The following is a 68,038-nucleotide window of genomic DNA, read 5'->3' as shown; positions in this document are numbered from 1 at the left end:
TTTTTTGGTTTTTCTCCGGTACCGGGAACCGAACTCACGACCTTGCGCTTGCCAGGCAGGCGCTTTGCCGCTGAGCTAAATCCCCAGCCCCCATTTTATAACATTTCAAAGGGAAATATATCTTTTATTTATTAGTACATGTTTGGAGTACAGAATGTTTCCGTTCCTGTGTGGAGCCGGTGTGTGCACACGGCACGTCTTATTTCCTTTACTCGTCCCCTCCCTCCCCTCTCCCCTGCTCCATCTCTTGCTCCCTTTCTCATGTGAGAAAGATCTCTCTCCCTACTTCCTATTATCTTTTACTTTGTTCTTTATTTATATTTGGGTTTTTCATATAAGAGAAACCATGCAATATTAAAGCTTTTGTGTCTGATTTATTTCATCTACATTATAGTCTCTAAGTGCATCTATTGTCCTACAAATGACTCAAGTTCATTTTTCTTTATGGCAGAGTAGTACTCCATTATGTCTACATACCACATTGTCTTTATCCATTCATCTGTCGATGGCTATATACGCTGTTTCCAAGATTTAGCTATGATGAATTTTGCTGCTGTGAACATGGGTATGCATACATCACTGTGGTATGTTGTCTTTAATTCTTTTGGAAAGATACCTGGAAGGGGAATAACGGGGTCAAAGGCAATTTCTAATTTTAGTTTTCTTGAGGATTCTCCATACTGACATACCTTAAAATCAATGATGACTTACAACTATAGTTGGCAGCATTTTTTTCTTTCTTAGAGATATAAAATATTAGGTCTATCTTGCAATCACTGTCATCTTGAAATTTGGTAATGCTCAATTCTCCCTATGTCATGAGTCAGGAGAAAGAAATGAACTGTCAAACTGCACAGAAATGAATGTAGGACAGAGCTAGTGAAGAGGCCTATATTCCCCCTAAACCTGATGAACTTGAATCTCCCCAGCCCAAAGGGGAAGAGACAGGAAGGACCCAAATGTCTCTGAGGAAGACCTTGGGCCTCCAAGCTCATCATAGCAGAAAGTGTTCACCCATCCTTAGTACCTGAGTGTCTGGCTCAAGGAAGAGTCTGACACTTCATTTGTAGGAACCAAGTAAGTAGGAGGACACTGGGGTGGTCTGTCCAGCTTGTCTTGGAGCCACAAGTGGGAGCTTGCCAGAACACGTGTGGAAGTCCCAGGCTATCTAAAGAGTGGGAGGGAGAGCTTCGGTGTGGCCTCTCCAGCAGGGGAGGGGAGCTCGCTTGACTGACAACATTGCAGGCTGCAGACCCTCCTGGGGTAGATGACTTGCATCTGCCTCACCACTATGTTCTTTCCTTTACTTCCTGCGACCCTGAGGCTCCCAGGCTGGGCTCAGGGCACTCCTCTTCCTCCTCCTGGAAGGCAGCCTTTTTCCAGTGCAGATCTCTCTGACTCCATAGCAATTTATAACCTGCCTTTTACCTCTCTTCCCTCCATCAAAACTGAGTCTCACTATTTCTCATCTCTGTAGACTCAGCCCACTTTTCAACAAACCAGATAGATGCATCTGGCATTCATGCTTGATAACAAGTTATCCCTCTTAAGGATCATTTATCTTACTAGCACTTTCTATGCCTTAAACTCATGATGACAATCATATGCTAAGCATTCACAGGGGCACTGTGGAACTTGTTTTTTAATTTCAAGTGAAACACATCTCAATTAATTTCAATGGCTTTGTTGTCAGTCCTTCCAAGGAGGGTACATAGCTAGCGTACATAGCTAGTGCTGTCAGTCAGTCAGTCAAGTGAGCTCCCCTCCCCTGCTGGAGAGGCCACACCGAAGCTCTCCCTCCCACTCTTTAGATAGCCTGGGACTTCCACACGTGTTCTGGCCAGCTCCCACTTGTGGCTCCAAGACAAGCTGGACAGACCACCCCAGTGTCCTCCTACTTACTTGGTTCCTACAAACGAACTGTCAGACTCTTCCTTGAGCCAGGTACTCAGGTACTAAGGATGAGTGAACAACACTTTCTGCTTTGATGAGCTTGGAGGCCCAAGGTCTTCCTCAGAGACATTTGGGTCCTTCCTGTCTCTTCCCCTTTGGGCTGGGGAGATTCAAGTTCATCAGGTTTAGGGGGAATATAGGCCTCTTCACTAGCTCTGTCCTACATTTTGTCTGTGCAGTCTGACAGTTCATTTCTTTCCAGACTCATAACATAGGGAGAATTGAGAAGTGAAAAGAGACATCTGTCAGACTTTGCAGAAATTACTATTATTAAATTATCAGAACTTAATAAACACAACTGTTAGGTATTTCTTTTGACTTAGAAGAGCCACGAAAAAAGACATTGATCTATTAAATGTAGCAATAAACAGAAAGTTTGAGAACTTACACCTCAAGCCAAGAGACTGGGGAAAGATGGCACTTGGAGGGCCTTAAAAGTGCTTGATACTGAGCTTGACTATGCATACCTGTAATCTTAGCACTTATAGGAGGCTGAGGTAGGAAGGTCACAAATTTGAGCCCAGCGTGGGCAATTTAGTAACTTAGCAAGACTACGTATCAAAAATTTTCAAGAAGTAAAAAAAGACTGGGGATATAGCTATGTGTTTAATACAAAGGCCCTAGGTTCAATCCCTAGTACAGGAGTGTGGCACAGGTGCTTGAGGAAAGAATCTGTGGGCTGTAGGACCCTTCAAAGGCCCTAGATCATACCTTATAGGTGCGTATACACCTTCCAATGGGTCAGATCCCCAGGTTTGTCATCAATTTCCAGTTTCATTGAAGGTGACACCTGACTCCAGGACTATCTGCCCCTAAAAGTGTACCCTGGCCATGGCCCCATGGACAAAAAGGCATGTGCTTAGGAACTGTGAGGTTCAGTCAGTGGTCAGAATTGAGGCGAGCCTGCCCTTTTAGCCCCTCTCATTTTGCAAACAGCAGAACACAGCTGAGTGTCCCAGATCTGTTTCTGCAGGGGTTTTCCACTCCCATGCTACATGACCTCCCCTTCTACTACTTAGATCCCTTCCTTTCTTCCAGACCCAAGATATAACATGTATATTGTTTATATTTACCTTGAACCTGAATTCTCTACTAGAACACAAGTTCCATGAAGGCAAAAACTTCATTTGTTCACTACAAAGGTATAATCAGTACCTGTGAGAGTGGTCAGCATATTATAGGCATTCAGTAAATACATTGAACAAATGAGCTGGAATTCCTTGACAAAATTAAGTCCTAATTCCCTTCATTAACTGTATGGGTTAAATCTTCTGCTCTGTGTGAAGATGGCACTAGCTATGTACCCTCCTTGGAAGGACTGACAACAAAGCCATTGAAATTAATTTCCTTGTGATGTGGTTCAGATGAGGAAACTTTATTGAGAAAGGCTGAGTTCATGAGCAGATGAATGGGTGGAAAACCCCATTCCTCTAAGTAGCCTCCTCTGACCAGTACATCCACAGAGATGGTGTGACTCTTCCTCCTGCATCTCTTAAAAATGCTTTGGGTGGGAAAAGGTTAAGAGTAAAAGGCTCCTCCTTACTCAGATAGGGATGCTCAGCCATCCCTGGAAGATGACTTATGGAACCCCACAGTTAATGGCTCTGTAAGCAGATCCAGCCTTTTAAAGGTCTCACAAAAGGGCACACATACAATTGAGACCTCAGTCTAAGTACTGTCTGGTACTGATAAGGCTGGCTGGGAACGCCCTGTCCTATCCCTTCCCCAAATCAAAAGCTCTTTGAGAGGCAGCCAAGCATTTGAAGCCAACCAAGCAGTACTAAGTGCATTATCTTGTCTAAGCAAAGCATGAGAAGTAAATTAAGATCCTTGCTGACCTCACTGACTTAACATTTTAAAAAAGCCTATGCTCTTACCTAATGTATGGTCATTGCCCTAAAAAAAAAAAAAAAAATGCCCTCCCTTCCCTTAAAATTGTGTTAAACCCAAAGAGACTTCTGTAGTCTCATTCTATAAAGACATTTCTTTCTCAACTTTATAAACAAATTGGTAGCAGGCAGAATGGAATTAATATCATTAACTTAGACCTATAGAATCTACCCTAGAAGTTGGGCATACAGCCCCTAAATTTATGAGGAAGCAATGTTGATGCCTGAAAATAAAACCAGAAGTCTTTTAGGTAAAAAGCAAGGAGTGCGTGTTAGATTAGCAGCCAGCAGCCTCCTTCATGGAGGCTTTCATAGCCAGCACAGACTTTCATGGGGAAAGGAACAGCTTTACTGTTTAGGACCCTCAGTACTAAACATTATTATTATTTCTGATTGGCCTTTCAGATGTCTTTTGCCAGTGGAAATGCCAAATAATTTTTAAAAGACCAAAACTTTTTAAAAAGAAGACAAAGGTCTTGTTTGCTTGAAGTGTTGAAAAAAATTTTGTAAGGGCTGGAGATTGAGCCCAGGCCCTTCTACATGCTGGGGATGTGCTCTACTGTTACCAGGTTTGGGTGCTGGAGTCTCTTTCTGCAGGTGATTTATAGGTTCTTTCTGTCCTGAGCAAAGAATTGGTCAACATAAGCACAAATGGTAGTAAAATTTTATTAAAGGTAGGAAAAGAAACAGTCTCTGTAGAGCGCATTTGGGCCAAGTAAAAGTAGGAAAAGAACACTCTACCGTGTGAGGGTGGGTCACCATACAAGAGAGAACACAGTGGCAAAAACTCAGTGTGAACTGTCCTTTTTGTAGCACCCACTCATTGGGCTGAGGTCAGGTCTAGGCCATACCATAGAAGCTCTCACGAGAAGTTCACATGCAGAGCTTTGGGAACTGTTCTGCGCTTGTGTTCGGCACCTTGTTAAGCCTCCTTTCTCAGCCAGTTCTAGCCACACCCTCCCTTAACTAATTAATTGAGGAGTGGCCTCTTAAATTAATGAGTGGTCTCATTACCACTGAGCTAAGCCCCAGCCCCAAAGTCTTGCTTTTTAACTGAAGTGTGAGTTCCATATATCAAACCTCACGCACCAAGTGGAAATCTGTGACAAGTAGTAGATTATATACCAGATTGAAAAAGTAAAGCTATGGACAAAGCCTGAGTGCCTACCTTGAGCTGGAAGCACTTGTGATGACTCCTGTGAAGAGGGAGGGGTTCAAGCTTTGAAGACAGAAAAGATGTCCACACAGTTGGAAAACATTCAGATTGAAGGAACAATGAATGCAAGATATACAAGGAAGTATAATACAAGGAAAGTTTTTGTATAGGAGCAGAAATGTATATGAGTTTTCTGATGATACTATAACAAATGCTTACAAACTTGGTGACTTAAAGAGTACAAACTCAGCCAAGTGCAATGGGAAACACTTGTAATCCGGCTACTCTAGTGGCTGAGGCAGGAGTACTGCAAGTTTGAGGCTAGCCTGGGAAACCTAGGAAGACTGTCTCAAAACAAAATTAGAAAGGGTTAGGGAGGTAGTTAAGTGGTAGGGTATTTGTTTGCAGAGTATATTCAAGGTCCTGGGTTCAATCTCCTGTACTGTCAAAAAAACAAAAAACAAAAAACAAAAAAACTTCCTGTCTCACAATATTGAAAATCAGAAGTCTGACACTGGTCTCAGTGGGCTAAAATCAAGGTACCTATAGGATTACACTCCTTTCTGGAGGCTCTAAAGGAGAATCTGTTTCCTTGATTTTCTAGATGAGATTGTTCTAGAGACTTCTACCTTTGGAACATGGCCTCCATTTTAAATCCTTAACTTTAATGATATCTGCAAAAATCACTTTTGCAGTGATAGCATCTTCACAGGGTGGGTTAGGCATGGTCATCTTTGGGGAATATTATTCTCCCTCAATTAGTAAAGAAAGAAAGCAGCTAGCTCAAGAGCAGTCCTTCGCAAGGGAAGAGTGTAGAAGGAGAGAAAGAATTCCCACACTTGTGACGCCTCTTGGCCTAGTGTTTTGGATAATAGAATGCACTGGGCTCTCAATTCATCTTATTTTCATCCCGCAGATCTGACTCACTAGCCCAGAGGTACCTTAGAACCAGATGTGCCCTGTGAGCTACCCCCATGCCCCAGTTTCATGAAGAAAAAAGCAGAGCAGCCTCTACCAGCACTACCCACTGTCAACTAGAATAGGTTACATTGGGATTTTTTGTTTGTTTTTTATTTTTGCCATAATAAGTAACCTCTACTTCTCAGTTGTTTAAGACAATACAAGTATATTTCTTGCTCAGGCCACATGTTCACCACAAGCTGGCCAAGGAGCTCTGCTTCAAAACTACTCACTCCAGGTCTTAGATTGACAGGGAAACCATTATTTCAGAACTTTCCAAGATGGATGTGGTGGCTCACACCTGTAACCCCAGCACTTGGGAGGCTAAGGTAGGAGGATTCCTGCGAGTCTGAGGCCAGCCTAGGATACAAAGTGAGTTTGAGGTCAGCCTGAACTGTGTAGTGAGACCCTGTCTCAAAAAAGACAAAAAACAAAAACAAAAAAAAACAAAAAAACAAAAAAAACTTTCCAGGTTCCAGGGCAGGGAGAATGAGTGTTCTACTAGAAACTCTCACACCAGCCATCACATGCTCCAGCATGGAAGAAAAGCACAGTAATTCTATCCACAAGTCATTGGTCTGGAATCCACATGACTCCACTCGCACAAAAGGTCTGGGAAGCATGAGCCTACCAAGCACCCAGGCAGAGAGCTGGACATGTATGAGCAGCATTAATGACTGCAGTAACACCCTACTTTAATTCTCATATGACTGATACGTATATTCTTCCAATGTCTTATGCACCAAACCTCACAGAGCCTTGACTTTAACTGATCAAGTGTTAAATCAAGTGCTCACTCTTGCTTCAAAGTGTTTCTGCTATCGATCCCTTACTTTCCCATTACTACTATTGTTACCAGGCAACAAAGTGTGTACAATATTTTTTATAACTTGTTCATCATGACCTACAAGAAATAGATTTTACATTGAAACCAGGCACTGTGCACATACACACATGAATGCAAATAAAAGTTAATCCTCTCTCCTGTTGTCTCTTTTTATAATGACAGTCTCTACCCACCAAATTGACTTTATGAACCATAGACAGGTGTGGACTACAACCGTGATACCCATGGCTCAGGTGGGGACTGGCTTGCTGACCAGAACTCCCTAGTATGTAGGACTGCATAGCAGTGTTAGTCCCCCTTTCCTAGCTGCATCTTCCTTTAGGATTTCTTTTGTTCATCCTTTCACTTACTAAACAAAAGTTTATTAAGGCTAAGTACAGTGACAGACCCTTGTAATCCCAGCTACTTGGGAGACCAAGGTGGGAAGATCACAAGTTCAAGGCTAGCTTGGGGAACTTAGTGAGACCTTTCAAACTGAAATTTTTAAAGGGATGGGGATGTAACCCTGTGATAGAACACTTGCTAAACACATGTAAGGCCCTGGGTTTAAACCTATATACTAAAGGGAAATGAAAGTTTATTAAGAGCTCATCACTTGAAGGAAGATATGCCAGGGACTAGGATTTAAATAAGACATTGACCATGTTCCTGAAGAGATTACAAAGTAAAGGAGGAGACCAACATGTATACAAATAAATTGCCATAACATGGAAGACATCTTATAATAGAAGAAGGGAAATAGTTTTCCATTCAGAAGAAAAGCAACACAGCCTGCCTAGAGATAAGAGAGATGATCATTGATTAAATCCTGCTTTGATCATGTGGCTTAAAATTCACATTCTTTCCAAGTCTTTCCAACTTTATTTCCCATTCACCGATCCAATCTACTCTTCTATTTTCCAGCAAGCTAGATATTAAGTCTTTTCAAGCTGAGGCAGGTGACCAAAGCTATTGCCATCCCATTCCTGAGGCTCAGGTCCCATTACTATCCCTTCACTGGACATGTCTGATACAACACTGAAGTCCTTGCACATGGTATTGACATTGACCGAATGACCAGATAGCCTTTCCCTGCCTTTCCGCTTTGAACCATCCCTTTGTTAGCAGCTGCTCCAGTTCCTACCGCTCCATCACCCCCAAGAACACAGGAAACAACCTTAGGTGGAAAGAAAAGAGTTATTCAAAGCCAGCACCAAAGGAGGCAAGAACGTATTTTCCTCAAATCCTCTTCTCACTTTGTTCAGATGTGTATGGGCTTTTATTGCAAGGAAGTGGGTGAGACGATACAATGACACAATAGACAAGAAAGTTTTCCCACTGTTTGATCCCGTGGCCATTTCTGCTCCCTCCCTCCCTTGCGGAAACCAGGACCTTGACCTCCTGGGGCCAGCGTCTGCATATTCCTTTCAGAAGGACTGGCCAGCTTTCTGTTGGAGGTATTTCTTTTCTGTCCATTCATCTCAGCTGAGGTGAGGAGGGCTGGCAGTTTATACTGTCAGCTTGAGGAAGTTGGAGAAGCAATTTATCTGTAAAACAAAAAAAATTCCCAATTTTAAGTGACCCATTTCACCCTCTCAGCTACCCTTGCATTCTCTAACACCAAGCCCAAAATCCTACTTCAAAAAATCTTCCGATAGCTACAGCCTAGCCTGGTACCGTACACACAACAGTTATCTTCAATTTTTCTGTTGTTGTTTTGTTTTGTTTTTTTTGGTTTTTCTCCGGTACCAGGAACCGAACTCACGACCTTGAGCTTGCCAGGCAGGTGCTTTGCCGCTGAGCTAAATCCCCAGCCCCTTCAATTTTTCTTACATGTTCCTTTAAAATATTTTGAAAAATACCCTATGCCTACCCTACAAAATTTTAAACTGACATCTAAAAATGTTAATTATGTCTAATTTCCAACATGTTCACTAGTCATATGGGCTCTGAATATACTTTTGCCAAAAAACCTTGGCACTGTATACTTAGGTGGTTCAATTTATAGATAATATAACTTGGCAAACACAGTTCTCATTGTAAACCAATCATCTCAATTAGATTTACATTAGGTTAGAAAAAGGCTTACTTCATTTTTCAATTCAAACAGGCATATTAATGCCGATCCCCATGACAATGATCTCACTTTTAAATTCTCATTCAAAGATGGATGGGTGACTAGACGGGCCCTCAGAGCCTTGGCAGGATTTGTCTCTCGGCTAACAGAAGGAACCACTCCCTTCCGTGTCTCCTACTGCCATGGGGTGCTCTTCTCAGGAACAAGACTTCCGGAATCATACTTTTGTTTGGTGCCCCGGAGCAATCTGAGTTGATAGACTTTACTGGGGGTGAAAGGTTTGTCTTTCATTAGTAAAGAATGGGATCGCCAGGCGTGATGGCACACATCTGTAATCCCAGCACTCCAGAGGCTGAGGCAGGAGGATCGTTGCAAGTTCGAGGCCACCCTGGGCTACAAAGTGAGCTGAAGGCCAACCTGAACTGCATAGTGAGACCCTGTCTCAAAAAGACAAAAAAAAAAGCAAAAGTAAAGGAAGGGATTTAAATAGAGGTGGCAACCCTCAGCCAACCACACATGTGGCAGATCAATTTTAGGAAAGGGCACAGTTGGAACTGAGGACCTAGAAATGAATTCCTTTAAAATTAATTGAAGGGCTCCATCGAGAGTCATTTTCCCCTTCAAGGCATGGGCATTCCATTTGAGTTGAAGGACTGCTACCCTAAGGTGGTCCACAGAGCACCAAAGTCTAGCTCAGCATACATATTTGAGTGTTGGAGCATTAGAGTTTACCAGCTTTCTGATCTATGTCTGCGGTTTTTGTTTGTTTGTTCTGTTCTTTTTGGGAGATTTTTGAGACAGGGTCTCAATTATGTAGCGAAGACTGGCCTTAGACTCACGGCAGTCCTCCTGCCTCAGCCTCCCAAATGCTGGGATTACAGGCGTGAGCCACCCTACCTGACTATGTCTGGGTTTTAAGTCTCCACCCCAGTGATACTGTCAATTTCTTGATTTTGTGTTTCCCATTAATTGCAATTTATTTTCATTTTGTTTCCTCAGTGGAGTTGCAAACTTAAATGGAGAGACTATGAACACTTAGTTTAGCTTTTGCTCTTTATCCCTCTGAAAAGGACATTCCTGGCCTGGGTATCTTCCTTTTGGTAGAAATTGCCACCTTGGTAATTTAAGCATGGACTGGTGAACACGGAAACTGGATTTGGTGTTGAATGCGTTTTTTTGGGCTTTTCTACCCCTTCAACCGAGGCGTATATGTCGGCAGCTCCAAACTATAATGTGTCTGATTTCTCTGAGCACCCACGCTCTGTCGTTGAGTGCCTACTAAACCCTTCTTTGCCTCTTTTTGATGAGCCTTGAAATTTTTTTCTCTGTGACAGGAGTCAGCAGACCTGCTACAAAAGGGTGGGGATAGGTTCCTTATTTCAGCTTCCGGGACACTCAGACCCAGCCTGGGGACAACCACTTTTTAGATACAAAGATATTTATGAGAGAGTAGAGAATATTCTTGTTTTATCTTATGAGGGTTTCCCACTGGGCTTGCTGGAAAAGTGGGAGATGTAGTATTTGCTGTAGTCCAGAGATGGCAAACCTTTTAGAGACCAAGTGCCGAAACTGCAACCCCAAGCCCACTTGTTTGTCACAGAAAGCCAGCACTGCAATTACACTTGAATATTGTTTTGGCTTACAGAAAACACTTGCTATCCAATGTTTAGCTGATGGAACGACATGGCTCACACCCTTACAGAGAGAGCTCTGTGGCCCACTGCAGCACACGTGTCGTAGGCTCGCCACCCCTGCTGTAGTCCATAGCAGTAATGTTTCTGGCCCCTTAGGTTTGTAAGTTTAGGTTTGTTTGCTCACTGCTGACCAAATCAAATGAGGCCATTTATTTTGATAAAAAAGTAAAAAAAAGGAAGCGGATTTATTCAAAGCTAGCTCTGAGGAGACAGAGGGCCCCATTTGTCTCAAATCACCATGTACAGGTGGGTAAGGGTCTTTTATCGTAAAGCACAGAGAGACAATACAGATCTCCACACTTGCTGTATCGTACCACCTCATTCTCCTCTTTCTTGTAAAAAGGAAACTGGACTCTGGCGTCCTGGGACTCATATCTGCATAGTCTGTCACTTCTTCTGGGCTGAGGAAAAGGGGGTGTTGGTTATGCGCTCAGCAGGAGGGAGTTTGGATAAATGACTTATATCTAAAATTTTTTTTAAGACTCTGACTTCTAAAGTTCCATTTTGGTTACAGTATGACATGTCAAATGGTCCACTAGTTCCATTGAATGGGGTTACATTTATTATGTGCCTACTAAACAAATGAAAAATAGAGGATTTCTGCCCTCAAAGTGTTCACAGACCATAGGGAGACCTACGAGTGTATGTATTATAGAAGTTAAGATGGCTACTAATTCGATCACCTCCCCAGTGGTGCAGGCTACCAAAGGTCTTAGAAAATAATGGTAACATTGCCTAAAACCTTCAAGTGGCTAAAAGAAGGATTGGTTGCTGGCCCATTGGCTCCACCCTCTCATTCTTGTCCATTCTAGCCCAGTTCTACCTACCCCAACAAGCGGCCAACTTGAATTTTCATTAAGAAGCTAACAACTTCCTGAAGAATTTACCACTTGGTCTGTGTGTTATTTTATGGCCTATTCCTAATAAATTAAAACAAATCTGTGATCACAAGAGACTAGTTACCATCCCATAAACTAAATCCATATATCATGAACATTCTAAGTGCTTTGTGAAGCATATTCTCTCTTTTTTGAGGGTTTCGGGGAGAGAATTTGGGACACAGTCCCAGATCTTTGGGGCAGAAAGATGACCTTAGGTTTTGAGGTTGTTATAATTGCTATGGTTTCCAGCACCTTGTGGCCAGCTAGCTAACAGGAAAGTTTGTTGTCCTTCCAACTGGAGCTATTGGTTGTCCTTGAAGGGGAGGAAGCTTTGAAAAAATTAAATCTTATTTTTCATTTTTGTTTGTGTTTTGCTATATGTATTTCCTTTGATTAACACATTTACTCAATGTACTTTAAGAACATAAAATGCATAAATTAGAAATATGTGTTTTAAAACATGTGTCTGCCTGTTTACAGCTGTTAAACTGCCATCCACATCAAGATACCAAATATTGATCTTACCAATGAATGCCATGTTATTTACTACATAGTCATTTGAGTATCAAATATAAAACCTTTATCACCTAATAAGAGTTTCCGTTACCGTTAAACCCTTTAACCTTTGTCTTTGTCTTACAATGCTGAGCACTGAAGCTAAGGTTCTGCATGTACTAGACAAGCACTCTGCCGCTAAGCTGCAGAGCCCTAGCTTTCCACTGTTGCTTTATACAAATGTAGGTATCTTGGGTCAGAGATTGATTTTTCTCTCAATTTAAGTCTTATTAATTGAAAATTTAACCAGTTTGTGAATATGATGTCAGCTCTATCAATCTCTTTTATGCTAATTTTAATACTTCCTTGCCATTTTTCTGTTGCTAATTTTTCTTGGTATTTCACTTGTTTTCTATTCCAAAAGCTCAGAATGTATATATTCTATTTTTTGCCCACAATCCAATGACAAGTAGACTTATGTGAACTACCATCTAATTCAGTAATCATCCTTTTTCCCAATTCAGTACATCCAACAATGTTTTATCCACCCTTCTCCGACCAGTGCTTTCGAATTTTTTGCTTATACTATTAGTATTAACATCCTGGGCAAACTTGCTAGTTTTTTCTTCTGTAATTGAACATAAGGGAAGTAAAAGTGTAATATTTTTCAATTTTTTTAGACAACCATTTAGAATATCTTTACTGTTCTTCTCTTTTTCTTTCTTTTTCTTCTTTTTTTTTTTTTGTCTCTTTGAGGCAGGGTCTTGCTATGCAGTTCGGGGTGGACTTGAGCTCACTTTGTAGCCCAGGCTGGCTTCAAACTCTTAATGATCCTCCTGCCTCAGCCTCCCAAGTGCTGGGATTACAGGCGTGTGCTACCACACCTGGTTTATTCTTCTTGTCTTGTCAGCAGTGAAAAAGCACTTTTATTTTTACATACATTTGCTTAACAAGAGGCATCTTTATCTATAATAGTATGTGGTGAGAATACAACAGCATTTATTTGCCCACTACAGTGAATACTTGGCATGCTCTTTGGCAGTTTAAAAACTACATAAATTGAAGGGGGAAAAAAAAAAACTACATCAACTGAACATTTTACAGCTTGTTTACAAATCTCTGTTTTGCATTTAATTTTATTATCTCTATGTATAACAATTTTAGGCTGCATGTGTTATGGTTTACAGCCATAACACATGTCCCCCCATAGCCTTATACACGCAGGGACAGGGCTTTTGGAAATTGATACAATCTCTGGGACAAGAAAGTTGGTTTGCTGTTAGGTCAGAAGAGAGTGTCACAGGGGTGTGACCTGGAAGGGTACATCTCCCTGCCTTCACTCTCTGCTTCCTGGATGCCTTGATGTGAGCAGTTTTCTCTGCCAAAACTTTCCATCAGGTCATTCTACCTGGAAGCCAGCCAGCCAGCTGAAGAAGAAAACAAACTTCTCCCTTGAAGTTGTGGGTACTATGTCCCAGCAGTAGTGATGAAGACAGGAACACTTCTTCATAGCTTCATGCTCACCAACAGGTCTTTCATGTGGCTGTCTCTCTCTACTCTTGTTATTTTTAATTCATATTCTCTGTTGGCTGAAGTAAGTCATTCAGCAAATTTTTCAGGGAAGGTTCTTGGTCGATGTTATTTGAGAATGTCTTCCAGTTGCCTTCATACAAATAATAACTTGGCGGGGTATGTAACTTTTGGTTCAAAATTATTTTCCCTGAAAACTCTGTAAATATTGTTCCATTGTCTTCTGGCATTTACAATCGCAAAAGAAAAACTAAGGTCAGCCTGACTTTTGCCCTTTTATAGGTAATCTGTTTTCTCTGTCTGGATACTTCCGAAGGCTTTCTTTATCCTTGAAATTTTAAAGAGTCAACAGGATATGTCTAGGTGTTACTTTATCTTCATTAAATTTTAAAGTTTCTCGGTGACCCTTTTCCATTATCAGACTATTCATTCAGCACTGGAAAGTTCACTTCAATATTGTTTGGCTTCATTTGCTTTGTCCTCTCTCTTCTTCTTCTTCTTCTTCTTCTTCTTCTTCTTCTTCTTCTTCTTCTTCTTCTTCTTCTTCTTCTTCTCCTTTTTTTTTAAGACAAGGTCTCACTATGTATTTCAAACTGGCCTTGAATTTACGGCAATCTTCAACCTCAGCCTCGGCCTCCTGAGTGCTGGGATTCCAGGCATGCGCCACCACGCCTGGTTTCTACTCGTTCTTATCTTGGATTCTTTTGGTTCCTTCTCTGCAATTCTGTGAGAATTTCTCTTATTTTGCATTTGCTTCAGTAATTTGGTTTTGTGCCCAATCTCACTTACACATTTCCCTTAACCCTCTCAAGTCCCAGAAATTTTTCAACACTAACTGCTTCTTGCACTGAGCACATGTCTTTAATGCCTTTATTATGCGATGTTTTGTACTCTAGCTCTTCTATGGAGGTTGATATATCATTTTAAGAGGGGGCATTTTCTCAATTACTTAGCTCTATTCTTTTCATCTGAACTCCAGTACTATCACCTTTTCCACAGCTCTTCATAGCAATGCAGTCCCAAAATTAAGGTGATATCCTGAAAGACCAGACAAAACTGTTAACAACCCCAATAGTTCTCACAATCTTATTTTAATAACCCAGTCAGAAGAACTAAATCAAAACACCATGGTACATGATTCTCTAAGGCTAATTAGAAAGTTCTGAAGAAAAAGGTAAATGAACTCTTCCTACTTCCTATCTAAATACATTTTTTAAAAATACTGTGTCTGGCTGTCTCCAATGACTCTTCAGGAGAGAGTATGATCAGGAAATAAAAGACAATGTTATTGCACCATGTTCTAAATTTTACAAAGCCTTAATAACATTTCTTTCACATTTTTGATACTGACCATTGAACACAGCACCTTCTCTGAGCTATGTCCTCAGGCCTTTTTATTTTTTAAGACAGGTTCTCACCAAGTTACCAACATAGGATCTGGACTTCCAGCCCTCCCACCTCAGCCTTTAAAGCTGCTGGAATTAAGGCATGTGCCAAGCACCCTTTGCCTTTTTTTTTTGTCATATTTTAACTACCAAATGAAAAGGAGAGGAATGATTCCCAAAGAGAATGTATGTAAAATCTTTAAAATACTAGTGGATACTGGTAATGTTCTAAAGGATTATATGTGAAATCTGCATGTAGCTACTTTTTATTTTAAAGAGATCAGAAATCTCAGGATAAATCTGATCTGATTCAAAGTGGGAAAGATCTATCGCTTTGCAAAGATCTCACTTTCTACCAAATTAACATCCTAGATGCAAAAAATTGGAATTTTTCTCAATTTTTTAAAGGATAAATACATGTTTCCAAGGGAAAAATAAATAAATAAAGCATTCTTTCAACCCACACAGCTGACTGACATAGAATCAGGTGCAAGCTTTGGGCAACAGACAGCTTTATTTCTTTTCTGTTAACACTCTTTCTCAATCCCTGTACCCCACGCTCACCTCTTCCCCACCATCCTCACAAAGTCAACAAAATCTTTGTTAGGATTTGTAAAATTTTTTCATTCTACCTGTTGATAGTACATAATGATTACATTTATCGGGGAGAGCTGGTACATGTACATAACTCTGTTATGATTAATGGCTAAAGGACAAGAGCAGATTGTAATCTTCATACTTTTTAGGTTTGGATCAAATTAAGTCTTCTCAGCTCTTTCTAAAGCCCCACTGAGGATAATCCATGGCCAACTGCACCCCCTGTTCACCCCCTTTCCTCTCTGAGGTGTGCTAAGGAAAACCCAGGCCAGGATGAGGACGGACTAGAGCGGGCTTTCTCCCCCGGCTCCTTAGCTACCTCTGCCCTGCTTTCTGCTGGCAGAAGTTAATGCAAAGAGACTTCCATAGGAGCAGCTGCTGATGCCTGTTCCCTCCCCCACCCCACCCATCTCATTCTGCTGTCACATTCCTGGGCAATATTTCAGAAGTTTACTCATCCTGCCGCTCTCTTTCCCCGCCCGCATACCTCTGCCCCCAAACAAGACATTAGGAAGGAAACATGAGAGATTGCATTTTACCCTAATTGAACAATAGCCTGTATTTCATCTTGAGTAAGATAAATGGGCTGTCCAACTTCACTTCTCACTTTATCTGTAATGAGGTTTCTCTCTCAACTGTTTACTGAAGTATTAAAAAGCACTTTGCAGTGCCTGCTGGTATATTCCATCAAAGAGAGTCAATAGAACAGATGAAGACATATGAGAAAGTCAGGGAGATAAGGTGCCTTTTATGAAAGTTCAGATTTAAGCCTATTTGAAAGAACTACTTCCCCTCTATGAATTTAGTGGCCAAAACACAGCCTTTTTCTCTTTGGCAGCAAAGTGGTTTTTTAGGAGGGCAGGGCAGCACATAACAGGTTTTCCCAGAGTCAGGCTGAAGTGAATGACTAATTGCAGTCATTAAATCCAGGTGGTAAGAAACTGCCAGAATTGTGAGACCCTAATACCCATTAGCATCTCTACACTGAATACATGTTTGTGGACTCTCCCTCTCACCCACAGGGGTGAAATGTGTGGATATTCTTGCTAGTCTTTAGCTGTTTAGCAGCACATTGACATATTGAGAAGCTACAAAGGTGAGCACAGGGGACGGAGAGCCGGGGAGCAGACCCTACTCAGGATCTCGACACCAAATGTGTCAACTTGCATGAGCTACGTTACCTCTCTGCAGCATCACTTCATTCCTTACAAAGCACAGAGGAATGCTTTACACTGGTATGTATTCCAGTATGGGGAAATGATCAGGCATCTGTTCGATGTACTGAAATTTTAATGTAACAATTAATTTTTTATTCTTTATTGCATTCTAGCCACAGTCTTCTTAGAAGCTTGCCTGCAAAAGTGTGAAGGCCTCCATGTCCACAAATGTAGTGGGGAGGAAAGCAAGCCACACAAAGATGAAAAGTGAACTGAATGCCACAACCCTAATATAAGGGGGAAGTCAAATTTCTACTCTTCCGTTGAGAAGCCACCAAATATTTCTTCCTGAGTGCCTCCCCACACACTGTCAGCAAACCATTCACTCCATTGCAGATCAAAGCTTTTATCACCTTGTATAGTCATCTGTCTTTTCAATCTCCCCTACTAGCCCATTAGCTTCTAAAAGAAGGGGCTGTGTCTTATTCATTTCTTTAGTCCTTGTGCTAGCGTACTGGAAAATGCTCGGCGTGCAATGTTTGTGTGTTGGTAAATGAGTGAAGTGAATAAATAAACAAGTTTGAAGAGGCAGTTATGCTGTGGTGGAAAGAGCCATGGAATGGGAGTCACAAGACCAAGATGCAAGTGACCAACCCATTAATCTGTCAAAGTCTAGCTTTTATAGGAGCCTCACCTAAAAAATGCTAACACCTAAACTACACAGGGTTATTGTGGGAAGTAAACAAAATAACATAGGTGAAATACTGTTAAATAAATTTTTTAAAAGTTAATTTTAAAGAGAAAAGAACAAAAACAAATTAACAAACACAAAGGCATAAACAAAACAATAAAAATGATACAGAATTTCAAACAAGGTGACAGGAAATTAACAACGGTTGTTGTATTGTATATTGTTATCTTTAAATTGGTTATTCAGATGAACAAAACACATGGGAAATACGTCAAAGAATCAACAACTGGGATTTCATCTTATTGAAAAGTTTTTGTATATCAAAAAAAAAAAAAAAAAAATCAGGGGCTGGGGATTTAGCTCAGCGGCAAAAGCGCCTGCCTGGCAAGCGCAAGGTCATGAGTTTGATTCCTGGTACCGGAAGAAAAACAAACAAACAAACAAAATCACCAATACAGTAAAAAGAAAACCCATGAATTGGGAAAAAATTTTAGCCAACTGTCCCTCATACGAAGGACTGCTAGATAAACTTTAACTCTCTTATTCTCTGCCACTTTTCCCTACATAGCACAGGAATTCAAGAAAAGACCTAAGACGTAACCTCAGATTTCTAGTTTATCCAAGAAGTAAGTAGTTGTGAGGCACAGTAGATGGACTCTTAAGGAGAAATGAGAAAGGGGCTGATAACAACATTCAAAAGAATGCCCACAGTTATGGAGCTGATAGGATCAGGAACTGAAGAAAAAACTGAAGAAAGAGGATATTGTGTTATGGAGTCAATTTAAGAGGAATCTATGGAATGTAATGACAAGATCCAAGAAAAGAGAGACTAATCTGTAGTCCTTAGTATTCTGGTTCCTCAGCCCTAAGTCTTGATCATTATTTGAAGTTTCTTCTACCGAGGAGATTAAACAAATTCTTCATGTATTTTCAATAGTCTATCTACTAAAAATGGAACACTAAATTCTGGAGGAAAAGAAAGCTTGTCATTACTATACATTTTTCTTGAAATTAATATTTTTAAAACTGAAAACCTATACATATTTCTTTCCAGTAAACACCAGACCAGAACAGGCAACTGTGGCGGTGTAATTTCCTCTGTTCCAGACATACTAGCTCTGTTATTCCATTTTGGAGCTGCATTCTTGTCTGTAGCAAACATACTGTGCCCCTTACTCTTTTCTGGGTTGACTAAAACAAGATTACTTTTTAAAAGATATAAACTAAGTCAGGAGTTCTTTAACAGTATACTTACCTAATTATTTTGAAGTTAATGTTCAATTTGGACATAATTGACTCTAGTCTAGCATAATGTGTTTGGTGATTCAGACATCCAAAATGTCTGATTGTCATTCCCTTTATATCACTGTATCACTAAGTTTTTTGTATTTTGTTTTGTTTTGTTTTGGGGGGATTGGTAGGTTGGTTTAGACAGGGTCTCATTATGTAGTGCAGGCTGGTCTTGAACTCACTATGTAGCCCAGGTTGGCTTCTAACTCATGGTGACCCTCGTGTCTCAGTATCCCAAGTCCAAAGATTACAGCTGTGTATCACCACACCCAGCTACCATGACTTTTTTTTTAAGATTGATTAGCACTACACTAGAAATAGAAATCCAGTTAGCTATTCCTTAATCCTGTATTTTTAACTTCTTATAATTAATCTAAATAAAAATCCACTAAATGGAGAGCTCCTTTAGGGCAAGAACTGTGTATTTATCTTGCAGTAATAGGGCTTGAACCCAGAGCCTTACACTGAGCTACATCCCCTTTTCAGTTTTTTTTTGTTTGTTTTTTTTCCTCAGTACCAGGAATCGAACTCATGACCTTATACTTGCCAGGCAGGTGCTGTGCTGCTGAGCTACATCCATGGCCCATTTTTTTGTTTTTTTTAGGCAGAGTCTTGCCAACTCACTAAGTTGTCCAGGACGGGCAATTTGTGATCCTTCTGCCTCAGCCTCACAGAGTGCTGGGATTATAAGTGTATGTTATACAGCCAGCTAAGAACGATTTATTTATTTTTATATTCCTATTATCCAGCCCAGGGCTGGCAAACAGTTGTGTCCAATCCCCATTTCTCTTCTCCATGTCTTTTAGGAAGACTTAGCCAATGCTCCGAAAGCCGGACCAACTACGGCTCACCATGGACTCTAACTGGACAACCAGTCTTTTGTTTTTTGTTTTGTTTTGTTTTTTCTCTGGTACCAGGAATTGAACTCACAACCTTGTGCTTGCCAGGCAGGCGCTGTGCTGCTGAGCTAAATCCCAGCCCCTGACAACCAGTCTTTTAAGTAGACACCACTTAAAAGTGTTCAGTCTGGCTGAGCGAGGTATCGCTTTCTCTTCTCAGTTTTCATAAAACATCTGTTTAATAATCATTCCAGAATGTCTCCAAATGTGAGTACCCTAATACAGTACTGGTAGACATAGACGATTAAGAAAGCTTTTTAACAACTAGCCTTACTTCAAGGCTTTATGTGCTCAAAACCAAGTTTTTCCATGATTTCTTTCCTGTCCTTGATTTTTCCAGCCTCACTCAGGATGAGCATGTGAAGGAAACAGCGCCCTTGGCATCGCATTCCTCAGAGCCCTTGGTCTGTCCCTCTCAGCACTCCTCCGCCTTAGTGGGGGATGAGGATGAGTGGGGACACGGGTTCCTCACTCGCAGTCTCAGATTCTGCCCCAGCACTGTCTCTGTGAGGCTTCGTCTCCCCTGCATCACACTGAGCCTCACACCCCAGCCAGAGCTCACAGGGAGCAGGGCACAGATGGCTACTCCAACAACCCTGTCAGGCCTCCTTTCACAGCTGCCACAGCCCGTTCTCCAAGTTACCAATGGCCTGTTGTCCTGTCAGGCATGCCACTTGCTTGCAGAAGGTAAAGCCTGAGTGCTGGTAGACACACGCACCTAGCTGCCAGCCACCGTTTATCACTTATTCCGAATCACCAAGGCGGGACACCACTGGCGCAGGAAGTGATATTGACACTCCAGATGACCTTGGGATCAGTAAAGTGATAAAAACACACCCACCTGTGTCATAAAAGATACAACTAGGCCCAAACTGGGGAAGAGACGAGGTGGTCCCCTGTTTCCGGGAAATCTCTATCCTTTCTCGTAAAAAGCTCAATGGCAGCTTGCATTCCACGTGCCCTCAGAACCCAGTTCCAGAAGTCCAAACCCCAGACCTGCTGAGAAGGTACCTTTAGAGCACATGTACACCTTCTTTAGTCATGTGCCACTGAGTAAAATATCCTGCCTGCTCCCAGAATCATCTAGGATTGTCCTGTCTTTCCTTTTTGCAAATGGTATTAGGTAGGAAAAAGCCCTGCAAATTCAGTAAGACAGCCAAAGGTTCTCATGGCCTAACTTCAAATTTCAGTCCTAGTCAGGAGGCCCAAAAATTTTGTTGGGAAATATACACAATGAGGCTGTTTTTTCTCTCTCTTTTTTTTAAGAGGGTAGAGGTGTATTTGTCTCATAAGAAATTCTTAGACAATTTCTAGACACTTGATATTCTATGAAAACAAAAAGCAAATGGAAGACCAGCTCCCCACAAAAAATTTCATGTTTATCTAATAAAGACATATAGCCATTAAAAAAAAAAAAAAAAAACAGAGAAGAAACTAAAAAATAAGGGAAATCTTTATGACATAGATTTGACAATGATTTCTTGGACCTGACCCTAGAGAATAAACAACACAAATGAAAATATACAAATGGAACTATGTGAGACTTTAAAACTTCTGCACAGCAAAGAGTCATTGAAGTGAAAAGGCAACCTGCAGAATAGAAAAAAAAATGTCTGCAAACCGTATATCTGACAAGGTATGCCCCTGAGTCACGGATGATTTGGTCCTAGTTTTTGGCCCTTATTATCACTTGTTGAAATCGAGAGGTTAACATTGCCAATACAGGAAGAATTCCTTCAACTCAACAACTACAATGAAAAAATCCAGTTTAAAAGTAAGCAAAGGATTTGAACAGACTATTATAGTTTGGATCTGGAATATCCTTCTGAAGCCTCATGCACTCAAAGGTGATTGTAAGGTGATTGAATTATAGGGGTGCTACACCTGACTTAGTATGAGGTGCTAGGACCTGGTTAGAGATATGTCATTGGGACTGCGACCTGGAAGGGCATACGTCCTATCCTAGCTCCTCCCTTCTCTCTCTGCTTCATGATGGCTGTGATGTGAGCCACTTTCCTCTCCAGTGGACTCTTCTGCCTCGGGACTAGGCAACCAGAGATTGTAAAGGTAAGCCAAAATGAATCTCTCCTCCTTGGAGTGTCAGGTATCATGTCTCAGTGACAAACACAGTGACTAAAACATAGACATCTCTCAAAAGAAGATATATAAATTGCCAAGAAGTGTATGAAAAGATACCTCATAAACTAATCACCAGGGAGATGCAAATCAAAATTACAATGAGCTGTCACACAACTATTAACATGGTGTTAGCAAGGATGTGGAGAAAGTGAACCCTTGTGCATTGTTAGTGGGGATGTGAAATGATTCAACTGCCATGAAAATCAGCACAGTGATTCCTCAAAAAATGGAAAATAGAATTACCATGTTCTATTCAGCAACGTCAGTTCGGGGGATATATTTAAAAGAATTGGAAACAAGACCTCAGTGAGATAATTTGCACACTCATATTCATAGCAGCATAATTTACCATGGTCGAAAGGCAAAAGCAACCTAAACATCCATAGATGGATTAATGAAAAAATGCAATGTGATACACATATACTAGTGGAGTATTGCTTACCCTTAAGAAGGAAGGTGATTCTGTCACATGCTGCAGCATGGATTAAACACAGACACACCGTGTGGGGTGAAGTAGGCCAGTGATAGGATAAATACCACATGGTTCCACTTACAAGAGGCATATAGAGTAGTTAGACTTTTAGAAACAATGTACAGTAATACAGTGGTTGATGAGTGCTGGGAGGGTGAGTTGTTTCTGGATATAGGGTTTCTATTTTTTTGCTTTTTTGTCTTTTTTTTTTTGTTTTTTTTTCCAGTACCGGCAATCGAACTCACGACATTGCACTTGCCAGACAGGTGCTATGCCACTGAGCTAAATCCCCAGCCCTGGGTTTCTATTTTTGCAAAACTAAATAGTTTCAGAGATCTATTGCATAACAATACACATATAGTTAATGCTACTACATTGCTCACTTGGGAGTAAATGTGTTCTATTCTTCTCCATAATGAAAAAGCCATGCTGCACAAAGCATGTGCACTCCTCTTGATGGCCATCAGAAGTCCCATGATGCCAGTTTGCTCTACTGTTAGTGACTCAGTGTTGCCTATCTCACTTTACGATTAAGTAAATTAATGATGGTGGAAGGCAAGCATGCAATAAGAGACAGCTGGTATAACAAGGACGACTCTTCTGAAGGCCTTCCTAAGTCAAAGCTCCCAATTTGTTTTCTTCTGTAACTATGGTACAAGTTCCTCAGCAGGACTGCCCATAACCTTGTGGTTCTAACTATGAAAGCCCATAAATTTTAGTCTACACATAGCAGCTCTGAGTCATTCTGGTAACAAGACAATAGCATTTTCCCAGAATAAAGGTCTCTGAGCTATCTTTGGAATTAGTCTGAGCACTTCCCTAAGGGACTAATTAATCTGGTAATGTTCTTGGTTACCTGTTTGCTGAGTGATATTTTTACATGAAGTAGTCAGTTTTTCTTAGCCATATAAATTTAGAACCAAACACTTCATCAGGGTTGGAATAGGAAATTCTTTCATTCCTTCAATCAGTCAACATATATCAAGAACTGACTAGGCACCAGCACTACTGGTAAGTCTCAGTCCCTCTCCTCAGGTCTCATGAGGGATGCTGAGGAGGCAATGAGGGAACAGAGAGGACAGCTCAGTGTGTGCAGAGTGCAAGGGTGGGGGTGGGGACCCAGGAAGGGCTGTACCCTAGTCAGGAAGTATTCACCATCTCTCCTAGAATAGGTCTATTCATGTGCTCATATTCATCCTTATGACACCTCCTTCTAGTCCTTATTTAAGTGACTAGATTTAAATAAGGATTAGACTAAACTAAACAAGATATGGTGAACTAAATGACCATTCACAGAGGTAAAATAGTTCAATTTTATTTGTGCCATGAAAAAGTGGCAGTAGATGAGGAGGTAAAACATACATCCTAAGATCAACAGAACTATCTGGCTTTACTGCTCTCTTAACCTTGCTGGGCCTCCGTTTCCTCATCTGTGAAATGAGACAATACCAGGACCATCCACATGGTTGATGGGAGGTTATGTATGATACCAGGATAAAGCACCTCTAGCAAATCTGAGTACTAGCACTGTTCATGGCTAATTTTATGATTTGACTATAAACATGGTCTTTTATTATCTAAATTATAAATAATTTAAAATAGTAAGTGATGGGTTTCTCCCCTCACTGTAATTCCTGCCCAGTTGCTATGGCATCCAGCCAATATGGCGCTGGAGGTCATGTGCTATATGGCACTGAGCAAGTATGGCACCAAGCCAATGTGGCACTGGCCACTAGAGGTCATGTGCTAAGCCCCACCCTTCTTCCTCTGAGTCAAATTACGACTTCCTACTTTCCTTTTTGTAATATCCTGTTTCCTTTTCCCACACTCCTGCCCAATCCTGGTCTACCATGTCAGGCGGTCCGCCTCCTAAACCTGTCCTCCAGCCTGGGCCTATTTAAACTTTGACCCATGACAGGCCCTCAGAAGTTGTACGTCTCTCTCTCTCTTTCCTTGTGGTCTTCTCTGAACCCATAATACAGGCATTTTATTGTGCTTTACCTCTCTCTGCACTGGAAAAACCTATCAGTAAGTCTTTGGCTTTCTATGCAGATGCCTAGAGAAGTTTTCTTCTTCTTTCTTTCTCTAAACTGTGGAGGTAACCAATACTGGGTAAAGAGTTATAGCTCATCTTCCTTAATGGCAGAACTTGAATAGTTTATCCTTGAGTCATGGATGAATTGGGCCTAATTTGGCAAGCTTTATTATATTTTGTGGCTGAAGACAAAACTGCTTGCCTTATATCCACCAAAAGCCCAATTCAGGGCCTTTAGCCTCCCCTAGGTTTCATTTATGAAAATACCACCAGCATACCTTTCTGCTTCAGTCCAGTTTGTTTTGTGGTACTGCAGTTTTTGCTCTGTCAAATTCTGCTTGAAGTAAGTAGGTATGTGCTGAAACCTGGACGTCTTTGAGCTATTTGAATGTTTTAATAATGAGATCTGACCAGGAAAGAGCTTGCTAGGCCACATTTAAAAATCAAGTCATAGATTTGTGGAGACACTTAAAATTATAATGAGTCCTAGATGGTGTTCTAACCTTTTATAAATATAATCAGAAAAATGCATAGATTAGATCATCTCAAAATTAAGAATGTTGGCTCTTCAAAAGACACTGTTAAGAAAATGAAGAACAAGACAGAAGCTGGGAGGAAATATTGCATAGCATATCATAAAGAACTTATATCCAGAATACATAAGGAACTTTCATGCTCAATAATAAGATAATAAATAACCAAGTTTTAAAAATGGACAACAGATCTAAAGAAAAAGATATACAAACAGTGAAAGGAGAAAAATCTTCACCAAAAAGCTACAAATGGAAAATAAGCACAGGAAAGGATACTTACCAATATTAATCATTAGGAAAATGCAAAGTAAAAGCACAGTGTAGAGTGGCCGAGGGTTTAGCTCAGTGGCACTGCACTTGCCCGGTAAGCATGAGGTGCTGAGTTCGATTCTTGATATCCCCTCCAAAAAAATGAAAAAAACAAGCAAACAAACAAACAAAAACAAAAAGAAAAATCACAGTGTGCTACTACTACATTGCCATTAGGCTAATATTAAAAAATGACTACACCAACTGTTGGTGAAGCTGTAGAAGAAGGACAGGAAACCTCATATAGTGATGATAAGGATATGAAATGGTACCAACCCCCTTTGGAAAGCAACTGGGTGTTCCCTCTATTTGACCTAGTGATTTCCCTCCTCAGAATTTACTCAAAAGATATCAAAGTATATGTCCATAGAATGACTTGAAAACAAATATTCATTATTACTTTACTTGTAATAATCAAGAACTAAAACAATCCAAATGTCTACCAATAAGGGGCTGGGGATTTAGCTCAGCGGCACAGCACCTGCCTGGCAAGCGCAAGGTCATGAGTTCGATCCCTGGTACCGGGAAAAAAAGAAAAAACAAAACAAAACAAAAACATAGTGTCTTACAAATGTCTACCAATAGGTAAATAGAGAAATTGTGGTAGAGCCGCAAATAGAAGACTGTGAAATTATACTACAAAGTTACTCAGCAATGAGAGTGAAATAACGATAAACACAACAGTATGGATAATAGGCTTAGTAAAAGAAGCCTGGCCCCCTCCAAAGAAGAGCGCATAATAACATAGGACCCCATTTATGCAGAATCTATAGCAAATTCTAAAGCATCTTTGGTGATGGAAAGCAGAGCAAGATCATCGGTAACCGGGAAAGATGAATGTGGGAGGGGGCCGCCCAGGCCACTGAAAGCAGGAATCACAAAGCAGCAGGAAGCAATTTCTGGGAGAGACGATCCTGACTGCGGTGATGGATTTTGTAAATTAGTGTTTTCTAAAAAATACATTTTATTTTTTAGAGCAATTGTGGTCCACAGCCAGACTAAAAGAAAAGCACAGAGATTTCCTGTCCACCCTCCCATGCACACTCACGTGCCAGCCTCTTCCATTATCAAAGCCCACCCTGAAGTTGTGCATTTTTCTTCACTGACACACCATTATGGCAGTGGGTTTTTCACAAGCATACGCACACATCAAAACTTCCCAAACCGGCTGGGCGGGGTGCTGCACCCCTGTAATCCCAGCACTCAGGAGGCTGAGGCAGTGGGATCACTGAGAGTTTCAGGCCAGCCTGGGCTACAAAGTGAATTCAAGGCCAGCCTGAACTGGGTAGCAAAACCTTTTCTCAGAAAGACAAAAAGGATTTCTCAAACTGTACACTTTAACCATGTGCATTTCGTGGCACAGAAACTACACCTCAATAAAGTTGCTTGTGTGTGTGTGTTACTAAGGATTGAACCAAGGGCCTTGCTCATGGTAAGTAAGCACTCTTACCACTGAGCCATTCCTACCTATTTTGATTTTGAGATAGCGTCTGACCAGGTTGCCTCAAACTTGAGATCCTTCTGCCTCAGTACATAGCTGGGATTATATGCACCTTCCATCACACCTGGCAACAAAGCTGCTTTCTACAAAGGAAAATTATCAGAGGGGTTAACACTATTTAAAGAATGGATTTCACTTTGTTTCCTTCAGTACATGACCTCTTTTGCGTAAGATCTAGTTTACTATGCGCCACAAGTAGACATCAGCCCACAGCACTTTTTCTCTTATATTCCTGGTTTCACCCTCAGCCGTGAGTAACCAGAGTTAGAGATTGGTTTCCACCCTCAGCGCAGATCCCAACAGCTGCCAGTGGGTGGAGGCCATCCAAAGCACCTGCTCCAACAGCTGAGGGAAGCCTGGGGCTGGGGGCAGGAGCTGGCAGGTGCTGCGGGTAGAAGAGGGGCACGTGTATGTCACAGGACGCCTGACTGAAATTCAGCCCCCACTTGGAGTCAGACAGGGATGACTCCCACACCATAGTGAGGAGGCAGAAGGCCCGTCTTTGATGGCATTTCAGCGCGTCTCCCGGCCTCCTGACCTGCTAGGCTTCCTAACCTTTTGGGAGTCGGCTGTTATTTGTCTGTCTGCTATTGTCAGACTTAGTCACAGACAAGAGCCAGCTAGCGATCCTGTCCCTTTGTTCTGAAGAGCCAGAAAAGAAGGCTCTTTGACCCCTGCTGCTAAGCACAGTAGACAAAGGCCTTCTTGACTGCCAGGAAGCTCAAAGTGCTCATTAAGCAAGAAGTTTTCTGGCCAGTGGTTGAAATGACATCATGCTTCCTCCTGGAATCCAACTAGAGATAAAAATCGGGTCATTCAATTTACAAAGAGCCAATGCTCCCGTCCACTGCCAGCTTTCAGGGGTTACTGGCTCTCAGAGCTATCAGGGAAAAGAAGGGCCTGTTTGAACTAGGGCGACGAAAACTTTCAAACTTCCTCTGTTTAATTCCTGATAACATGCAAAGATGTTCCACTCTAAATTGCCAGTGTCAGAGAGCAGGGAACGGGGGTGTGCTCCTCACCATTCCCAAACTTTCAAAGTGAGTGTTTAACAAGAAGTGGCACTGGCAGATGGGTTTTATTAGCTAATAATGAGATAGCCTTCAGGCTGTCTAACAAAGTACAAGAGGAAGGAAGAAATGGATTTTTTTCATCTTTTACCACCATTGATCCCAATTTGACATGAGAAAGAAAGGGATATTGTGGCCTTTCTTTCTTTGTTTTTCTCTTTTCTTTCTTTCTTTCTTTCTTTCTTTCTTTCTTTCTTTCTTTCTTTCTTTCTTTCTTTTGTCTTTCTTTCTTTCTTTCTTTCTTTCTTTCTTTCTTTCTTTCTTTCTTTTTCTTCTTTCCTTTTTTTCTTTTGATAAGGCTGGGGATGAATCCCAGAGCCTCACATGTGCTAGGTAAGCACTCTGTCACTGAGGATATGATACTGTGGTCTTAAACACTGTTCATTCAGATTTTTTAAAGATAAAAACAAAAAAGTATACATTTCAGAGGATGGTGATCCATGTTCTTTTATTTCTTCATTTTCTTTTTTAAAGGCCACCGTGGAGTTTGTTTTCATAAAGGGGAAAGAAACTCCCAAACTGCTCGATACCTGGTACGAGTTTGCTTTCTCTAAAATTAAAGAGTGAATTCTAGGAACAAAGGAGGTTAAGAGCAGAATATATTTACTGGGGAAAGAAAGCTTCTGTCTTAAGAGAGAGACAGAAGGGGTCTTAAGCAGGTGACTGAGGACCTTGCCTTTTCTAGGGATTTTTATAGAGCAAAACCACGAAGTGAGGCAGGTCCAAAGTGGGGTAAAATGGGAAATCACAAGGTAGGCATGAGGTGGGACCAAACTATGGTCTACCAATAAGATTATAAGCATAATTGTTCAGGTAATATTGATTAAGTGGGGATCAAATCGGGAAACAAATCACGTAGTAGCAAGCAGGCATGAAACAGAACAGGGGCTTTTCCTGGAGTGGGTGGATCAGTAGATTTGCCTGGCTTTTCCAAGGTGATGGATACCTATGTGGAATATCATCACTGTTGTTTATCCTTAGGGGAAGTATGTGGGTGCATTCGTTTCATCTTCCGCCTTGAGGTCTGGCCCTCAGGGGAGGTGTCTCTCTCCCCACAGTTGCAATGCATCTGCACTGGCTCCTTGAGGGCCTCACCCTGCCTGACTGCCTAGAATATTTCTACCTAACTGAGCTGTCTATAACAGTTTGAACAATCAATAACTAACAATTTTTTAAAATCCCAGTGAATGTAGAATAATCCATTTTCTGTAATTCTTTGCCAGTGAGAAAAATCTTTACAAAATATATCTGTAACCAGCTTCCAGATGAATTTCGGAATAATTTCACCAAAATACTAGACCACTTAATAAAAATTAAAATAGTAAAAGCAAAACCCCTCTCATGATAGGGCAAGTTTTGTGCAAGTTTTTATTTTTACAAGTGTCTTCAAAATTGGTCTCAAATAAGTAAAGTTTAAAACACATGCAAGCACACAAACTTTTCACAACTTACTAATCTACAACTGCGAATGTTGTAATTATCAGCTCATAGGTTACTTTTTTTTTTGAGAAAGGGTCTCACTATGTAGTTCATGCTGGCTTTGAGTGCACTATGTAGCTCAGGTTGGTCTCAAACTCTTGGCAATCCTCCTGCCACAGCCTCCCAAGTGCTGGGATTACAGGTGTGTGCTACCACACCCAGCTACATACTTATAAATCACATAAAATTCTTATAGTATTCAGAAAAATGATTCTAAACTTGTAGATAATTAAAAAAGATAATGGGGTAAACTTTTGAAGATGCTAGGGCCATTTGATTGACATTCTCATGTGAGTAATGTGTAATAATTGTTGACTTATTATTACTAATTGATTGAAGGCCTATCTCTTTTCTAACTCTATAAAATTGTTTATGTTTGTAGAAAATTCTTTCCTCTATGATAATATAAATCAAAGAGTGTTAGCTTTCCATTATTATAAAAAATGTCTGAGAAAATCAAATTTTAAGGTGAAAAGATTTATTTTGGCTTGCAGTTTCGGAGATCAGTTCCCTTCATTGCTTTTGGGCCTGTAGCAGGGTAGCACATCACAAAAGGATCACACAGCTGAGCAAAACCATTCACCTCATGGCCAAGAAGAGGAAAAAAAGGAAACAAGGCACTGAGGTCTCATGATCCCCTTCAAGGGCACACCCTCAGTGACATAAAGACCTCCCACTAGGCCCCTCTTCTTAAAGGTTCTACCACTTCTCAATAGTGCCACCAGCTAAGCACCAAGTTTTTAATACACAGATCTCTCAGGGACATTATCCAAATTACAGCAACATACTCTGAGAGGCAGAGGCAGAGGCAGAGGCAGAAGCAAAGGCAGAGGCAGAGGCAGAGGCAGGAGGCTCATCAGTTGAAGCCCAAATTGGAAAATTTAGCAATTTAGTGATACCTTGTCTCAAATTTTAAAAAAGTAAAATAAAAAGGCTGGGAATGTAAGCTACTGAGAAGCCCCTAGGAGGAACACCCAGTATTGCAAACTATAGCATTGATGCTAGTGCCCTGTAGATCATTAATCAGTTTGACCTCTAATTCAGCAATCTTTTTCCAGCATTCCTTCTTTCCATTGACTCTGTACACTGAAATCAGCTTTGTTGTTCTGCCAATTCTTCATAAATAAATTAAATAAAACCTTGACACATACTATATATTTATATAAGAATTATCTTTTTAACAGTTTGAACATTATGGGTGAGCACTCTACCCTCACTTAGGAACTTAAAATAATAGAATGATCTCATTTTCAACACACGGGCCAGCTTAGTTTGGGTTTTCCAGAAGTAGACCCGAGGGCAAGGACTTTTGTACAAGAGCTTGTTTTAGTGGGGCAGGGACTCCTAGAAGGGGAATAGGAAACTGACATAGGAAGGGAAGGAAGCAAACATGGCTGGCCATCTAGCCTGCTTTTGTCGTGGGTGACCATGGCATTCAATCCCACAGGGAAACTGCAAGAAACAGTGTAAAGCACACATGCCTGGCTTATGCCACCCAAAGAAAGTGAAGCTGGAGTATTTATACACCAATTCCTATAAGTCATTTTTTGAGGACTGCACCTGGGGAACATTTATTCTCCAGGGCTTCCCGCCAGATATATCATTTTTTCTCAATGCTGATCTAAGTTCTTAGGCATAAAGAGACAGACATTGGCAAGTTGAAATCTTGAGGTTTACTGAACTTGGGGAGTCCAGGGTAGATAGACAAGGGGTGCTAATGGCCTTTAAAAACACGCACACAGAAAACAAATCATTTCCATTTATTAGAAAATTACATCATCCTCAGGGTAAGAGAACATACGAACATTCTCATAGAACAAAGTGACTCTCTTTCTCAGATGGTAAAATATCCAGATTTGAATCTTTTCACCAAAGGAATTTTTCACAGGATTAATAAAACACAAAGTACTCAAAGCACAATGCAGTTGATTTTCTAAAAGAGATGTTTACTTGCAGACAGTTGAGGGGTTTTGTGCAGCACATTTACCGTTGGAAGGAAACTTCCTGACTACATGAAAGGGTAGAGGACCATTTTGCAATGTGAAGGAAAGTTTTGGGTGAAACATTTCATTATCAGTCTTTTATAAAGTATATTTAGAACTTTCCATAATGAAGCCAAGTCCTTCACAAAATGTTTTCCTACATTTTTTTTTTTGTTAAAGTATTGATTTTTGTGGCATCAGAAAAAATCCACCCGGGCTGGGGATGTGGCTCAGTGGTTTACTGTTTGCCTGGCGTAAACAAGGCCCTCAGTTTGATTGCCAGCACTGTGAAAACAAAACACAAAGCTGACAAGTACTCTTTTTACCTTGAAAAGGAATTCTAAGGACCAAAAATGAAGGAAAGCTAAGGACCACACCACCAGATTTAAAAAAGAAAAGCTTTGTATGTTGCCTGAATGGTAGAAAGTACCGTTGTAAGTGGGGGCATCCTCACCAGGAGCCCGGCTCAGCTGTGCTGCTCTGAGGCGTTTGGAGGAGCCTCACTGGATTCGAGGTCATGTTGGCATGGCAGTTTGTCTTGCGGATGCAGAGTGAACCAAAATACCTTCACCCAGGAGACATAGGCACAGAATAATAAATACTTAACTCAAATATTTAACCGTTGCATTCTCGGTTTCCTTGACACCAGACTGCCTGCTTCAAAGACCGGGCCTCCAGTCTTTAACTAGAACATGAGAATCTTCATAGTTGCCCAAATCACAAGGGCATGGGTGTCTACCACACCCATGTGCACAAAGGTGCACTGAAAAAAAACTCATTCCTTCCCCTCGTTTCTTTCTTTCTTTCGTTTCTTTCTTTGTTTCTTTGTTTCTTTCTTTGTCTTTCAACAAGATCTCACTTTTTAGCTCAGACTGGCTTGAACTTACCATACACCCCAGCCTGACCTCAAACTCTCAGTGATCCTCCTGCTTCACCCTCCCAGTGCTGGGATTGCAGCGTGCACCACCACACCCCGCTCCCCAGGTATTTCTAAAAGGCAATTCTGCATGGAATTAAAGCCCTTCCTTAAATCCTCTGTGAGCTGCGGGCACCTACAGCAGCCGCATGTTCTTCCCTTCTTGCTTGGCTCTCATAACCTCTCCTGTGAGCAGGTGTCAGTTGGCCCTTGGGCCCCTTCCAGGTCTCACAGAGATTCATTAAAAAATATATCTTAGGCTTTGTTAACCACAGAGGCTAGCTAAGAAAAAGACCCATAGCATCTACATTGTCCATCACTCCTCCTTCTTCTCCTCCTTGCTCCAATCCGGCTCTCAAACACAACTGTTCTCTCCTCCCTGAGTTACAAAGCTAAGATCTCCTAGTACATCAAGGGAAGCCAACAGCTTCATGGGGCCCTGGGTGAAAATGCCTTCCATGCATCTTTCAGTGGTGCTGACTTGCAGCCAGAACTTAGCAATCCTTCCTGTGTCCTAGCATCACTGATGACCAAGGCCACAAGAATTGGAGGCACTGCGTCAAATACCAGTTTGCCTGACTTTTGCATGGCATTATTCAACTGACATCTTAATACAAATCAGGCTCTGTGCTCCTGCTGGTGTCCTAAGATCAACACAACTTTTTCCTGCTCCTTGCTATTACTACCTTATTTCAAGCTACCATCACTCCACCTATATTATCTAAACAGCCTCCACTCTTGTGAAACCCCCAAACATTCTCTGTATTATTGTTAGAATAATGTGAATAACTATTCCAACATGAACACCTGATCGTGTCCCTCACTTTTAAAAAAATCTTTAATACTTTCCCACAGAACTCAAAACAGCCAAACACAATAAAACTTACAAGACCCCTTACATCTACCTGGCTCATTTTTCTAAGATCCTCTCCTGTCAGTGGCCTCCCTGATATCCTCCAGAGATGCCACACCCTCTGTTCTTGTGCTGCTCCTATTATAGGATGGCTCATTTCCCATCCCTTTCACGTGTCAATTCTCATCAGTCTTCAAAATCTCAGCAAGCTACAATGTTCTTTAAGAAGTTCCTTGCTTTAAAAACTAAAGTTAGAGTACCCCTTGCGGCTACCTAACCAGCCCATGAGCCACATTTTCTTCTTGGAGAGCTGAGCCTCACTTGCCACTGGCTGAGTCAAGGAGCCACGTTCCTACTCTGACCCTGACAATTTGACCAAGATTGAACGTTTTACTCAATTAAGTTCTCTTATTCTGAGAACTTACCATAAGGACTTAGACATAGACCACCATCTTGGCCTCTTGGTTAAGCCAGAACACGTACATTCAAGCTTTTCCGTGAGGTGCACATAGTCCTCTGTGGGGACAAAGAAGCAAAAGACCAACCTGCATAAAGGGAAAGGAGAATACAACCAATCAACAGAGAAAAGGTACTTCTGCGGCTCCCTGGGGCTTTTCAATTCCTGGTACTAGCCTGATTCTGACATAGCTCTGCAGTCATATTTTTTAAATCTTTTGCTTAGGAGAGCTTCGTTAATTTTTTCTCAAAGCCAGAGTTTTAACTAATAATTCATTCTTTCTGTGCTTATTTATTGCATGCTTCCATTACCTTTTCCTCCAGTGGAAGCTGCATCCCTCACTAGAAGTTGTTGCCTCCGTAAGAGCAGATGATGATTTACTTATTGTTACTACACTCCAGTGTTTGCTACATCATAGTTATTGAAAGATTGTTTTTCAAAGGAAGGTAGTAGAGAACACTAATTGCACTTTGATTATGTGCCAGACACAATTATAATAACTCATTCAATTTTCACCACAATCTAAGAGGTAATTACAGGTTTTTATGTCTATTTCACTGATCAGAGAGTCAGTGTGCATAAAGTTTATTAGCCTGTGCATGCATATCTAGTAAGTGGCCAAACTAGGATTTAAGTCTGTGTAGTCTGATTTCAGAGATTATATTCTCACACATGGAGCCAGGAGACCTTCCCCTGCTTGGCAGATATAGGAGGAGGGAAATAGATCACAATGCCCCTTATTGAGTAACTTACAGAATTATTTTCCTTCTTTCCTGTGGTTTGTCATAGTTTTGGTGATATCCACATGGGACTTTAATCTGCTGTGATCATATCTGATATCTGTATATTCCTCTTCCATATTGCTTTCCCTATCCTGTCTAATGTTTCATCTTCCAAACTATACTGGAGGCTCTTTGAAGGCAGAGACTAAGATTCGTACTTCCTGCTCTTACCCTCACTTGATCAAGATGTTTTTATTTGTGAATATCAGAAAGCCCAACTAAAATCTGTTCAATCAAGGAATTGTATTAATTTTTGCAACAAAAGGTCTAAAGGTGAATCTAGTTTCAGTTAAGTCTTGATTCATAATTTAACAATGTCACCAAAGTTCCTGCTTCCTCCCACATCTCTGCCTTCTTCTTGAAAATGGCTTTTATAGTGTCTTCAAAAAAATCTGCCAAGAGCAATTAGAACATTCCTTAACTCATATCTAGCAGAAAAGAGAGAACATTTTTTGGGACAGGGTCTCTCTCTATGTAGTTCAGGTTGGTCTTGAACTCACTATGTAGCCCAGGTTGTCCTCAAACTCATGGCAATCCTCCTGCCTCAGCCTCTTTAGTGCTGGTATTACAGGTTTGCGTCACCACACCCAGCAAGAACATATTTGTTTTAATAGTCCTACAAAATTATTATAGTTTATTCTAAAAGACATGTCAAATAATCACTGCAAAAACCACTATGGGTTTGTGTGCATGTGTGCATGTGTATGAGATGAACTCATGTGTACGTGTGATGTGAATTCCTTAGTTTAGGCCACATTACTTACTGTGTCACATGAAATGAGCTCCTAAAGTCATGTAAATCATCCAAATCAAAATGGTGGCTCTTGAGAAGAAGGACAGAGAGCCTCAGGGTTGGAAAAGACTTCAAAAGTTGACAGTACCTTCTCTATTATGATGCTTTCCCTCCTAAACTACTCATTTCTTTGGACAATTCAGCCTTTTAAAACATAGAGTGGTACCTTGTTACTTGTTGTTAGTTGATTCTAGAGGCATGACTAGTACTAAAGATGACAAGTACCGAATTGTTTTGACTGGAAAGGGTACTAAGTCATGAGGCAATTGGCCCCAACAGGTTCTAGCTTGTGCACTGAATCCCAGACAATGAGTACAAGGACAAAAATCCCCCTGTCAAGTGCTTTGAATACCAAATTTTAACAAGTTTACTGCGCATAGTGAATGTCATCATAATGTATTGCAAACATGTACTAGTAAAAAATTTAAAAATAAGTAAAAACGTATCTCTGAATTCAAAAGAGAAAGCAAAAAGAAAGTGGTTGAGTTCCAAAGTATAACCGTATGAATCTGAATCTGGGTTCTATGGATAGATTCCAACCCCCTGGTCCAAGTTCCCTGGAATAAATCTTATCTCCATTCTCCACAAGAACCCTCACATTTGAACACTGCCGTGTTGCTCTCCTTCAGCTGTTCCAAGTAGCAGGGGTTTGTGTTCTTGGGCCATCTACATGTTGCTCAAAGCCTCCAGGGGCGGTATGCTGAGCATCCCGGCAGCCCCACAGAAAGGGCTTCCTGAGTTCCTCCTACCCACTTCCACTGGTCTGGACCAGCCCTGGTGGGAGGCAGGGCAGCTGCTTCTTACTGCCATGGTCCTGACTGAGGTTACTGATGTGCCTGCCACATGTCAAGCATCAAGCTTTCAGATGCACATCCTGGGTGCCTTTCCCTCTCCCTCAGTTTCTTGCTTTCTGTAGGAAACAGGAGATGTGACCACATTTCTCTCTTTTGTTGGCACCCTGAAGCAAACACATAAGTATTGCTGTCACTGAGAGCAATCCAAGAACAGAAATCCATTCGTGGCTCAGGAGCCATTTGCAGAGGGCAGGAGTGTAAACACGTATTACTTAGATTCCAAAGCCCTGACCTGGTCCTCAATTGGATTCTCAGGCTTGTTTTTTCTTGGGCTGTAATTAGATGAAAAGGCAAAGAGAAAGCATACGTTTGGGTGCAGAGCAGGGCTGCAAAACCGGAAGCCACCAGGACGGGGAACAGCTTTGTTCTGTGTCTCAGGGCCAGTGAGATTCCCCTCCTGGACACTGAGTTCATTTCTGGTTCACAGCAGGGAAGATGGGAAACTTATGAGACTAAACAAGGCAGCAGAAGAGATTGTTTTGTTTTGAAGCATCCTCATCTGCTTCTTAAAAACTGAAGCAGGAGACGAAAAAAGAATGAAGATGCGATAGGTATATGAAATGGAGTCACCCCACAAGGAATGGAATCATTATGTACTGCGAACATGTACCAATAAAAAAAGAAATAAAACTGTTAAAGACAGGAACGAGAGTTTTAACTGGGACAACAGCAGCTCAGACCCCTCCAGCCTCACGGGCTAGAAAGAAATGGAGTGAGGCTTTGCCTCTTGGTCCTGAGTGTGTTCCGCTTAATGCCTTTTTGAGGGGGCAACTGAAGAAGGGGGCCCCACGCATCCTGCTTCTTAAGATTTCTACTGGGAAGCAAACTGGATGGAGTCATGCTATTTAGGACATCCTAGTTCCCTCACTTAGGCCCCTTTTCACTTCATGGTACAAAATTGAGTGCATTTCTGGGTTTATTGGTGCTACTTCTCTCTCGGCACAGCTTTACTATGTTGGACTGCTCCTCTAAAAGCCTTCACTGGCTCTCTAGGTGTACGTATTTCTTCCACTCCACGGCTGATTACACTTAACATCTCAACTATCTTTCTCATTATTTATCCTCGCAATCCCTGTTAGCTCTCTGAAGGGAAGAGCTACTATGTACTAGCACGCTCCACAGATCAGGCTGGGTGCTTTCACATGCACCCCTGTGAGGGATTTTCACAGTGAGGGAAGATTAAATTTGTTCATCCAAGATGCAGAGCGAACAGGCACAGAGCCAGGATTTTTACTTAGCCTCTAGAGTCTGTCTCTACTATACCAGCAGGCATGATCCCATTTTCCTATATTCTCCTCAGCATGTGTTAAGTACAGAGAAATAGTCATTGTTTATTAACTGCACATTTACCATGCCTAGTTGAGATCTGATTTGTAGTTAACTGAGGGTATAAATGGAAGAGGATGAGGGATAATCTTCGCAATGACTCAGGTCAGGCTGCAGCAGCAGAATACCATAAACTAGATGGTCTGAGTGACAAACATTTATCTCCAACAGCGTCAGGTCAAGGGACCAGCAGAAACGGGCTTATTCACTGGTTTGCAGAAGGCCATCTTCTCCTTGTATCCTTGCCTGGCAGAAGGTGCAGGGGCAAGTTCTGTGTCTCTGTGTATAAAGGCACTGAGCTCATTCATAGGGGCTCCATTTTCAGGAGCATGTAACCTCCCAAAGGCCCTCACCTTCTAATATCATCATGTTGGGGATTAGGATTCAACACACGTATTTAGAGGAAACATAGCATTCAGCCCATAACAAAGCCTGTTGATATTAGCAGGCCTGAAGGGCAAAGAGGGGTCCATGAAAGCATGTGTTGCTATTGATTAAATAAATATACGTCTATCATCCTAGCCCTAGGGAAGCTGAGGCAAGAGATCGCTGCGAGTTCGAGACTAGCCTGGACCACAAAGTGAGTTCCCTAAACTGCACGTGGAAACCCTGCCTCAAAAAGAAAAAGAAAAAAGAAAGAAAGAAAGGCTTCAATGTATAATACATTTACCATCATTTCTTAAGTCTCAGACCCAAAGCAAGCCCACAGAGCACAATGAAATCTTAAGGTTACACATAGTACACATTCCTTCTGATACCTGGCCATCTAACTCCGGAGTAAGGCATATTGCATTCCTAGCTGCCAACAGCCCAATGATATCAGAAAGGGAAACATTATTTACACCTTTCTGGTCTGGGCTGGAACCTGGTTTAAATGAAGAATTTATCTTTCTCAAATTTTGTTTTGTGACTTCCTAACATGATTAAGCCCCATCTAAAAGGGACAGAGACATTTTTCAATTTCAAAGTAACTTCTAAGTAATGAATTCTAAGTGGATGAATTCTCCATTTTATTAGAGTATATGTTCTCCAAGTAGTTACTAATGATCTTCTGGATTTGGGCAGAATCCATTATGCTTTTGCCTTTTTCATTTCTAATTATATTGACTTGAATCTCTCTCTCTCTCTCTCTCTCTCTCTCTCTCTCTCTCTCTCTCTCTCTCTCTCTCTCTCTCTGTAAGATTGGCTAAGGGTTTGCCTATTTTGTTTATTTCTTCAAAGAATCAACTCTTTGGTTCACTGGTTCTTTGTAGTTTTTCCTAGTCTCAATTTCATTAATTTTTGCCCTGATTTTTATAATTTCTTAGCCCATACTGGCTTTGAATTTGGATTGTTCTTGATTTTCTAGGACACTGAACTGCACCATTAGGTTATTTATTTGAGCTCACTTTTTTTTCTGATGTGGACATTTACCACTATAAACTTACCTCTTAAGACTGCTTTCATCATGTCCAATAGATTTCAATATGTTGTACTGGCATTATTATTTGATTTTAGGAAGTCTTAATTTCTTGCTTAGTTTCTTCTGTGACATACTTTTCAAGAGAGTATTGTTTAATTTCCATGTGTGTACATAGTTTCTATGGTTTCCTTTGCTATTTATTTCTAGTCTGACTGCACTATGATCTGATAATATGTATAGTGTAATTTTAATCTTTTGCACTTACTTAACATGCTTTATGGGCTAGACTGTAGTCCATTTTGGAGAAAGTCCCATGTGCTGCTGAGAAGAATGTGTATTCTATTGTTTAGTGAAAGACTCTGTAGGTAGCCATTAGGTCCGTTTGTTCAAAGGTTTGGTTCAACTGTGGTAATTCTTTGTTGTCTATGGCAATACCACCTTAAACACACCCAATCCCATCTGATATTTATTTCTTGACTTTTTTTTTGTCTAGTTATCTTTTTTGTGACTATGAGGTATTGAGGTCCCCCATTACAGTTATATTGATGTTGATATGATTTTTTAAAATCTCTGTTAGTGTTTGTTTTATGAAGGGGCATTTACAACTTTATCTCTTTCTGTTGAATTATTTCTTTAACCAACATGTAGTAGGCTTCTTTGTCTCCTTCACTGAGTTTTGGCTTTAAATCCACTTTGTGTGAAACTAGGATAGCGACTTCTGTTTTGTCCAGGTTCCCATTACATGGAATATTGTTTTCTATCCTTTTAATCTGTGAATTTCTTTTTGAATTAAATATGTTCCTGTGCACTGCATATCATGTTTTGTTTCTTGATCTATTCTGCCAATCTGTGTCTTTGGGGAATTTAGATCATTGACATTGAAAGTTGTTACGGAAAGGTATTCACTTATTCCTTCAACTGCATTATTTTCCTGCTGCTGATTTCCTTATTTTTCCTTCTGCTTAGCTGTTCATCCTGCCACATATATTCATTCTTTTTTACTTGTTGGCACTGTTGGCTTTGCTGTCTCTTTCTAGAATATCATTGAGAATTTTTTAGAATGTTGGTTTGGTGGTCATAAATTTCTTGAAGTGCATTTTGTTGTGGAAATAACTTATTTTTCCATAAATTTTGAAGGAAAGTTTTGAAGGATATGTAACTTGAGGTGGGAAGTTGTTATCTTTTAAGTTTTGAGATACTTTGCTTCAAGCCTTCATGGCCATTAAGGTTTATGTTGAGAAGTCTGTTGTAGTTCTAATGGGTTTAACTTTATATATGACTTATTGCTTTTCTCTAATAGCTTTTAAAATTTTGTCCCGGGGCTGGGGATTTAGCTCAGCGGCAAAAGCACCTGCCTGGCAAGTGCAAGGTCGTGAGTTCGGTTCCCAGTACCGGAGAAAAACAAAAAAAATAAATAAATAAATAAAATAAAATAAAATAAAATTTTGTCCCTATGATAGATTTTGGTATTTTAATTATGATGTAGTGCAGAGAGTTTGGTCATGGCTTTTTTGGGGTTTTACATGCCTTGCTTATCTGTATGTTTATTTCCTTCCCTGTATTTCACAAGTTTTTTGGCATTATTTCTAAGGACAAGTTTTTATGTCCTATTTGCTGTCTTCTAATTTTTCATTTATTCTAGTTATTCTCAGATTTGTCTTTTTTGCATGATCTAGCAGCTATTGGATACATTTTTCATGCCCTCTTGTTTTTAAGGTGACTTTGAGTAGTTGGTCTTTCAAGACATTATCTTCTAGTCCTGAAATTATGTCATCACACTGGTTGCTTCTGTTGCCCATAGTTTCATTATAAATTTTAGTTTCCTAGATTTCTTTTTTTTTTTTTTTTTTATTTTTTTTTGGTCTTTTTGAGACAGGGTCTCACTATGCAATTCAGGCTGGACTTGAGCTCACTTTGTAGCCCAGGCTGGTCTCTAACTTGCAACTCTCCTACTGCTTCAGCCTCCCGAGTGCTGAAATTACAGCATGGGCCACCATGCCTGGCTTTTAGTTTCCTAGATTTCTGATTGAAACCTTTTTATGGACTCTTCTTCTTTGCTAAAATGGTTATTCATGCTTTGTATCATTTTCTTTGGCTCATCTAGCTTTTCAGTAGTGTCTTCTCAAAGTTCCTGGATCAAAAGATGGGAAACTGAGCAGGACCTTGAGAAGTTAGAACAAAGATTTTCCCAGAAGTAAATTTTCTGAGCAGTCAATTAAGAGATGGTCCTTTTGCCAATTAAGAGATGATCCTTCTCAAAGCTTCTGGATCATTTTGGTTCTTATTTCCATTACTTGTTTAGTTATATCGTTCTGATTCTGCTGAGTACCTCTCTGATCTGTTTTCTAACCTCTTCTGTTATCCTTTCAAGTAACTGAGATGTGCGGCAAATGCTATTCCCCCACCCCTTGATAAACCCTAGATTGGCTCTTGGAGAGTTGGGAGTTTTGATAGGCATTTGGGTGCCAGATATTTTCATGTTTCTATTTTTTTGTTCACATGTTTATTTTTGCTAAGGTTTATGGACAATTGTAGTGGAAAGACTTTGTTGTTAGTACAGTGATCTCTTTAGTTAGTCACTTTTTAGTGATGTACTTTGGGCATGGCTAACTATAGCTCTTTGCCTCTGGTCCAAGATCTAACTACTTTGGTTAATTTGAGAGAGGAAGATATGCTGGGGACTGGACTGTGTAAAGGCTAAGTTACTGACCATAATGCTCTGAAGACAAGATAACACCACAGCTGAGGCAGCTGAGGACACAGCGTTGATACTCTCTGTTCCAGAGCAATAAACTGCCAACCTTAGAGGTCAAGCGATTCTCTTAATTGGCAAAATTTACTGCTGGGAAAAGCTTTGTTCTAACTTCTCAAGGTCCTGCTCAGTTTCCCATCTTTACCTCAGCTTTTCCCTTCACTTTCTCTCATGCCCCCTGAACTTGTTTGAAACTGAATAAGTACTGGCCATCCAGAGATGTCTTAGTCTTATCTCCAAGAGAGTTCTCACCTTTCTGAACCCCCAAACCATATTACTTGTTTCTTTTATTTAAGCCTTCACCATACACAATGTAGAAGATTGAGGACCCAGCCAAGCTCCCGATAAGGATGCAGTGTATTTAGCCCAATATTAAGTTCTCAGGGAATGTGTTTTTTAATGCCCAATGTAATCAGGGTGTTGACTTGAAAAAAAGAAAAAAACATTAATAGCAATAATTATGCAGCCTGAGCAATATCAAGTAAATCAGCTACAGTAGTATCTTCCATGAGAAACTGAATATTAATGTATCATAAGAACAAATTATGTAACATACTTTAGAGAAGAAATTTATAATTATGGTATAAACAGTAAGACCCAGTATTGACTTACAGCTAATATGAACTAAATGTAACTGCTATATCTCCACTAATGGTAGAAAAGAATTCAACAGTAATTTTATAGAGTTATCTAAAAATTAACAAAGCTTTATGATTATACCATTTAAAATATAGGCTGTTAGAACCAGGAGAATGCAAGAGCAAAAATTGAAACTTTAAACAATATATATGATATGAGGAGCAGAGAGAAGTGGTACAAAGGATCCTCTTGGGGAATAGAAAGAAGTTTATAGAATCATGTAAGAGTAAAGAAAAAATTGCCAAGAAATAAAAGCTAAAAGAAGAGGGGAAAAATAAGAAATCATAGAGGGAATAAAAATAAAGAGAAAAATTGAAGGGAGAAAATTAAAAGGGAGAAGAGGAAACAAGAAAAAAAAGAAAAAGATAAAAAGCAAGGAAAACAAACATAGGAAAATTCCTGAAGCCCCAACAAACTAGTGAAGAGAAAAAAAGAGAAATGTACACACACACCTACACAAAAAAAAAAATTTTAAAAGAAACATATATTTCTCTGTGATTTTGAGTGACATTTTCTTCCAGGATCTATAATTTTGGGGTCTAGCAATTGTCATTTTTCTCTGGGGCTCCCTCTTCCCAAGATGTAGTACTGTCCAAGTCAAGATGTGACCCTATTCATGCTGGTAGATAAAGAAGGATGTCAGACCCCAGATCCACACTGGATACAGGTACCAGCAGGTAGTAGGAGTAGGATGAGGGCTTCAATGCTGAGGCTTTCAAATCCACAGCAATTTAGACTACGTCTGGCCTCTGGCTGCTGTGTCCTTTAAGTCACACATCTTGAGGGGTGGGTATCTTTCCAGCCCACTCCACTCCACAGCCACAGTTTTCTCCTATGCCTGTCTCTCTCCCAATCACTCTGGGAGGGTCACATTGGGAACCCTGAAGTGAGGCCATCCTTGGCAGCTCTAACTTCCTGATCCAAACAATTAACCCTACCCTACAATGGCACCTGACCAAACACTTCCAGGGATATGGTGAGTACCTGGACTGGAATCACTCACCAGCTATCAACTATTGAGCAACTCCTGTGAGAAAACAATTCTACACTGTCTCTGCAAATCATGGCAACCACCAGTCTGTTCCACCACCACATTTCTCTCTGAGGCCCTTTGGAGTTCCTAGCCTTCACTTTGTTTATGTGGGATTGGTCTCCCTTTCTCATGGCCACAAATTGGGAGCCAGGGAGAAAGTTCAAGATGTTTCTTCTCTTCTCCATGTTGTATTCTGTCTCCTCAATTTCTATGTAGTTATTAATTTTCTTGTCAGTAGGCTCTTCCTGGTCCCAGTTTCTAGGAATCTCTCTCTCTCTCTCTTTCTCTCTCTCTCTCTCTCTCTCTCTCTCTCTCTCTCTCTGTGTGTGTGTGTGTGTGTGTATGTGTATGTGTTTCCAGTGTCTGGATTCCAAATCCCAGAGACGTTGAGCTATTGCTGCGCACTACTCTGCCATTTTCTCTACTATTTACTTCTCTTGAGAAGCTTTTAACACCAATTATTCCTACCAATCTATTCTATTTCTAGTGTTATAGATGGAGATAACAAATCATGATAACTTCCATCCCCAAGTTCTATCTTTTCCATTGTTCCTGTGAATAACACAAATAACTTTAAATTCATTTTACTCTAAATATAAAGTAAAAATATTAGACTTGTTGTCATCCAACAGAGTCTGAGGAGGGTCCCCAAGAAAGATGGGGAAGCTAAACCAGTGATAATGGATCTTTTAGAGCTTTCAATGCTAACAAATAGCTAGCTGTGGCACACCTGCCATAGGTTCACCACTACTGACCTAAACCTACCCTATCTGCAGAATAAACTGTAGTTTTATTGATCCTCATAGCAGAAAAAGAATCTCAGAGCTGGATGTGGTGGCACATTCCTATAATCCCAGCGCTGAGAAGGCTGAGGCAGGACAACCACTGTGAATTTGAGGCCAGCCTGGGCTACGTAGTGAATTCAAGGCCAACCTGAGCTACATGGCAAAACCCTATTTCAAAAACAAAACAAAACAAAACAAAATCTAAAAAAGGAAAAGAATTTTCAGTAAGACACATAAAGGGATTAATTAGGCAGAAAGTTTGAAGTACACACTCAAATAAATACAGTCTAGGCCCTCCAAAGAAAAAGGAAAATGATAGTGTGGGGCTAAGCATGTTTGGGGGGTGGATTTTTAGGTGGAAATCTGTGGACCCTGTAAACTTATAGAAAAAGAAAATGGAAGGCATTGGTTCTCTTCTATAGAGGAAGAAGATGATGGCTCATTCATAGGTGATAGCTGTTGGAATGATGTCTTATTTATAAGTAAGAAATTATAAGGAATGGCCAAAGTCCATTTGCAGGCAAAAGAGAATGGTCTGAGCTGAAAGACTATGGGATTTTTTCATTGAGATTGTGCTGTGAACTTGCATTTTTTATGAAAAACAATTTTAAAATTATGACTTCTCTTGTCTCCTTTTTACTTATCTTTATTTCTTCTACCCTATTTCACTGGCATTATGTCAAAGTGTGTGTGAGTGAGTGTGTGTGTGTGTGTGTGTGTGTGTAGCTACAATTTAAACAGCAGTAATCATTGGTCATGGTAAAGGCCTCAGTTTGAATTTTGCCTCTGGGGGAGGTACTTATGTCCCACATAGCAGTCATGGAACCTGAAGCTCCAGAGGATTTATCTTCTTAATGTCACATAGCTAGAAAGAAACCATCTGGAGTTCTGATCCAGGCCAACATGATTCTAAAACCATGCCTTTAACCCCTGCACATCCTATTGCTTCATTTCCCTCATACAATGCTTGTTATGAAGTTTAGCTAAATTGTTTCTCAATGCCTATTTCTGAAGTTTAAACTCCCTGTTTTCTCAGCCCATTCCAGTTAAATGTGTTTTACTTGGGGAGGGATTAATTTGTTTTGTCCTTCTTTTTTTGAAGTGACAATTTCCCAGTTCATTCTTCCAGTTTTAGCAATTTTGCTTCTATTCGTGACTGTGCAGACATTTTAAAGCTTTAATTCATGTTGTAATACTACTTTCCCTTTCATTGTCATGTCAGATACCTATTAACATTTCTTAAAAATTTATAAAGCAATTCCAAGCTGTCAGAGAAAAAAACCTCTTTAAATTTCAGATTATTAACTTGCTGCCTATTCTCTATGTAAATGTGTTTTCTATCAGGCAGTGGTGTCACACGACTATTTGTACAAGACTTAATATTCAGAAAGTAATTTTACAGTTTTACAGGTGAAGAATGTTTTCCTACACTCTCTGATCTTAAATGTGCTGTCAACTTCTTCTGTCTGTCATGTTCCCCTTTATTTTCAACCTTTCTTACTGTCTTTCATCTGAAGGCACTGGTGACCACTGCCTACAGTGGATACAAAGGCATCCTCGAGAAGGTGGAGTGCTGAACAGCAGAGAAACAGCCTCTCTGAGATGGGGTGTTCAGACACTGGAATATAGCAATGTAAGAAAGAGAAGGGGGGAAGTGGGTTCAAGGGGCCCAACAAGGATCTGAAGTGAACATTGAACCCCACAGAGAAAGGGAAGAGAGACTTCAACAAAGAAGAAGGAAGTGACAAGTTGTGCTTTCTCCCTGAGCCCTGATTCACTGCAGGGTTGGCAACCCAAACCTGCAGATGCATAGTGACTACTGATGACCCTAGAGGTGTCCACAGAGAAAGGCAACATGCATGCAGCAGACTACAATGGCTGGTGAGTTATTCCAGTCCAGACATCCCCCAGGGGAGGCCAACTTGCCAGTAGCCATCTTGGAGAGGAGCCAACTGAGGCAACTGAGTAACTGGGGGCTCCATCTAGCAATTCCTTGTTGGGACAAGGCAGAACTGATTTCAAGTAGACAAGATGTCAAGAAGTTAAGTTCAAGCCAGAAGAAGGCAAAAAGTCTTGAAGGCTGAACAAATTGGTTCCAGCCTCATAGCCAGAAACCAGAAACCTCATACCCAAACACCTCATAGACACAAACCCCATAGCCACAAACATCATAGCTAGAAACCTGGACTTCAAGGGAAACAAAGGTCCAGTTTTGCTGGGATTACCCACTACCACACCATAAATATACCATCGGCTTGTTGGGATTAATTAACATGGATCTGGGCTCTGTCTAACCAGCTGCTCTACCAGTGACAGCAGAGATGCATTTTGAAGTGTACATTTTTCTTTTCTTATTTGCTTCTATTTTTTTTCTTTTGTTTTCTTTTTTGGTTTTTTTTTTTTTTTTTTTTTTTGGTTTTTCTCCGGTACCGGGAACCGAACTCACGACCTTGCGCTTGCCAGGCAGGCGCTTTTGCCACTGAGCTAAATCCCCAGCCCCTCTTTTTTTGTTTATTTGTTTTGTTTTTATATGAGTGTGAACATTGTTTCTAGTTTGTTATTATTGCTGTTGTTCTGCTCCATTCATGTTTATATTTCTTCCTCCTCTGTTTCCCTCCTGTCTTCTTCACCAGTTTCCCAAAGTTTGTGTACTCTTGCTTTATCCTCCAGCCTTGTTTCTAATCTCTTCCTCTTCTTCAAGTTTTCCATTTTTCCTACTAACCACTTTTACATTTTCTCCCTTGAGGGTCAAATCATCATATTGAAGATATATTTACTGTATATAATTTTGTGGTTTGTTTTAGATTTTGTTATATAACTACAAATATGTTTCATATAGTTAAAGGTATCAATTCAATAGTTACCACAGTTTGTCATTTTCTAGGCTGTGTTTGATGCTGTTGTTATTGTTGATTGTGTTACTTTACCTAAGGTTACATAACTCTTCTAATCAGTTGTTCTTCTTGGTATGCCAAGACTTAGATCGCCTAAGAGTCATAAATAACACTAGGGCAGTGTCAGAGAACCAGGAGATAGGCTAAATAAGCAGGAACTTCTCATCCCCAATAAATTGAAAGAGTACAATCTTGCAATTGACTCAAAACCCAAAAGCCAGCTACATCTGGAAGACATCTCTGACAAGTAGTCATTTCCTAAGGGTTCTAAATACTAGCAATAAAATTACTTTCCATAAGCAATTTACAAGCATCAACCCAGTAATTAAACTAAAAAATACAAAATGAGAAGACACATAAGCAAGATTCAATCCCAGACTCCCAGCTCACCAAACATAAACCCAGAGGGTAGTGAGGTGAAACAATTCAAAAACTATCCACCTGAACTCTCTGAAGTAGTAACAGTGGAAGTAACAAAGCACATAAATAAAGATCTGGAAAAAAATAAATCAAAAATAATTCTCAGATAACTACATAGATGCAAATCATAATGAGAGACTTGGTTAGTGACTCTAGAGCAGATATAGATTTTTAAAAAAATAGAGGAGTTTAGGAAAATGATGGAAAACATTAATGCTCAATATAGGGAAGAAATGTAATCCATGAAACAGATTGAAACAGATATCCAGGAGATTGAAATTTCCATTGAAAGTATGCACAGTGGAATGAGCCATAGTGCAAAACAGAATATTAGATATAAAAGACAAGACTGAAGTTGACAATCAAGAAAAGAAATATTTCTTTAAAATTACAAGGGGCCATGAAAAATCAATCAAATACCTATCATTTCAGAAATTTCAGGTATATGACTTCTAAGGTCTTCTGTGTTGGTATCTCCAGGACTTGTTCTGGGTGGGGTAGAGGTCTTGCTAGGTGATGCAAAGAAGAGTAACATAAGATTGATTGGAGTCAATGAAAAAGCAGGCAATAGTGCAAATGACATTAAAAAGCTGTTCACAGAAGTAATGGTGGAAATTTCCCAAGCATGGAAAAAGAATTTGACATTAAGTTAGGCATATAAAACTCCAATTATCTATGGTCAAAAAAATCTACAGCAAGGTATATAATAGTCAAGATTTCAGAAATTCAACACAAAAACAGCTTTTAGAGACAAGAAACAAATCACCTATAAAGGAAAGCCCATCAGAATCACAGCAGACTTCTCAACATAAACACGCAGCTCAAGGAGAGCTTAGAGTAAAGTATTTCAAGCCCTAAAAGTAAACAAGTTCCAATCAACATTGATGTACCCCACAAAACTACCTTTGAAAATTGATGGAGAAATAAGATACTTCCATGATGAAGGACACTTGAAGAAATTCATGAACATCAGCCAAGCACTCCAAAATGTTCTGAAGGACATTCTAGAAAGAGAAAACAAGGACGCAACTCCATGAACCCCAACAGAAGAAATCTACAAGGCAGGGAAAACAGCCAGAGGGGGAAAAAAGAAAATGAACAACAGGAATATCACATGACAAGGATAAGTCAATATATATCAGTTATAACCATCAATGTAACTGGTTTCAGTTTCACCAGTCAAAAGAAATGGACTGGAAGAACGGCTCAACAAACAAGAATCAGCAATATGCTGCATACAAGAAACACATTTAATTCAAAAAAATTCACAGACTGAAAGGTGAAGAATAGAAAACAATACTCCATGCAACAGTAATCCAGAGAAAAGTAGGGTTAGCTATCCTATTCACATACAAAGTGTATTTCAAGCCAAGACTTGTTAAGAGAGACAAAGAAAGTCACTACATTCTTGTAAAGAGAACAATACAATAGAAAGAGATAAAAATAATAAATATATATGCACTAAATACCAGCATACCCAAGTATCTAAAATAAATAATACAATTGTAATGGGGAATCTCAATACTCTGCTGTCAAAAATAAACAGATCAACTAGATAAAAAATCTACAAAGAAATATCAGAACTAAACCAAACATTTGAACAAATGGACATAGATGTCTATAGAATGCTCCACCCCATAACATCAGAATATACATTCTTCTAAGCTGCATACAGGACATTCTCCAAGATAGCCACATACTAACTCATAGGAAATGCTTAAATAAATGCAAAGGAACTGAAATTATCCCACACATATTATCCAACTACAGTGCAATGAAATTGGAAATCAATAGCAAAAGAAACCACAAGAACTTCATAATCACATGGAAAGTAAATAGCACCCTCCTGAACAACCAATGGGTCACAGATGAAATTGAAGAAGAAATTAGACAGTTTTGGGCTGGGGATCTTACTCAGTGACACAAGTGCCTGCCTAGCAAGTGTAAGGTCCTGAGTTTGATTCCCAGTACCAAAAAAAAAAAAAAAAAAATTAGACAGTTTCTATAATTAAACAATAATGCAAATACAGTATACCAGAACTTATGGAATGCAATGAAAACAGTTCTATCAGGGAAACTGATAGCAGTGAATTCCCACATTAGAAAAACAGAATGAGCTCAAATGAACAACCTAATGTTGAACCTGAAACTTCTAGAAAAAGAAGAGCAAGAAAAGCCCAAACCTCATGTGAGGCAGGAAATTCTGAAGATCAGAGCAGAAATTAATGTAATGGAGACTAAGAAAACAATACGAAGAATCAACGAATGAAAGAGTTGATTCTTTGAAAGATTAAATAGAATTAATAAACTCTTAGCCAACCTCATCAAAAAGAGGATAGACTAAAATCCATTGAACTAGGAATGAAAAAGGGAAAATCACAGCAGAAATCCAGAAGATCAACTATATCTACCTTGAGAAACTGTATTCTAATAGGATGAAAAACAGAAGAAATGGACAGATTTCTAGATATATAAATTACCAAAGCTGAATCAAGGAACTATAAAAATTCTACATAAACAAAAATCAGTCAATGAAATTGAATATGTAATTAAATGGATTCACTCTGAATTCTACAAGAAATTTAGAGAAGACTTGATGTCACTACTTCTCAAACTATTTGAAACTGAAAGAGAAGCAATACTTCCAAATTCATTCTTGGAAGCAAGCATTACCCTAACACCAAACCAGAAAAGGATCCAACTAAAAAAGAACAACAGACCAATTTTTCTTATGAATATAGACACAAAAATCCTCAATAAAATACTAGCAAATAGAATGTTATGAATTGTTAATAAGATTATAGGTTATGACCAAGTAGGACTCATCCCACGGATGCAGGGATGGTTCAACATATGCAAGTCAATAAATGTAATATACCATATTAACAGAGCCAAGGACAAAACCATATAACCACCTCAATAGATGCAGAACAATCGTTTGACAAAGTCTAGCACCCATTCAAAAAAAAAAAAAAAAAAAAAAACCCTCTTCAGATAATTAGAATAGATGGTCTTTATCTCAATCTGATAAAATTTATCTATGACAAACCAACAGCCAATCTCATATTAAATGGACAAAAAATGAAAGCTTTCACTGTAAAATCAGGAACAAGACAAGGGTGTCTACTATGATGACTCCTATTCAGGATAGTTCTGGAAACATTAGCCAGAGTTATTAGACAAGAAAAAGAAATAAAAGGAATAAGGATAGGAAAGGAAGAAGTTAAATTTTAATTATTTGCACATGACATGATACTCTATATATAAGATTCCAAAAACTCCACCAAAGCAATTTTAGATTAATAACCCAATTCAGTAGCATAGCTGGATACAAAGTCAACACTCAAAAATTAATAGCACTCTTGTATGCAAATAACAAACTCACTGAAAGAGAAATTAGGGAAATAATACCTTTCACAATAGCATCCAAAAAACTGAAAAACCTAGGAATCAATCTCATGAAGGAAGTAAAAGACCTCTACATTGAAAACTACAGTACTCTGAAAAAGGAGATTGAAGAGGATATCAGAAAATGGAAAGGTATCCCTTGTTCTTGCATAGCAAGAGCTAACATAGTAAAAACGGCCATATTTCCAAATTTTTATGCAGAGTTAATGCAATTCCAATCTAAATACCAATAGCATACCTCACGGAATTCAAGAAAACAATCCTAAAGGTCATTTGGAATGAAAAGAGACCTCGAATAGCTAAAGCAATTCTGGACAACAAAGGCAAGTCAGAAGGCATCACAATCCCTGACTTAAACTATACAACAAAGTTACTGTGATTTGTTTTTAAAAAGTATGGTACTGGCAAAAAACAAACCCCAAGGATCAATGGAACAAAAGAAGATGCACAAATAACTCCAAACACACTCAGCAACCTTCTCTTAGACAAAGGAGCCAAACTCATTCACTGGAAGAAAGATAGCCTCTCTAATAAGTGGTGCTGGGAAAACTGGTTTTCCATACGCCAAAGATTAAAACTAGACCCATATCTTTCACCAAGCACTAAACAAAATCAAGATGGATCAATATGTACACCAAATCTCCTAGAAGATAAAACAGGTAGAAGTTTTGAAGACATTGGTGTAGGCAAAGTCTTTATGAAGAAAACCCTGATTGCACAGGAAATATCACAAAGAATCAACAACTGAGATCTTAGCTTATTAAAAAGTTTTGAACAGCAAAATAAACCACCAACAGAGTTAAAAAGATACCCGCAGAGTGAGAAAAATTTGTTTTCAGCTCTTCCTCTGACAAAGTACTAATATCTAGAATATATAAATAACTCAAAAATCAGGACCCCCCCAAATTTAAAGACCTGATCAAAAATGCCCATCTGAAAAGAATAGACAGTTTTTAGATGAAGGAGTAGAAACAGCACATAAATATATGAAAAAATGTTCAATATCACTGGTCATTCAAGAGATGAAAATGAAAACAACACTGAGATTTCATCTCACCCCAGAAAGAATGGCTATCATCAAGAAATCAACCAATAATAAATGCAGGCCGGGCTGTGGGAAAAAAGGCACACTTCTCCACTGTTGGTGGGAGTGTAGGCTGGTGCAACCACTGTGCAAATCAGTTGTGGAAATTCCTCAAAAAACTAAAAGTAGAGATTCCATTTGATCCAGGTATTCCCTTTCTTGGTATCTTCCTGAAAGAATTAAAAGCATCGTACCCCAGCAATATATACATATCCAAGCTTATGGCAGCACAGTTTGGAAATAGCCCAAATGCCCATCGACTGGTAATGGAAAAAGAAGATGTGGGATTTTTATACAACAGAGTACAGCTTAGCAATGAATAAGGATAAGCTTGAGACATTTCTAGCTAAATGGATGAACCTTGAGACCTTACTCTTAAGTGAAATAAATCAGATACACATGTTTAAATACTGCACTGTTTCTCTGGTGTGGAAAACTAAAAGTATAAATAAGGATGAAAATGTACAATAGATACTGGGAAATGGGGAAAGAAATGTTTAGTGAGAAGGGGAACACAAGAGGGAGGAGGAAAAGAAAAAAGGGACAAGAAAACAAGAATAGTAGGAAAAAATGGAGACAAAGTTTTATAAATAAGCAGGGGAAGAGGAGTTGAAGGGAGGGGAGGAAAATGGGAAAAAATAAGAAGCAAGGTATATTATATACAGGTACAAATTCCGTGAGATGAATGCTATCATTATGCATATATAAAATGTAGCAATAAAATTTTTTAAAATGCAAAAAAACCCCAAATACCAACAGCCAAAAAAAAATTAACACCACTTAAATGTAGTGCTCTTAAATCATAGTTCTTTACAGAAAAGTGTTCATAATAGTACATACTTGATAATAATCATCAAAAAACAAAATGAAATGACCTTGAAAAGTGATATAACCCAATGTATCCATCTTCTTTGTCTATAGTTAATCTTACAGTGTAAAAAGGACACTGACACTACAAACTTCAATCTTTCCTTAGAACAGAAGTAAAATCCCAAGAATCCATTTTTCACAGACAAACGTCTTGGAGTGGCATCCTCCCCACTTTTGGAAGACATTCAGGGTTTCATCCACACTTCTGAACTCATTGTAAAGAACAAGAAAGTTGCGGATATTCATTAAATATCACTATGTTCTTTCCTCGGTTGGTTCTTCTTCACAGACATGGATTTAATCAAATGTTTGATGGAGAAGAACACTGAGGTGTTACAGGACTGACAATCTGAGTCTCAGGAAATGTAAGGTTTGAGAAATAAATGCCGTGGTGATTGAAAGAGTGTTTGAAACTCTCTCAAATTAATATCTGTTATTGTCCTGTCCCAGATGTCTCAGAAGCTTATCCAATTTTAGGTGGATGAGTTTGTCACTGGACAGGATACAGGAGGTCTCCCAAAGAGGAGATGGGTACTTCAACTTGACCTTGATTCTTATCACAGAGAAAAATTTCAGGACGCATCGGTGAGAGGCATTCATCAACCACAAAACAAAACTAACCTTTATGGATTAAATGAGGAGGGCTAGAGTCTGGTTGACCATTATCTCAGTTCTGGTTTTGCAAGATGGCTTTGGGAAAAGCCTTTATTGGTTGAGGGGGAATTTGGCCTCCATGAAATGACTGTTTCAGTTTGGGGCCATCTGAATTTTGTAAAATGGCTGGAATCGAAGGTAACTCTATATTTAGGGAAATGACTGAAGATTGTAGGGGCTTACTGGTAATTTAATGTCACTACAAATCTTTAGTATTGCTATCCTCAGACTTAAATGGAATGAGATAGGTTATATAAATTTAGGGCCAATTGTGTATTACTACCTTTTAAATAGACTCTTCAGAAGTGATTAACATACTTAAATGCAGAGCCCAGCAAGGATCTGATCAGAGGATTTAAGGTAATGGAGACAGATACAACATGAACATTAAGCTTTGTTCTGCTCTTAGTTACCTCATGGGCCTCTATAGGCCCAAGTGAAGAGTCACTGTTTTATTAGTAAAAGCAAGTTTTAAATCCATGATTGCTTCAGAGGAAAGCAAATATCATGCTTTTAATAAGTAACAGGCTAAGGGCCCAGAAGTTTGTTTGGCCTATGTCCCTACAGTGGTCTCTGACTATGTCATTTTGTTGCTGGGTTTGGGGGTGCTGGAATCTCCTTCTGGAGGTAGTTTGCAGGTTCTTTCTGTCCTGAGCAGAGTTAGTCAAGACAAGCACTAATGGGAGCAAAGTTTTATTAAAGGTAAGAAAAGAAACAAGCTCTGCAGAGCAAGCTTGGGCCAAGTACATATAGGAAAGAGAGTACACCCTGCGGTGTGAGGGCGGGCCACCATGCAAGAGAACACAGTGACGAAAACTCAGTGTGGACTGTCCTGGTTGTACCACCCACTCCTCAGACTGAGGTTAGGTCTAGGCCAGCCTGTGAAACCCTGCTCATGTTCTCAGGAGAAGTCCACATGCATGGCTTTGGAACTGTTCTTCTGAGACCTTGTCACACCCACTTTCCCAGTGAATTTTCACCATGCCCTACCCTCTTGCCTGAATTTTAACAAATTAGCACTCATCTATACACTATAAAACCATTAAAAATGAAGACACAGATAACAGCTTTGTTTGCCCCACTAAAAACCTCATGTAGAACCCTAAATAATAGAAGAAACCGAAGGGAATTGATCTAGCATTATCCAAGAGGAAGTACTTGGGACACAGTCCACATTTTATCTTGTGTGCCATAGAGGAGACACTTCTGAGGCAGGGCAGAAATTAAGCAGGAAGGAAAGAGACACGGAAAATCATAATTTATAAAGTACACTTTTAAGAAGATTGTGACTTCAAAACACAATCAAAGTTAACCAGAATTTTCCATATTTGCATTCCCTAGGCTTATTTAATGCTTCTTTTCTTCCAGGGCCATCAGACCCCAAATCCCTTAAGGATATTAGAAGTCTAAAGGTTAAAAAAAAAAAAAAAGGTAGACACCTAATACTAAGAGAAACAGATTCAACGTGAGGTTATGCCTGGGTGGGGTGGGGCGGTGCCCTCTCATGGTGTCCTACTCATGTGCTAGTGCTGATGGAAGATGAGAAAGAAAATGAAATCATGCCAGGCCACTAGGTCAACTACAGTCCAGATTCCTGTCAGACTCCCCTTCGCTCCAGTCAGTGCTGTGCAGCAGGTGGGAGGGGAAGCCTGTGTTCTCTGAGTTTTCCTCTGGTGCATCAGGAAAGAAAGATGAATGGCAACTCGGTGGTTCAGTGTGGATGGCTGGAATCCTGGCATTTTCCTCTTTCCTTCAGCCAGCAGCTCTAAGCTGTGATTGGAAGAAGAAAGAGGACAAACACCCGCTTCCACTGGACCACACCTTAAAGGTGTGTCATCAGGGCTTTGCCCACAGGCCAGCTGTGGGAAGAGCTCCATTTCAGCCCTTAAGCTGTCCGCACGGCGTCTCCCACAACCTCCAGCACAGCTGGTAGTACTATTACCAGATTATTGTGCACAATGCACAAGGATTGAATGTAGCATGAGACAGTGAGGAAAAGGCAGCATAATTTTAATCAGGAGACAGTACCCTCGGTGACTGGGCTCCTGCCAGCAGAAATGACACAAGTGCTTGAGATCATTGGGCTTAAGAATTTGAAATATTGTGCGTGTCTAAGGCACCTCCCATTGGGTCTTCCAAAGCATGATTGACAATATGATTGACAGGCTGCTGAGTCATGCCTACTGGATCTACTTTGCATGTTTCTTTCCCATAATTCACTTTGCTATACTTGGATGTATGAGATGCAGTCCATATACATGAACCTTCAGGGAGCTCCAAGTGAAGAAAGGTCATGCAGGAGGATCTGGTACACACATATACTATCTTCACCTCTGGCAGCTAGGCCTTAGGACAAAGATGGGAGTTCCATTGAGTGGAGGGGAGTGGTCGTGTAGCCCCAATTGTACATTCTCTATTAGTTCTCTATTAATATCACACAGGGTTGCTTCTCCAATGTCAGCTTCCTCCCTCCACTTTATTTGGTTTTGATATTCTTTTCTTAATGTTTATTTCATTTTATTCATTTGCTATGACTCTGTTTTTGCTTGACCTTTTTATAGAGAAGAGTAGCAATTTTTTTCCTAGTTTTATCAGAGATTTATTAAGACATGCTTTCTGTGACCCTTTTATTTTATTTTCATTTTGTATCTTTTTTAACTTTTATTTTTATTAGTATACGTTTGCAGTACACAATGATTATATTCATCATGGGGAGTTGGTACATGTACCCAATACTTATTTTTTTATGCCCTTACTCCTTTCCTTACCATTTGTGAAAGATCTATCTCTGTTTCCTATTATTTATCCAGTGACACAAATGTTTCAAAGAACACTTTTTAGGCAAAACATCTTAGATAATCTATCTTAAAAATAAATACATACATACATACATACATACACACCATAGACTGGGCCCTGCTCTTCTTCTGTAAAATGGGCCGTTACTTTACTTGTAAAAGGAGCTATTATTTTTCCATCTGTAGGTAGGCCATAAAACAAGCCCAAACTTCCTACAGATTCACGAATTCCACAGATTTCCCCTGCCCAAAGCAGAAATATCTCCATCTCCAAACTAGAATGTGCCGACCTACACTTATTTCTTTGAGTGTGTACTTTTAAATTCTGCCTAGTAAACCTCTCTGTTTCTCAAGGATGGAAGTCAGCAAACGTGCAACCTGTCCTGTGGGTGGGATGAGTCAAGCTTTCCTGTCTCTGCCTTAGAAACTCCCTGGACCCTGTCCAGTGACATTTCCATGTTCCAAGTTTTCTGGAGCATCAGAAAACTGAGTCACACATCAAAATGCAAGTAATGGCTATCTGTGACTGGTGAGATTAAAAGTGTTTCATTTCTGTTATACTTTCTTTAAAATTTCCACAAAAACATATAAAGAGAAAGACTAGCATTTAATTTTTAAGACACATATAAGGAAGCTCAAAAAATATATATAGCTTGTGTTTCTGGCTCCTATAGGGAAACAAATAAGTGGTAAAATAAAAGGCTATTTGATCGTTTGAAGGCCACTTGGGAATAGCAAATTTCAGGAGAGAAAAATTGCATTTTTCTGTGTTCAAGGACCCATGTTTTCATTTCCTTTACCCAGAGAAGTCAGTGGCAAGTAGATGATATGTATTTTAACTACACCCTAAGAGCCCTGTATCAGCCACAGCAGGTGCAGTGGCCAAGTAGGGGCTCTTCTGATGTTTAAAATCCAAAAATCTGACTCACTTTGAGAACTCAGGGGCTCCTAATACTTAGCCTTTTGGGCAATGAGTGCTGGCCCTCTTGGGGGTGTGGTGTAAACTGCCTGCAACATTTCCTATCTGAAGCCTCTTCTCCCCTTTCTTCTGCTGAGAGGCCATTACTGCCTTTTAAACACTGACTCTCCACCAGACCCTGCTGTTCAACCCAAACTAACTCCCCGGACTATTTTCTGGGCTGGTTTCCCTCCATCCTGATTTCCCATCAAGCTACAGCCGGATCACATCCATCACTTGCTGGGGTTGAAGTTGACAGTGAGTTCAAAGAATCCAGAGTGTTTTGGGGCCATCCCAAAGCAAACGACATCGGTGTTATCAAAGTACTGGCTCTGCAAAATGGATGGTCCTGGAGGACATTATGTTAAGTGATGTTTAGTGAAATAAGCCAGGCACAAAATACCAAATATTGCATCATTTCTCTCGTTTATGAGATCTAAAAAAAAGTTGATTTTGTTGATGGAAGAGTAAAATAGTGCTCACTAGAGTCTGGGAAGGGTACGTGGGAGTGCAGAGAAGGGGGAGAGGGCTTGGATAATGGGCACAAAATAGGTAGAAAGAATAGGTTTGTATTCTACAGCCAGTAGGGTACCTATGGTTTCTGACAATTTATTATATATTTTATAAAGAGCAAAGAGGGAGGAGTTTGAAGGATATCAACACAAATGATAAAGACATTTAAGGAGATGGAAATGCTAATTACCTAGACTTGATCATTACACATCATATGCATATATCAAATTATCACCCTGTTCTCCCATAAATATATAAATTGTGTGTTAGTTAAAATGTTTTAAAACATTTCTGAATGACCAAAAGGAAAAGAAAATTTTTTTCACTTTGGAGTCAAGAAGTGAGCCAAATTCTCTGCTCTGCCATTTACCTGCTGCATGACTTCCAACAGATTAATCTCCCTAAGACTTAGGTTTTTATTTTTAAAATGGGGATAATAAATAAAACTTCACAGAATTGCTTTACCACCTGGATGTAAGGATTAAATGAGATGATGTATGTAAAACACTAGGCACAATGCTAGACATCTTGAAACCTCTCATTGATAGCCCATTATTATTATTATTACTATTATTATTATTATTAAATGCTTGATATTTAGACTCTAAAGTGAATGGAAAAGAGCTCTGGATTGTCTAGAAGACCTCAGTTCTACTTGCTTAAGTTGTGTGTTGTGAAAGGAAGGTACCATGCCAGGGTCACAGCAAGACCCACACGATATGCTCAAAGGGTGTGTTAAAAAGAGTTTAATCAGGGATTATTTACAAACGGGTGATGTCTTAGTCAGGTTTTTGTTGCTGGGACAAAATACCTGAGAAAACCAATTTATAAGGAAGAAAGGTTTACCTTGGCTCCCAGTTTCAGAGGTTTCAGTCCGTGGTTTCTTGGCCTCATTCCTTTGAGCCTGTGGTAATGAAGCACGTCACAGTGGGGAGCACATGGTGGAGTGAGACTGCTCACCCCAGGGTGGCTAGGAAGCAAAGAAAGACAGAAAGAAGCCACAGTCTCACTATCCCCTTCCAGGACACATTTCCAATGACTTCACTTCCTCCAGTTAGGCACTACCTTTTAAAGTTTCCATCAGCTCTAGTACTGTCACAGACTGACAACCAAGTCTTTTACTATGTGGATTGTGAGGGCATATTTAATAGCCAAACCATGCCGGGCATTGTAATGTAGTCCTATAATCTCAGCACTCTCCGAGCCTGAGGCAGGAGGATTGCCAAGTTTGAATCTAGCCTGGGCAAGTTAGCAAATTAGTGAGAACCTGTCTCAAAATAATAAATAAATAGAATAAAAAGGGTGGGGATGTAGCATAGTGTGAAGGTCCTGGGTTCAATCTCCATCACCACAAAAGAGAGAAGCAAGCATTCAAAGTCTCACAGCAGTCAGACTCACCAACCACTCCTGCTTAAAAGGGGCAGGGGCAGGGGATGGTGTAATCAGAATCTGGGAGAGAAGCCAGTCCACAGGACCTGTGGTTGTAGAAAACTTCAGGTACTACCAAAATCGCAACCCTGCAGAAAGGAGCAGTGCAGTACATTCTGGACTCCTCTGTCTCTCCAACTGCTGATCTGCAATGTCTTGCTGGCTAAATCCAGCAAGAAGTCTTAGTGCAAGGAAGCAGTGTGTTGTACAGAGCAGGACCAGGAAGAGTGGAAAGTAAGTGCAGGAGAGCAAACAGAAAGTAACAAGCCCAGCAGACCTATAAATTCCAAGTCTCAGGAGGTCCTCTCCACTGCCGGGTCCACCTGGCCTGGAGAAGCGTTTTAAGCAGGTGCAGTTGTTCAGTAGTAGGTGTTCTGATTCTTTCCAGGAAAAGCAAGGGTCCAAACTGCTGGTCTAGGTTGGAAAATGGAGACTTCTAGGGAACCCTAGGGAAATATATACTATGATTCTGAGAATGATCTGAGAAGCAGCTTCAAAATAGCAAAACCTGAGCTACAAACCAAGCAGATGGTCCCACACAGGTGTCAGGCTGAAGAAACCCAATACAGTCAGAATTGTGGGGAAGGGGTGAGCCCGTGGGTGACTAGACTGACTACAGGAGGTTTGGAAGGGAAGGGTTAGGCTGGGACTACGGACTTTCTGATACTGAAGTGCACTCTTTAGGGGTCCTCTAGGGACCCTGTGCTTCAGGAATAGGATTGTATGTGATTCATTTGCTTGCTCATTCATTCATTCAACAAGTACCTATTGACTGCCTTATCTGTGGTAGGCAGGGTAGCTGAACAGTGAGGAAGACACTTCTCCGGAAGGAGCTCAGCCAGAGGAGTGCTCTGGGAGGGTCAACAGCCAACACAGTATGTATGATAAGTGGTTCTGAAGGCTCACAGCAAAGGGATGCCCATCCTAGACTGGGTAGATAGGGTGAGCTCCCCAGGGAGGTGACTATAGCACTGACTCTGAAAGCTAAATTAGTCAGAGAGGTAAGCTGGAGGGAGAGAGGTGGAGACAGCTGGAGGAAGCTTACAAGTATTTAGCAATCTGCTAGTAGAGTAGTTCCGTATGGATGGGTGGGATGTGATGAAAAGTGAAGCTGGAGCGGTGCGCAGAAGCGGAGCGTAAAGGGATTGTTTGTCCAGGCAGAGACACTGAACACCTGGACAGCCGAGAAGAGCTGTAGGCAGGGGAGTGACAAGATCAGATCTGAATTTTAGAGAGATCATTCTGGCTTTGTTGTGAAGAGCGTATTAGGAGAAGCTGGGCCCACCAAGGGGCAAGGAACCAAAATAAGGGCGTTTCCGCTATCTGAGAAATAATGGTGCTCGGGGAGACCTGAGCCAGGTTGTGCAAGTGGGCCTGAGCTGGCCGTCCTGAGCACAGTCGGGAGAGCGGGCAGGGCTGGATGGCTGTCAGGATACCGAGGGAGACGAATGCGGTACTCTAGTTTGGTCCTTCTGTGGCTGCTGACGCCAGTCACTGAGATTCAAGCCACAGACAGAAGAGGCACAGCTGGGCATAGGATAATGCAGGAAATGATTCTGCAAAGATTCCTCTCTCTTTTTGTCGAGTGAGCATGAGTCATGAAACTGTAATAAATTGTTAAACAGATTACACTTTATGTAAGTGCCTACAGGGTTTGGATGGAGGGGGCATTCTGGTGTTATGAGATTGGAAAACACTGAATTAAATGAAGCTAAATGGTTTTTGTTACTTCAGAACCACTCAGAGCTCTTAAGAGCCGAGAGTCCTTTATGCTAAGTGGGTAGATATTCTGCAGTATTTATCAAATCTGCTTGACCCTCACCTGTAGCACTACCACACTCCTCTACTTATATTTCCTGTAAAAATGTGTCTTAAAATGGTCTTACTCGAAGCATGACTCATACACTAACACTCGTCCACAAATTAACAATCCATGATGAAATAAGTACAGAAATTGTTTAGAAAATGTACTAATAATTTTGTATTTTTGAATCTAATAATGAAAATAGTTGGGCCAGGCATGGTAGCGTACACCTGTGATCCCAACACTTGGGAAGCTGAGGCATGAGGATCACCATGAGTTTGAGGCCACCCTGGGCTACAAAGTGAGACCCTGTCTCAGAGAACAAAACACTTGGGTTTGTGTTTTGTATATCTATTTTTTAATCTCATTTTTCTAGTGATTTAATTTTATTGTATTTTACAAAGATGTTGCTTAGCAAAAGATTCATAGTTAAAAAGGAAGAACCAGACGCGGTGGTGCATGCCTGTAATCCCAGTACTCAGGAGGCTGAGGCAGGAGGATTGTTGCTAGTTCAAAGCCAGCCTGGGTTACAAATGAGTTCAAGGCCAGCCTTGAACTGCATAGTGAAACCCTGTCTCAAAAAGACAATGACAACAACAATAACAACAACAGCAAGCAGAAAGAAAGCAAGCCCTAAAGCCAGTCCTTCGATACAGGGAGTTTGGGAGGCATGTCCTGGGGAGACACTGTGGAAACATGCTAGCTCACACTCAATCACCTAACATCTGAGGAGTTTTAAAAATATGTACAGATCCTGAGGCCTGTTCTAGAGATTCTGAGGTGATTCATCTGGGGAGCAGCCCCACACAGGGATTTCAGAGAGGACCACGAGTGCTCCGGAGTATGCTGAGGTTGAGAAACGCGGCGTCTGCAGGGAGAGCAGACATTGCTGGAGGTTTTGGCTTCACCCTTACACGCCTGGGGGAGGATCAAGGGCGCACAGAGGAGTCACTAGGACTCTTTTAAATGGACTCGTGCCTAATCCAGTTAGAGAAGTCAGGTGATTTCCAGGCTCTGGTTTTTAATGAACATGGCTCTAGATCATTCCAAAGGGAGGCAGGGAACCACCGACCTCAGGGAGTCCTGTGGCAGACAGAGCAGCTGAAGGTGAGAAGGTCTGTTCCTTGCTTTCTCCAGGAGCCTGGAGTCAGGGGTAGTTCAGGATTTCAAATCCTTTGTCTTTTCTGTGTCTACAGAGCCAGGCAGCCATAGCTGCAGCTGGGGATGACGGGAAAGGGGTGAAGCTGGGGGTGCTGAGGTAGGAGAGTAACTGAGGGTGTCGGGGTAGGGGAACGGCTGGGGATGTTGAGTGGGTGAGTGGGGTAGGGTCGGGGGACGTTCTGGGCCTCACCACAGGAACGAACGCGAATCCAATAGCCTTTGGCAGCAAGAGCAACCTATAAGCTCCTGCTCCGGCCGCTTCCTGCTCCTGCCTGGTGCGGTAACTCCGGGAAGGCGGCAGCGCATAACGCTTCTTTCCTACTGAGCCAATGCGAACCCTGAGAGGCAGGTTTTTTGAGCTGGGGGAAAGTCTGGCTCTTTGTGCCCGAAGTTGTGGCCCTTTGTGCTGAGCAGCCACTTTCTGTCCTTGCAGCAGCTGTGTTTCAGTGTGTTCCATCCCTTCCTAATGCGTCCTCTGAAAGGGTCCAGCTGTTTATTTCCATCAGCCACTGAAAAGGATGCCTTTTATTTGTGCAAAGCACAAATGCATTAGGACTTGATGTCTACCAGGAAGAAAGAGAGGGGAGAAGGGAGCCGGGAAAGATTGCCTTTGACACTGGCTGGCAGAAGCTGGGGGCAAAAAATCACAGCTATTTTTAAAATGCTTCTGGGAGAACGATGGGACAGGCCTGAAAGCAACTGAAAACATCCATTTTGTTGCTGCACTGCTGGCATGGCAACAGCAAGCTCTGCAATTCTCCATTGTCTTGCTTATGGGATCGCTAAGGTCTAAGTATTTGTGTTCATCCAAAATGCATATGGTGAAATCTAAGCTCCATTGTGGTGGTATGAAGAGGCGGGGCATCTGGAAGGTGAGCAGATGTCATGATCTGAAGAGCCGAGACATCTGGAAAGGGGTTAAGTGCCCTTGTGGGAGAGGCCCGGGGGAGCTTGTCTGTCCCTTCTTTTACATAAGGACACACGTGGGAGGAGCCATCTATGGATCAGAGAGAGAAGCTCATTTGGAGCACTGAGCACTTCTCAGCCTTCACAGCTGGGAGTAATAACTTTCTGTTGTTTGATTCCCTAGCGCTACACAAAAATAAATAAATAAAGATAAATACTTTTCCATTGTTTATAAATCACCTAGTCTAAGGCATCTTGTAGCACTGACAAATAAAAACGAGACAATGGCCAACGTCACTTCTACCAAGTAGTGGAGGACGGTCATGTGTGGAATCATCTTGACGTCCAAATTTGTATGAAATTCTTACCTTAAAATACGTGTTTTGAATATTATCAGACCCTGGAACTGAGGAAAACAAAAGTTTTTCTCAGTAAGTGAGATCTCTTCACCCCAGGGCACTTCTAAAAAAAGTCAAAAGTTGGTTTCTGGGAGTGAAGGATGATTTAGATCATGTAGGCACTGTGATTGTGTGAGCATGTTGTGTTAATTGTTGCCTTGTACAGTTTGTAAACTTTTTTTAAGGTAAATAACTACTCTTCTAGGTGTTGCAATAGGCTCTGAGGGTTCGATACACAATGAATAAGGGACATGACCACTGTCTTCTTGAAGTTTAAATTTTAGTGATGAACATAACTATTAAATAACACACTATACTAGTGGTAAAAGGTCCATTAAAATATACATGATCATCCCTTTCTTTTCCCTTTCCTTCCTTTCCTTTAAAAAGGCAAATTCTTCCTTCGTCTCTTTGTCCTTCACTTTATTCCCTCCTCCTTCCCTCCCTCCCCTCTTCCCTTTCTTCCTCCTTCTCTTCCTCCTTTCTTTCTCTCCTTGTTTTCTTCCTTCCTCAAAAATACTATTAGGCAGAGTTCGGCAAGGCAGGCAGCCCAAGTGAGAAGACAGACCTGCACAGGAATCAAGCTGCACGGGAAGGGGCAGCCGTCCAGCAGGGCCAAGAGATAGAGGAATACTGAACAGCTAAGCACATACATTGTGGGTAAATTGGAGCCAATTTTCTGACAAGGAGGTATAAAAATAGAAAGAAGAGATTCTTGGATGTTGAATTGGCATTGGGGGTACTGTCATGAACTCTTAGCTTTCAATGTACACAAATAACGAAATACACCGAGCTGTGTGTGCGGACACACATATTTCATAGTTTACCCAACCGAGACGAACAGGGAGCAGTCAGAGATATCCAATGAGCCAATGAGCAAAGTGCACATTACCGCCCCTGTCTTAGCCTCTAGTCTGCCCACTGAAGGAACCAGGGCTCCTTGGGGACAGAGCTGATTCTATGACTGGAGCAGGGAAATGACATCCTGAGCCTGGACTACATATCCTTTTATGACCAAAAGGAAGGAGGTACTCAGGAATGACAGCAACATGTCAAAAGAACACATAAGCTTAAAGGAGCTCCCACTGGCCCAAACTGTACAATTCAATCATCAAAATAAATGCCAATAGTAATGAACCATATTTACTTTTTTCCTACTAGAGATTGAACCCAGGTCTTCACACCAATCTATATCACCAGCCCTTTCTTTAATTTTTTATTTTTGAGGTAAGATCTCAGTAAGTTGTCCAGGCTGGGCTCACACTTGTAATCCTCCTGCCTCAGCCTCCTAGAGTGCTGGAATTACAAATGTGAGCTTCCGTACCCGACTGGATCATAATCTATTGAGCCAAACAAGGAAATTATGAGTCTACACAGACATAAATGAATGAATTAATAAGTGCAGAGAGGAGAAAATTCCTCTTTGCAATAGAAGGATAATAAATGTAGAAGGAAGAATAGAATTAGAAAATTATCATCTGACATTAGTAATAATTATAGTGATAATTAAGCCAGATGCATCAGTGGCTGCTAAATCTCACTTGTGAAAGGGGGATAAGTCACAGTAATTTGCAGTCTCAACCTATCTCTGAACAAAATATTTAATACTGGGGCAGGCAGAAAAATAGATCCTGAGAGATACCCACCTCCTACACCCCAGGATCTATGAACATGTCACTTTACATGGAAAAGGGACCTGGCTGGTGTGACTAAGCGAATGGTCTTGAAGTGCAGAGGATAGTCGGGTGAGTCTGACGTGACCCACAGGTCCCTGTACGAGAGCAGCAAGAGCATCTGAGAAGGAGAGGAGATGGTGCAAATAGGAATCAGAGTCAGAAAAGCCAGGAAGATGCTGTGCTGCTGGTTTTGAAAATGGAGAGAGAAGACAAGAGCCAAGGAAAACAGGTGGCTTCTAGGAGCCTGAACCATGTTTGGCAAGGAGAGAGATTCTCTCTGGAACCCCCTAAAGAGCCACCCCTGCTGACACCTTGATGTTAGCCCCGTGAGACCCACTTCAGGCTTCAGTTCTTTAGAACTGTAAGATTTTTCTTTAAATTGTGTTGTTTTAACGCAATAGGTTTGTGGTAATTTGTGATAGGAGCAAAAGGAAAACTAAAATAATTACAGAAGGGGAAAAGGTCACTCGACAGGCAAGAAATCCCACAGAAGAAACTGTCTCAGTGAAAATGATCAAAATTAACCCCATCACAGCCAGGCGTGCTGGCACATGCCTGTAATGCCAGCACCCAGGAGGCTGAGGTAGGAGGATCATTGCAAGTTCAAGACCAGCCTGGGCTACAAAGTGAGCTCAAGGCCAGCTTGAACTGCAGAGAGAGACCCTGTCTCAAAAAAAGACACACAAAAAAAATTAACCCCATCACAAACTGTGTGCCACCAGAGATGCAGTGAAGACTCAGCATTCCGTTGTATTTTAGCCAAAAATACACAAACTGAGTTTTATGAGACAGCATCAGAAAAACTCAAATTGAGGGACTTTTTACAAAATGACCTGTAATTCTTTAACGTGCCAAGGCTATGAGAGCCCAGGAAAGAGTGAGGAATGTTCCAGATTAGCAGATACTAAAACAAACATGACTACTGGAACAACATGTGATCCTGGGTTGACTCCTCTGCTGCAAAGGAACTACCCAGATGATTGGGAAAAACCTAAGTGGGGTCACTGGGAATTCTTTGTATCGGTCCTGTAACCTTTCCATGAGGAATTGTTTCAAAAAAAAAAATTCTTTTTAAGCAGTTAAGTGTCATGACCACATGAGTCGGGTGCAGGCGTTAGCGTAGATAATAGGTCAAGGTGGAGGGTGAGAGATGGGGGAGGAGATGAAAGAGGCAGCTCTGCGTGACAGGAGACGTCTGTAGGGTGAGAGGATTGATTTAGGGATGGTGGTGTGAGTTTCCATGATTGGACTTATGAGGGCTTTGTTCCTAATTGGCCATTAAGTATTAGCTGTCTTTGCCCGAGCATCTTGCTTGGAAAATTTCCCCGCTGGCCTCTATGCCAGCACGGGCCCCTGAGGCCGACCTGAAGATGCCTCAGGAAGTAGAGCTGAGGCACGTTTTGGAGCCTCATTAGGAAACTTGGAAAACATCAACGTGGTTATTATGTTAACTTAGTGTGGCCAGCAGATGGCAGCAGGCAATTCAGGAAAAGAGAAGCCGGAACGCCACCCTTGGAGGCTGCCGTTGGCGCCTCCAGGGCATGCAGGCGAGGGTTAAGGCCGGGCTGGCTCTGTGCATTTTTGGCTTCTATGAATCAAAGACTCCTGCTGCCCAACAACTCCGGCAGGCCACCCCCACTCTGAAAATAATGGGGAAAGAAGGAGGACCGAGCGAAAAATCTTCATTATGTCTTTAAAGAAAGAAGCTTTTATTTCTTCCTTGTACTTTAAAAGAAAAAAGAGAACCTATCATTTATGAGAGCCTGAGTTAGAAGATGCCTTGAGAGTCCCGAACACTGAGAAGGAGTTTGATTCACAAGTCAAGGGACATGAAACAATATCACATATTTGTGGCAAAAATTATAAAATGGAAACTCAGTTTATGTATCTGTAAAATGCAGATACGAAGGTTATGAGGCAGAGGTTTTGAAAATCAGACGGATAGATATACGTAGCATTTACAGCAGTGGCCAGCATACGGCAAGTACTCAGTAAAAATTATTATTTCTGGAGCACTTACTATACACCAGTAAATAATCGCTAGTATTAAGCTCAGTGTTTCGTATGTGTTGCATCATTTACTCCTGACCTTGGTCTTGTGTGTGTGTTTTATTGTCTCACAACTGATGGGCTGACAGCCGAGAGGGATTAGTCTCCAAGCTCTATCCGGGGTATCATTTCTGCTGGAAGTATGAACGGTTTAGATTGCTGAATGTCTCCCACACCTACATCTTGGTTGAAATGAGCTGCACATGATGTCAGGAGCACATTCTGTACTTTCCTTCCTGCAGCCCTGTGGTCATGTACTTTGTTTGTTTGTTTGTTTTTTGTTTTCTTTTTCCGGTACTGGGAATTGAACTCATGACCTCGCACTTGCCAGGCAGGCACTCTGCCGCTGAGCTAAATCCCCAGCCCAGGTCATGTGCTTCTCTTGATCTGGAACATTTGATCTTCCTTTCCCAGCTCTCCCTAGCAATCCTGCCTGGCCCTCAAAATTCAAAATAGTCTCCTTAATGCCTTGGATAGAGTGCCTTTTTCCCTTGAGCATCAGTCTCTGAATGCTCTTGCTTCTTTTTGTTACATTTTAGTTCTTTACATATCTGTCTTAAGCCAACCAATCCTAAATTTTGGATTGGTTTCCTTACTTTGATGAAAAACACTCTGATAATCTGCAGAGGAAGGAACTGTCACACTTAGAAATTTTAATCAGTAGCAAAGATGGATGCCTTAGTGAATTACTTAAAATCTGAATCAATAGAATCCAAATGAAGGAGAATTTACAATATTTGGAGACAGATTGCACTTCAACAGTAAAATTTATTTTCAGATTAGCTGAAGTTAATACATTTCCATTCCAACCCTTACTGAACAATTGATGCTGAGCCATCTGTAATGCTGAGGGATATCTCAGCGTCTGCAAGTGAACTATAATGGGAGAGGGTATTCCACCTTGAATGACTACAATAGGTAAAGTCCTCATTTACGAGTCCTTGAAATCCTTGTCACTGTACTTGGCCTCTATACTGAGGGTCAAACTCAGTACCTAGAACATTTTAGGCACTGTATAAATGTTTATTAAATGGCGAAGTGAAAGAATAAAACCAATATGGATTGAGGAAAAGATGGCTCTTCTTTTAGATGCTTTAAAAAAAAAGTATTCAGATGTCAGTTTATTTGGCTGTCTTCCCCCTGACAGACACACACAATTTCTACTAAGGAAACAACAACCACAACAACGGTGACAACACTAACATACTATTTGATGAAGGGTTTTGAGCCATAGGCTGAAAGAGTGTTAGAGCTAAAAGTACTCTGTACTGTCAGCTGTGCCTGACGCTTAGCAGATATCCAAACAGTGGGAATGGACATGAAAGTGAGATAGGTGAACCTACATTTACTACGCATAGTATCATGGACCCTACAGTTCTAATAGATTATAGAGTCAGGGGTTGGATGGCCCATTCCAAAGGTGTA

At 40.6% G+C, this 68,038-nt stretch overlaps 1 long non-coding RNA gene across 1 annotated transcript; it reads right to left on the bottom strand.

Annotated features, from left to right (window-relative positions):
- Positions 1-8,050: 8,050 nt before the first annotated feature.
- LOC106148520 lies at positions 8,051-58,179 on the bottom strand. The gene is made up of 3 exons (XR_001234051.1): positions 58,038-58,179; positions 33,195-33,314; positions 8,051-8,331 (listed from the first exon to the last, which is right to left on the bottom strand). It is a non-coding gene; the product is annotated as an uncharacterized LOC106148520 (long non-coding RNA).
- Positions 58,180-68,038: the final 9,859 nt, after the last annotated feature.

The sequence above is a fragment of the Chinchilla lanigera genome, unplaced genomic scaffold (genome assembly GCF_000276665.1).
Source record: "Chinchilla lanigera isolate Chin_1 unplaced genomic scaffold, ChiLan1.0 scaffold00022, whole genome shotgun sequence".
NCBI classification, from domain to species: Eukaryota; Metazoa; Chordata; class Mammalia; order Rodentia; family Chinchillidae; genus Chinchilla; species Chinchilla lanigera.
The sequence above is the reverse complement of the archived record's forward strand: the minus strand, read 5'-3'. Positions and strand labels throughout refer to the sequence as shown.